General features: G+C 28.3%; 5 protein-coding genes, 1 long non-coding RNA gene and 1 other non-coding gene across 13 annotated transcripts; 3 read left to right on the top strand and 4 right to left on the bottom strand.

The window, feature by feature from the left end:
- The first annotated feature begins 860 nt into the window (after positions 1-860).
- LOC112766364 (uncharacterized) lies at positions 861-2528 on the top strand. Its single transcript, XR_003184297.2, has 2 exons — positions 861-1130; positions 2019-2528. It is a non-coding gene; the product is annotated as an uncharacterized lncRNA (long non-coding RNA).
- A 1062-nt stretch (positions 2529-3590) lies between these two features.
- LOC112766363 (uncharacterized) lies at positions 3591-5755 on the bottom strand. Its single transcript, XM_025812261.3, has 2 exons — positions 4838-5755; positions 3591-4636 (listed from the first exon to the last, which is right to left on the bottom strand). Exons 1-2 carry the CDS (start codon positions 5192-5194, stop codon positions 4019-4021), a joined length of 975 nt encoding a protein of 324 aa, XP_025668046.1. The 5' UTR covers positions 5195-5755; the 3' UTR covers positions 3591-4018.
- Positions 5756-38872: 33117 nt separating this feature from the next.
- Positions 38873-41589, bottom strand: LOC112762458 (inactive RHOMBOID-like protein 8). The gene is made up of 6 exons (XM_025808291.2): positions 41076-41589; positions 40752-40915; positions 40458-40621; positions 40097-40371; positions 39854-39980; positions 38873-39216 (listed from the first exon to the last, which is right to left on the bottom strand). Exons 1-6 carry the CDS (start codon positions 41375-41377, stop codon positions 39097-39099), a joined length of 1152 nt encoding a protein of 383 aa, XP_025664076.1. The 5' UTR covers positions 41378-41589; the 3' UTR covers positions 38873-39096.
- A 52-nt stretch (positions 41590-41641) lies between these two features.
- On the top strand, positions 41642-41713 carry TRNAW-CCA (transfer RNA tryptophan (anticodon CCA)). The gene has a single exon. It is a non-coding gene; the product is annotated as a tRNA-Trp (tRNA).
- Positions 41714-44372: 2659 nt separating this feature from the next.
- LOC112766648 (phosphopantothenate--cysteine ligase 2) lies at positions 44373-47727 on the top strand. 3 transcript variants are annotated; one of them, XM_025812543.3, is made up of 10 exons: positions 44373-44698; positions 44819-44966; positions 45135-45258; positions 45368-45412; positions 45490-45575; positions 46052-46104; positions 46216-46275; positions 46533-46634; positions 46984-47103; positions 47184-47727. In XM_025812543.3, the coding sequence occupies exons 2-10, from the start codon at positions 44819-44821 to the stop codon at positions 47427-47429; spliced, it is 984 nt and encodes a 327-aa protein (XP_025668328.1). In that variant the 5' UTR covers positions 44373-44698; the 3' UTR covers positions 47430-47727. The 3 variants fall into 3 exon arrangements, with proteins under 3 accessions (XP_025668328.1, XP_025668329.1, XP_025668330.1); XM_025812544.3 differs by having other exon boundaries at positions 44386-44703; XM_025812545.3 differs by having other exon boundaries at positions 44396-44601.
- An 88-nt stretch (positions 47728-47815) lies between these two features.
- On the bottom strand, positions 47816-50332 carry LOC112766429 (uncharacterized). 2 transcript variants are annotated; one of them, XM_025812325.3, is made up of 6 exons: positions 50158-50332; positions 49860-50059; positions 49431-49505; positions 49006-49145; positions 48334-48471; positions 47816-48181 (listed from the first exon to the last, which is right to left on the bottom strand). In XM_025812325.3, the coding sequence occupies exons 1-6, from the start codon at positions 50298-50300 to the stop codon at positions 47984-47986; spliced, it is 894 nt and encodes a 297-aa protein (XP_025668110.1). In that variant the 5' UTR covers positions 50301-50332; the 3' UTR covers positions 47816-47983. The 2 variants fall into 2 exon arrangements, with proteins under 2 accessions (XP_025668110.1, XP_025668111.1); XM_025812326.3 differs by having other exon boundaries at positions 49860-50307.
- Positions 50333-50952: 620 nt separating this feature from the next.
- LOC112766916 (transcription factor TGA7) lies at positions 50953-54244 on the bottom strand. 4 transcript variants are annotated; one of them, XM_025812810.3, is made up of 9 exons: positions 53804-54244; positions 53174-53341; positions 53003-53077; positions 52844-52903; positions 52693-52770; positions 52539-52605; positions 52172-52443; positions 51789-52016; positions 50953-51353 (listed from the first exon to the last, which is right to left on the bottom strand). In XM_025812810.3, the coding sequence occupies exons 2-9, from the start codon at positions 53303-53305 to the stop codon at positions 51201-51203; spliced, it is 1065 nt and encodes a 354-aa protein (XP_025668595.1). In that variant the 5' UTR covers positions 53306-53341; positions 53804-54244; the 3' UTR covers positions 50953-51200. The 4 variants fall into 4 exon arrangements, with proteins under 4 accessions (XP_025668595.1, XP_072079682.1, XP_029150032.1 ...); XM_072223581.1 differs by having other exon boundaries at positions 53207-53341; positions 53804-54232; XM_029294199.2 differs by having other exon boundaries at positions 52172-52446; positions 53804-54226.
- Between the last annotated feature and the right edge of the window lie 10656 nt (positions 54245-64900).

The raw sequence follows: 64900 nt of genomic DNA on the forward strand, positions 1-64900 counted from the left end.
GGTGGAAGAATGTTGTGCTTTTGAAGAGACCAGAAAAAAAAATGCAAGATTACATAAATAAAAAAATAAATGAGAAAAGAAAAAAAGATGCAAAGATTACATAAATAAAAAAATAAATGAGAAAAATAAATAATTATTAAGATTATCAAAATTTAAAAAAAATAGAAGTTATATTTATAATGATTATAAAAAATAAATAAAAATAACTAAAGATATATTTATTTTTTATAAAAAATTAATTTTTTAAATATTATAAATATTAATTTTTCTAAATAATTTTAATAATTTTTTTTAATAATTAATTCTTCCTACTAAACAAAATAAAATACAGAAAATATAAATGACAGAGATATAAAATTTAGTATTTTTGTATTCTCTTTGATAATAAAATAGAATAAATTATAAAAATTTAATTTATTTTTATTTTTTTATTTAAAAAATTTTAAAAAATATAATAATAAAAAATAATAAAAAATAAAAAAAATTGTGTTTCTATTTTTTTTCTTTTGTCATAATGAATACAAAATATACTAATTTAAAATATAATATTTCTACCATATGTCAAATCTAATTTTATGTCTTAGTATCCCTATTTCAATTTCTATTTCTTATAAGCCAATGAGTAATAGCTTAAATGGCATAGTCTCCCAATACTCAATTAAAAGGTTGCGGATTCGAGTATCGTATCTTTGGTAAAAAAAATAAAATTTCCATTCCTTATAAATATGCGCGGATTACTTTTTCCATAAAAAAATTTGTGAAAAGAACCTTATATGGTAGATATAACGTTAATTTTATTTAAGATAGTTTTGTGAGGGTCCTAAAGACCTAAATAGTAAATACCAGTAAAATATTAAGTTGAGGTTTAAGTGTGGTGATGCTCTTGTGCACCCGTAGCTTCTGAAAATGAGAAAGTAATCCTGTTCCCATTTTTCCTTTATCACAAACCCAAAACCCTAATTCCTCTGAAACAAAACCGAAACTTTTCCCCCTACTGAATGCTTTAATCGGCCGGGTCGGGTCGGACTATTGTGCATTTTCGAACTAGCCCGTGTGAATGTTCCGATCGAACATGGAGAAGGAGAAGTGGTTTCAATTTAGGGGAACAAGTAAATACTCTGATTTTGAGGGTATGCTATGACCAATATTATTAGGTTCTAGTTTGACTTGCGCAAATTCTTCTAATGTTGGGTGCAATCACTTTCACAAGCTTACTATTTTCAACAGTATTGTGAATTTTGATAATTCCTCGCGCTTTTATGAGATGATTGCAGCTTTGATTTAGTTTTCTTCCACTCATTATCATTTCTGTATCTATCATTAATATTAGCCTTTATTTTTCAACGCCTCTATCACTGATTAAAAGTAAAGCATGGTTAAGAAGCATTCAATTTTATTATGGTCAAATATTTAACAAGTAAAATGAGCATACAGTTTTATTTTGTTATGGTCAAACTCATGACAGATGATTGTGAATCCCATTGACCACCAATCTGCATCTTTTTTCTTGTGGTCTGAAGTTGCAACTAGTTTTGAAGCTACCACAAAGGCAGCAATGTGATTGTTCTTATTAGGACCTCCTAGTAATATGAATTCAAGTTCTGATATGTGCCGCCCAAATCGTGGTGTTGGTATAGTTTATTGAATCTGTTGTTGATTATTGGAATTTTCATGTCTGGATTATTGTCTTATTGGTTTTTGGTTATGAATGGTGGTGGAAAAGGGATATTGGTGGTGGTAGATGGAAAATCAGGGGTGGTGGTGAGGGTAGATGGTGAGGGTATTACAAACTTTTTAAAATTTTGTGTGTCTTGTGCATTTGTTTTGCCAAACGTAGACATTAATATTCTGTGTCAATCTTTTTGTGTCTATGTCTCACAAGATACACTAACCAAACGGAGCCAAAGGGAATTGATGCAAAGAAAGCATATATTTGTATTTTCTCATGGTTATAGCATACCCCTATAGATTTTATTTTTGAACTTGTTCTAAGGTCTCTTCATTTCATCAATATTCAGGTACTCCTTCTACAATGACATGAACGGGCTGCTTAAAAGATGATTGAGATAATAGTGACTCTTTCAACGGAGTGGGATGCCCAGGAGCATTTTACAAGAAGGAAGATATGATGGTTCAATGATTTTGACTGAGTCTTACAACTCCAAGTCTCCAAGCTCAGAAATCAGACTGAGGCATTTAGAGAAAATTTTTTCTTTTGAAGTTGTGAAAATGGCAGCCTCCAATTCATCCATGACACATCATTGTACTACCTCTCGGCCTATCAACTAATTATTTAATTTTGCATCTCAATCCCTCAGTTTCTCAATTTTATCCTTGCTCATCTTTATGAAGCTTGCTTCTGTAAATTACACATGCAAATGTAAGTCAAATGGTACCATAGCTACACATCACACTTGCCAACCAACCCTCTTACTTTTGTCTTTGAGATTGTCAAATTATTCAACCATTATTTTTTGCAGCTATATGTGTTCACAAAGTGTCAATTGTTCACTAATTTCCTCTGTTTATTTTAAGTATTGCATGAGATTAGGTTATCTAAATTTTCTCCAACCTGTTCCTATTTGCCAAGCATAATGATACATGTGTTATTTTGAAAGCCATAGGAATTAAATGTGAGTACCACTATCCTATTTTACCAACCAAGGTTTAATAGATTTACTATGGTTAAAGGTACATTGACAATTGTAACTTTTAATTAATGGCTGTTGCAGCCAAGGCATTGCTTTATGGGAGGGTGGCTGGTTCTGAGCACCATTTCTGCTACTGTGTCATGAAGCATGCTGTATTATATAGCCAATATAATTAGTCCTGGTTTCTTCTTTTGTCTGTTTGCTTGCACTTTGGGCATTATTTTATTGTCTGGTTTTAAAGCATCACTCATATTGGAACCCTTATAAGGAGGCAAGGCATGAATTTCCGGCAAGGGACAAAAAGCATGAGATACGGTTAGAAATGGGAAAGTGACCTCTGAAATTTTAGTGTCATATATTAAACATCCCAATGCCCCCAAAAAGGGGAAGTTGAAGAATTTTGAAACAGAACAAAATTCAGAGAGAGATAGAGAGAGACTTGTCAGTGATATGGGAGAGAATGTGGTGAGAATTTTTCATCATCATCATCATCTCCATTGTTGCTTTCAATATCAGACAAAAGCTTCCAAAGAGCAAAAGAAACTACCTTTGACATTAAAGCCAATTCAGGAATCTCAGAAGTGCCATCCTCAATCTTAAGCCTCCCTTTCCATTTATTCTTCTTTCAGGACTATGATTAGTCATTTTCTAAGCACTCTTCCATATTCATTTCAATGTTTAAAACTTTCAAAAATAAAATAAGATTAAAGGAAAAAAAAAAAAGAAAAAGAATTTAAAATTAACCTGACACTGTTTAGCCATTAGTATTTTACCTTCTTTTGTGGAATATAGTGGGGTTCTTTTTAACCTTTGTTTTCTCTTTTTACTATTATAGTTACTCACTTAACAGTTACACATTTGTCTCTTTCTTCTCCCATGACAGTAATTGGAGAAGAAACCCAAGTTTTGAAAAGAAATTTATCTCATGCAAGAATGTAATCATTGAATCAACCCTATTGTCGATGTTCCTTTCAATCAAACGAACTAATCCACCCAGAAGCACATTGAACTTGAGAATCTTCTTCTCCACAGGTCTCTGCCAGAAGGAAAGACCTTAGCAGAACAATAGCTATAGAAGACTAGCACCAAAAGTTTCAAGTTTTAACTACCATAACTGTAACTTGAAAAAAAAAATCAAAATAAATAAGAGAAACTGAGAAAGAAAGAGAAAAAAGGATTTTTGTGGGGGGGGGGGGGGGGTGGGGAATATAAAATAAAAAGGGTTAATAAATTAAAAAAGATACAACCACCCCCAATCATCAACTATTCTCTCTACCTTGTTCTTGTTTCATTTTTTTTTTCCCTTTTCCTCAACACACTGTTGTTTCTATTCTTTTCTTTTTCTTTTTCTTCTTTTTTCTGTTTTTTCACCTATGGCTGCAAAAGTCCAAAAGCTTCTTCCTTCCTTCAACAATCTCATCAAAGAAATCATCAAGCTGTCCAACAATGTTATCAGCACCAGATCTCAGAACACCAAAACACCCTCTCAGATTCTCCACACTCTCCCTTATTCCGACCTCTGCTTCCCACTCCACTACCACACCCTGCTGCCTCTCAAGCTCCACCCTCAGCTCCTCCATCGCCGCCTTTGACCTCCTGAATTCATATAGCATCATCCCCGGCGCCACCGCCCCCCTCATCCTCCCGATCTCCGCCGCCACCCGTTGCTGCAGCCTCGCCGTCGATATCATAAACGCGGACCCCAGAAACAAGCACCCTTCGTACCCCCCCACCACAAAATCCGATGATGATTCAGGGTAGCAGTACACCAATCCGTATAGTAGAATCATCAGAAGTAACGAGCTCACGTTCCTCATTGCATATAGCACTCCCCTGAATCCATTGAACCCGTTCAGCTTCGACTCTATGGACACCCTCTCTTCGAATCGTAGTGACAAGGGCTGAATCCTCGTTTCCATTAACGCCCTGTTCTCTTCTTCTAACCCCACTGCCTCTCTTCTACACCCCGAGATTGCTCTCATAACCTGAAAACACAATCAAACACATAACCTCAGAATCAGTCAAAAACAGGGGAAGAACAGAACAGAAACAGAGAAAGTAAATAGATAGTTAGGTAGGTAGTTAAAACATAAACAATTGCCAAGGTTGTGTCTTTGCTTGGTTTTCAAGAAAAACTCGTAAAAGGGTAAGAGAAAAGATCGAGCTTTGTTTGTTTTGTTTATGACCTGACGAGAGAGCTGAGGGGTGATGTGGCGGTGAGAGTCAAGGGAGGAAGTGATGTTCAATGCGGCGGAGTAGTAGTTGTCGATGCCAGAGATTCCTGACTTGATGACGTGGCATGCTTCCCAGAGCTTAGAGCTCTCGTCCATGTACTCGTCGAGCCACTTGTCACCGACGGGAAGGTGGAGCTTCTGAACGAGAAGGGTCAATTGCGTGTGGAAGGATCGGAGAAGAGACAACGCTCTTTGAAGAAACTGGATTGACATGAAGTTGGTGCTCAAGAACACTCTCTCTAGATCGTCGATCCCTCGTGTTAGAAACGAGTAGAATCCGTTCACGGAGTTCGTGGATGAAGGATCCATTTAATTCAACAAGCTGCTGCGGTTTTCAGTTTCCCGTTTATGGATAGAAGATGCCTCTTTCGGAATAGAATTTTGTTTTAATTAATAACAATAATAATAGTTTAATTAATAAAAAAAGGTAACCAAGTTGGGTTGGTCTAGTGGTTAGCTCACTAGTCCGCTTAAGTAAGTGTCGGGGGTTCGAATCCCGCCTTGTGCATGCAGCAACCCATTGGCCAGCGGCAAACCCTTAAATGGAGCTCAGTACCGCGACGGATTAGTCTTTGACCTGTCGGGTTGGGGGATACCGTGGGAAACCAAAAAAAAAAAAAAATTAATAAAAAAAGGATGGTTTGTTGGTTGGTTGGTTAGAGTGTGCCCAAAGAAGAAGAAGAAGAAGAAGAAGAAGGGGAAGGGGAAGGGGAAGAGATGGTTATAGAGGAAGGGGATATTTAAATTGAGAGAGAGAGAGAGAGAGAGAGAGGATGTGTGTGTGTGTGTGGAAGAATAAAGTGGGAAGGAAAAGAAAAGAAAAAAGAAAAAAGGAAATGAAAAAGTGAAAAAAGGAAAGAATGGAAGAATGGAATGGAAGAAGGGAGGGGAATATGAATATCTTAGAAGCTCAGGTTTCTAAGGTTGAAAGGGATTGTTGGGGGCAATGATGGGTGTTTCCTACATAGGGGAAAGGATGATTGGTAATATGCCATTTTCATTCTTTAATGGGCACAAAGGTAAAAATAATAAATAAATTCTCAATATTATAAAAGGGGGTGAAAATTTTGAAATTGTAAATAATTAAGTTTGAATGAGAGAACATAAGAAGAATAATAATGGAGACAATTATGAATGAAGGAGAAAGATTAGGCAGGTCAATGACACAAAATCATCTTTAAACCCCCCTGATTTCAGTGTTTTCTATTTGCCTCTTTTGTGTTTCTGTCAAAGTTTTTTATGACACAGTTTTTTATTGACCATAGTTGTTATAATCGAATGGGTGACTGAATCGATTATATTATTGATTTATTAGTTTATTAGTTGAAAAAAATAAGTTATTAGTTGAACTGATAAAATTGATATTATTTAAATAAAAAATAAAAAATAGTTAAAAGTATAAAATTAAAATTTAAAATATATATTTTTATTAATATTTTAAAAATAATCAAATTTTAATAAATTATAATCAATAAATTATAATTCAACTATTATTAAATAAATATATAAAATTTTAGTATTTTTTATAATAATTTTTTTAATTTTATTTTTATACTAAAGTAACTATTTTTTATTTTAATAATTAATTAATTAATTTATATTTATTATATTGTTATATACTATATATATTTATTGAAAATAATATTTAATAAATATCATATAATCATAAAAAATAATAATATTATAATTAATAAAAATATTTGATATTTTAATTTATACATATTTAATAACATTTATATCAATAATTATGAATAATAAAAAATATAATTAATTTAAATATAAGTGAATATAAAATTAAAATAATATTAACAAAATTATTGTATATTTTTATTATATAACATATAAAATAACAAGAAATAACATAATTTAGTGACATGGGAAGTATGCAATAATAAGAAGGACCTAGATTTAAATCATATTTTTTAACAATTTTAAAATTTTTTATAGAATAATTCTAGACTAATTTTCTATCAATTTTGACTAGTTCTTAGTGGTTTTTATCTTTAAACAGTTATAATATCAGATCAAATCGATTGGATCTGATTTACCAATTTTTTGTTTAATCGACCGGTCCGGTCCGATTCTTACCATTATGTTATTGACAAAAACTAGTCCAAATTTAATCTCATTGTTAATTAATTATTTAATATATATGCAGTATTAAGGGGCTAGAAAACGTAGAAGAGGGTGCAAGAAAGGGAGATTTGATATTTTATTTACATGCATGTAGTTTTATACTCATTTTTATTTTATATAACTTACTAGTATACGATTATACTATTATTGAATAAGATATGAAAATGAAAACTACTGTGTAAGATAGTACTAACTACTAAGAATGAGATTGATACTTTCATAGGGTATGCAAAAGTTTGACCGTATTGACTGGGTTGTTTTTATTTGCCATTTTTGATAAATGAATTCACAGTTTTGTTTTGAGTGCTCTCTCCTCAATTCCTTCCTCGAGCAACTGAATTTGCTGGCTCTTCTTCAAAGTTCAAACTCTATTCTATTGAAATCTCCAAGTTTTGTTTTTCCTAGATATATATTGTTCTGTTGGTTTTTTCAAAAAGGAAGAAAATGGAATGATGATTTTGCTTGTTCTTATGTGTTCCCATAATTTTTTACAATTACATAAATCAGTCTTTTAAGGCCATATCATATGTGCTCTTTCAACACTTTAATTAATATTAATTAATTAGAGATATTTCATGATCAATTTAGGTTGTACAAATGATTACTTCATTCTGTATAAATAAGTATGAAAGTTTAAATCTCACATTTCATCAGTAACAGAAAAAAAATAAAGACATGCTACACATACAAACCTTTTTGGCTTACAAGTTATACAAGTTGGTCCAAGTCTAAGAAAAAAACACGCTCACCACTCCTTTAAAATCGAGCGTCTACCCTTCCACAATACGTTCGTTATGCCGCACTCTTACTCTTCTTCCTCAATCAAAACGCAAACCGTCAAGATATCGAAACAAACTACGATTATGCAGAAACGTTCCAACTCGTCGCAAAGAGTAGAAGAAATCAATAAGAAAAGATACAAATCTCCATCAAAAATTACCAAAAAAAACGAAGAAACATTATTCAAGGTACTGTTTTACTGTTCTTCTAGATTTTTTTTGTAGATTGTCTTTGCCATGTGCCTCATCCTTAACCAGCAAAATATTAAAAGATTTCAAGAAAAAAATATACTGTCTCCCCCATATTTTGGGTGTATTTCTTAAATCCTTTTGGTGTATTTCTGTAACCATTTGGGTGTATTTTTGTAATCCTTTCTGTAACCGTTTGAGTGTATTTCTGTAACCGTTTGGGTGTATTTCTGAAGTTCTATTATCTTCAAAACAATTTCAAAACTTGATTTCAGAAACCATGAAAATCGAAAAAAACACGAAGCAAGAAAGAGATCTAATAAATTTGGCAAGAAATTCGGAAAAAAAAAACGAAATCTTTTGAAAAATGGAAGTTATATATTTGTGCGTTAATTGATTTGAATTGATTTAAAAGTCTGTTAAAGAGACACATAAAGCAGCGCGTTTAGTGGATTTTATTCTCTCACAAAACACTTGTATGTAGAGATTAATCCAAAAAAATATTATGTAATTTTTGAAATTAGTAGGAAACACTAGTATTCCAATTATTTTAATCGTTGATTTAATTAATATATATATATTAAAATAAGAGCTCAACACAACAAGGTGGAGCAAATCAAGACCATCCAACAACTCAAAAACTAAAAACAACAACAAACAACAACTCGAAGTTTATCCCCAAGTCATCTCCGACATAACTATCAACAACAAAAGGAATCCACACCACTCCACTCATTAGCGCTAATAAAGATAATGTTAATAATTTAGATCAACGATTAAAATAATTAGAATATCAGTAGTATTCCCAGTACATTTAAAACTCTTCCTAAAAGAATATACGGTATTTTTCTTAACAAGTGTAATTGAAATCATGAAGAATCATAAGGGATTGAATGGAGTGGTATTGTTTATGCGATTAACAAAATAAATGATTTGTATCCGTGCCATTGATTGAGTAGGCCTTACTACCCATCAAGCGACAGATATTGGTAAGTGGGAAAAAAAATAAAATTAAAATTATAAACTAGAAATTAAAATATATTGAGTTGCATCAGCTTCATGATTGCTCAGTATTGCAACTGGGTCCCATATATATATGTGCACCATACCAAATGGATTTAATTGATTGATTGTTTTAGGCCCTAATTGAAGGCCACGAAATGTTTTATTTTATGTTAAAGACACCACAACTATTTTAGTTTTTTTTTTGTTACCTTTCTTTTTATTTTAATGGAAACTATTATTTATATGTTTACTTCATATGATATTGTTTGTTGCACTTTAATTGATTCTTATAAATTTTAGAAACAAAAATGTTTAACAACTGAAAACAAATATTCAAAAATTAAATTATCCCATAAAATGAAAACATTAAAAATGATTTCTTAAACGCTTTTATCAAATAAGTTTAGTTTGAGATTAAAAATAACTTACATGACTAAAGGCACCTTTTTTTTAATTATTAATTTGAATGTCTCCATAAACTCTTTATAGGACCTACCAATATTTGGTACTCTCTTCGATTTAAAGGATTTAATTTTTCATTTATTTTAGATTAAGTGTTTGTTTGGACACTATTAAATCAATAAAATAAGATTTTTTTATTATTTTTTAGTGTGTTTGATAGATTTTTAATAGTAAAAGTAAAAGTATTAGAAAAATTAAAAAAAATATTTTTTTGAGAAACTACAATTTACATCTTTTTTTAAAAGATATTTAAAAAAAAAAAGATGTTTTTTACGTTATAAATGAACAAAAAAGTACTTTTATCTTATTTTATCCAAACAGAATTGATAGATAAAAAAATCTTTTTACATAAGATATCCAAACATAAAATCACTTTTACTTTTATAAAAAATCTTTAAAAAAAATCATTAGAAACTTTTTTTTTAAAATGGCGTCCAAACAAGCTCTAAATTATCCAATTCAAAGAATCTAATTGTGTTTCACCAAAAACATTTGATGTTAGTTTATTACTTTATTCAACCATATTATGTGTAAAAAACAAAATTAATCATTTATATAAAAAATATATTAAAATATAAATATATATTAAAAATAAATTAAACAATATATTTATTTATACACAAATACATAATGATTAATTCGGTAATATATTTTTTGTATGCCCATACCACTTTTATAATTTATTAGGAGAACAATTAGAAAGATGAATTAAGACTTTTAATAATTATTTTTAACAAAAAACTAAGATAAAAATTAAAAACGGCAAAATACTCAATTCATAAACAAAAAAATTATTTTTTTAATATGAGTTATTAAAAATTATAATCAATCTTCACGAATTTATGAATTGTTTTGCTTCTTTTATATTAAATTTCCTTATTTTAGAATAAATCATATATTTAATAATCTTTTAAATTAAAATAACTATAATAATTAATCATTTTTTGTTTTATCATGTGTATAGCACAATAAATTATGCTTTACTTTTGTTAAGAATACTTGTTTTATTAACGTCACTAATGTAAAAAAAATGTCAAAAAAAGATTTTAAAAAATTGATTCTTTCATATTTTTATTAAATAAAAAACTTCAAATTAACTTTTCCTTTGGTTTTTGGGGCATGGACTCTTTTTTTTTTTTCCCCTCCAAACATTAACTCTAGTTGCTCATATTGTTTATCAATTTATTCTAGTTGGAGAGAGGGTAATGGGGACCATTTACCAAGCAATCTAAATAATGCTTTGGGTTATTGAACATGTTATTAAATTTGGTTGAGACGAGTGCTCGTGGGTTTTTGGAGAATGGGACATCTTAGAAGTATGTTGGTCTTCAAAGATTTCATTGGAGTGTAAATAATGTATTGGAGATAGGTAAAGTAGGTATTCTCCAAGAAATTGAACATCAATGTGGGTACCCATTTCATGTCACAACCGAAGCCACCTTATATTAAAAATAATGGGGTCCCCAATATAGTGAATTATAAGATAGTCTTGCATTATTTTGAACCACTCCTAAAATTACAAAATTAATCCCACATCTTAAGTTAATAGTGAATCATACTACCTACCTTGTTTCAATCATTCCATTCACTATAAGGTACTACTGTTTTGTTCTTGTTCTTCAATAGAAACTCATCTTTTGTTTTCATTCTTTCATCAAAAGTACACTAGATACTGATTTAAAGATTATAAATTCTCAAGATATATTATTCTGATCTTTTCCTCTATTTTAAAGCGAACTTATTAATAGAAAGACAATGAAAAAAACCACAAAACTATACATTTTAAATAAAGGGTAAAATATTGTTTTTGTTCCTAATGTTTGGGGTAAGTTCTATTTGTGTCCCTAACGTTTAAATCGTTCTATTTGTATTCTTAACGTTTATAAAAGTAATTCAATGTTATCCTACTATTAATTATACTAACAAATCAGATTATATTTTTCAATTATTCTCATTTGGATGTATTCATTCTCAATTAGGTCTCACTTGGATGTGTTCGATTTTAATATCATACCCACTATTTGTGTTTAGATTAAATTATGTCTCTAAAAAAGTGAATTATGTAAATGTTGTAAGAATTAGTTTCAACATTTGATGAGCTATTTTTTGGAGTAGATCATCGATTCTATCACAGACATTTGTATTCTAACTTTAAGAAGAAATTTTTAAAACTCAAACTAAAGCCTCATAATGTGAATTGACGGCAGGATAACATTAAATCACTTTTACAAACGTTAGGGATATAAATAGGACGATTTAAACGTTAGGGACACAAATAGGATTTACCCCAAACGTTAGAGACAAAAACGATACTTTACTCTTAAATAAAAATTCATCTTATCTAATAACTGCTCGCTTCATTATTATTTTCTCAAATTTATTCATTTAAAATTGATTATATATGAAATTTATATAGAGGTGACTTAATAGATTTTTATTATTTTTTTTACAAAAAAGTAAGGAGACTCAAACTCGCGACCTCTTAGTTGAGTATGAAAAGATTATGTCATTTAAGTTATAACTCATTGGCTAATAGATTTTGAATTTATTAATTACGGAATATGTACATATATAGAAAAAGAAATAAATTTCATTTGATTGTGCATTTTGTCATTATATCCGCCCAAATTTAATTCCGAAGAAACCACACCCACTTGTGGCTCAATATAATAGCCAAGCATGGTGCACAATTAACAGTGTAATCCACATCTTAATCAATAGCACTTAAAATTAAATGACTATATTATTTTCAAGAAATATTTGTTACGTATACTCATCATATTTGTTACTATCATTTGAAATTTCTTTTTATGCAATCTATAAGGCCTATGCTTAAACATTTTTTATTAAATAACGAGTGCTATACTTCCTATTAATTTAAAAGAATCTTAAACTTTTATTTAGAGCGTTTTGTTTTTTATTTTTTATTTTTCTACTTTTAATATTAAATAAATTTTTAAAAAATATTTTACTCCATCCTTACTTTTTTGTGGAATGCATTAGCATTTGACATTAAAGATTATGAATAAATTTTACAAAAATATTTAAAAAATAATAAAAAAATTAGCTTAAGTTAAAGTAGTCCAAAATTATCTTATTTAATCTAAAATTATTTTATTTTATATTTTTTAAATATTATTGGAATAAATAAATTATACTTAGATATAATAAATATATAATTGTAGCTATTATATGCATAAAATTATAAATATTATAAAAAATAAAATAATTTTAGATTATTTTTTTAATATTATCGTAAATTTTATTAGAAATACTATTGGAATAATTAAATTATATTAGATATAATAAATATATAATTATAAATATTATATGTATAAAATTATGAATATTATGTGAAATAAAATATCTATCTTTGTATTAGTATTTTCATAATATTACCGTAAATTTTATTAGAACATGCACACATTGTATATATGTATACTTTTCTAAGATATATATATAAAATCAGCTATCAATATAAAATATATGTTGGAATATAAATATATATTGAAAATAAATTAAACTATACATATATTTATATGTAAATATATTGATGACTAATTTTAGTAGCTAATTTAGTGTACGAATAATATTTTTGCATTACTTCTGGTCCCTATAGTGAGAAGTATAAAAATATATGTTAAAATATAAATACACATTAAAAATAAATTAAATCGCACATATATTTATACATAAATATATTGGTAACTGATTTTGGTGTATGAATAATATTTTTGCACTACTTCTGGTCCCTCTCCCTACAATGTCATGAGAAGAAAAACAAAACTAGGGTTATTGGTATCTCCAAAGATGAGTCTGGGGTCGTGTATTTAAGAGCCTGAGATTTTCACACTCAACCTAAATCTCAAGAAAGCATCCATTATGGAGTGCCAAACAAAAACAAGTAATGAGAATCCAAAAGTTGCTGAGTTAAAAGGAGTATTGAAGGATATAGGATCTGGTTGTGGCCAAGGCCTTGTTTCTTCATATTTGGTAAATGTTGCGTTTCCTCAAATAAGAGAATAATCTTCCTATCTTCCTTGTGGTAATAATCAATGAGAATAAGTAATAAAAGGACCATAGTCTATTAAATTATCATGTAGTAATTGGAATTGCATTATACTTTTTATACTAGTTATCCCATGGTATTGTAATATTGAAAGATTTTCAAGTGTACCGTTATACTGGTGTATTAGTAAATTTTAATCGTTAATCTTAATTATATATATTATATATATTTTTTATAATTAAGATCAACGGTTAAAAATCACTGAAACACCGGTACGACGGCACACTTAAAAATTTTCCTGTAATATATATATTGTGTCTTTTCTTTATTATTCTGTTTTTTATTTTCCTCCAAAATTTTGAGATCATCCAAGTGAGAGAGATATATACATAAATAGTAGATAAAGCAGTTTGTTCTAAAAGCATGAAACGTAGTGGCAAATGATAGTTATTTGGGTTGTTATTTAAGTGTCATGGCCAACTCTATATATTCTAAAGTGAATTCTAGATTTACACCTAGTTGTCTAAAAAGGTATTTTATTTAAGAATTGGGGTAAAAATTAATATTATTCTGTGAGGATTTTTCTTGAGATGGAAACTATATTCCAATGTTCAAATTAGTATAAATCCAAAAGGTATAAATTAAAGTTGAAATATTAGTTATCTTCACATAGAAATTATGTATTCTTCTTATTCATAGCATCGAATAAGGGAGAAAATTCTGATATATTTAAGAAACTCAACTATTTATAAATTATAATAGACTTTGTCGATTGTTTTCTAATAAATATTCCAATTGGGTTATAAATTGTCATAAATAATATAAATTGATCAAATAAATTCTTTTTAATACCATTTTAAATTCACCAAAAGGATAAAAACTATAGAAAGGGTAGTAGCTAGAGTCTTTTTTCAATAATTTTCTGATTAAACTAAGTGCTAGTTAGAGATATTTTAAGAGAGAGGTTATAAGTTATAACTAATATAAAAATCCTCTCCATCACTCATAAATACATAATGAAAGAATAAACAAAATTACTTCTCATCTCTTTTGGTCATTCTCTCTTAATCTTTCTTTTTAATAGTAAAATATTGTTGAAAACTGATGTTTAATAAGAATTTGTCTAATATAAAAGTACTAAAAATAATTTTTTTATAACTTGTGTGATGAAATAGATAACATTAAAGATACTTTAAACAGCAAATACATTAGTAAAAATTAAATAATCAAACACCAAAATTTTATTGTGGAAAATTTTTTAAAAGAGGGACAAAAAAATTTACGATCTAGTACAGTAAAATTTTTCACTATCAAAATAATGGGTACAAAATCACTCTTTCTAGTAGTATTAGGCATCCCAATAATCAACAAAATACATCATCAAAACTGATGGAATCAACATAAACCTTCACAAAGTGAATATCTCAAATCGAATAAAAGAGAAGACAATACAACTAGTAAGTTATATCCTAAAGTTCATCTTAACACCAGAAATAATATACTAAAATTTCATTAAAAAATGGAGCAAATTTACCATTCAATCGGATCAAAATATCATGCCTTTTTTCTCCAATTTTTCTTCTTTTCTTCGTGGATTTCACCTCATTCTCATTCTCTGTTTTCTTTCTTTTTGAATGGATGCTCTCTCTCTCTCTGCCAATTTTTTTCTATTATTTATTTATTTATTTTTGTTTCTAACTTGTGGGCTCACTTAGTTGGGACCCACCAACAAATCTCTTCTTCACCAACTCAAGTGAGGATAGGTTACTCCATTAAACCCGTATTCTCTTTGCAGGAATCAAACTTCATTGCAGGTAAACTCTTAGTCATCATACCTGAACCATTATCATTAGTATGGACCTTCTCAAGTGCATATGACTTCATCTCAAGTGCTTGACCTATCCAATGATACCTCACCTCTATGTAATTCGATCTGGAATGAAGGATTCTTACTCAGATGAATAGCACTTTGACTGTCACAAAATAACACAAATGTCTCTTGATTGATGTATAACTCTTGTAGAAATTTCTTCATCCACAAGAGTTCCTTAGAAGTTTCAACAACAGCAATGTATTCTGCCTCTGTAGTAGACAAAACAACACATTTCTAAAATCAGGATTGCCACGACACAGCTCCCCCTACAAAAGTTATCATATAATCAGAAGTAGACTTTCTTGAATTAAGATCCCCAGTCATATTCGCATCTGTGAAACCATCCAACCCAAGTTGGCCACTCCCAAAGCATAAACAAACTCTGGAAGTACCAGTAAGGTATCTGAGAATCCACTTCACTGCTTGCGAGTGTTCTTTCCCAGGATTAGAGAGAAACTGACTAACAACTCCAATGGCATGAGCAATATCAGGCCTGGTGCAAACCATAGCATACATCAAACTACCAACTACAGATGCATATGGAATATTCTTTATTTTTGCTTTCTCTTTCTCACTTGTAAGACATTGTCACGAACTCAACTTGAAATGACTAGCAAGTGAAGTACTAACAAGTTTGGAATTACTCATGTTAAACCTCTCTAAAACCTTCTCAATATACTTCTGCTACGACAACCACAGTTTCCCATTCTTCCTGTCACGAGTGATACTCATGCCAATGATTTCCTTTGCAGGACCCAAATCCTTCATAACAAAGGATCTGTTCAAGTCTTTCTTAAGACTTTCAATCTTCTTAGTGTCCTGACTAACAATCAACATGTCATCAACATAAAGCAAGAGAATTATAAATCATTATTAGAGAATTTCTTGACATACGCACAATGATTAGAAGAAGTCTTACTATACCCATGACATTCTATGAAGGAATCAAACTTCGTGTACCACTGGCTTGGTGCTTGCTTCAGCCCGTATAAGCTCTTCTTCAACTTGCATACAAGGTGCTTTTTTCCTTCAACCTCGAAACTCTCTGCTCCATATAAATTTCTTTATCTATGTCACCGTGAAGGAATGCAATCTTCACATTAAGCTACTCAACCTCTAAATTCAAACTAGCCGTCAATTCAAGCACAACTCGAATAAAGGACATCTTCACAACTAGAGAAAAAATCTCCTCAAAATCAATACCCTTCTTTTGTTCAAAATCTTTCACAACCAACTGAGGTTTGTACCTTGACCGTGAGACATTTTTATTCGTTTTCAATTTGAACACCTATTTATTTTTTAATGCTTTTTTACCCTTCGGCAGCATCACCAATTCAAACGTATGATTCTCATGCAAGGATTGCATTTCTTTTTGCATGGTATTAAAAACCAATCTTCTTTATGCTCATCAGACATAACTTCCTAGTAGCTCTCTGGCTCTCCAGTCTAAGTGTTCATCACATACTCATGAGGAGAGTATTTCTGAGAAGGATGACGCTCTCTAGTAGATTTTCTCAATTCAGACTCAACTGGTGGTTCAAGTGCAACTTCAACATCTAGTGGAACTTCTGCATCTGACACCTCAGGTTGGGGTGTAAGTTTATCATACAAATAATCACTATCATTATCTGTAATGTCCCTTCTAGCAAAATACCTTGCTTAAGTAATGGTATTTTCACTAGCAAAAACATTACGTAACCTTTCCTATTATTAACTACTTAATTACTGAGCTTTTATATCGATATCGCATTCCAGTTGTGAAAATGCCAGAAAATTTTTGTTCAAATAAAACCTTTCATCAAAGATCTTCAAACAATAATAGTCACATATTATTAATAATAGTAAATGTTATTCAAGTAATTTTAAATAAACCTCAGATACAACACCTATCCTTCACATAAAATAAAATCTTAAGCAACAAGTGTGAGAGGACTCTATAAAAGCACTTAACTCATAAACAAACTCCACTATGCATCCGCAAATCTATACTGAGTCTTCAAAACCTATATCACTAAAAGGGTGAAAAATTTTTGGGTGAGAATGTGAGAACTAATAACTCGTTCTCATCAGAGGATGAGAATGCTGTAAAAGTAAAGAATGAAATATAAATAATCAACTTATAACTCAAAAATGATTATCCAATGAAACACTTAAAATTTCTCGAGTCCTACTTTAAACAATTTAGTTATTTTTCTTCAAATTACATTATTTGATCAATTTTCAGTTACATTAATCAATGCTCAGTTATATTAGTCCTCAATCACCTCAGTTAACAGTCACATTAAACTAACAAACACAGACAAGGTACATAATATAAATGTACAAACAATTCACGAAAGTCAAATAGTAAAAAATTTCACAGATAACCTAATACAACAATAGAAGGCACACCCAAGTAATTCATACAAATGTATATGATGAATGTTTATTTCTATACAAACCGTGAGCTCATGTGTCGGTTCGTTGCCCATTACCCGAGAGTGGTCCTGAGATAGGCGTTACGTATTGCCATCTCTACCTCAGCCAACGTTCCTTCCATGAGCGTTACGTATCACCACCCTCAGGAGAACCTTCCTTCCGGTCTCAAGTGGGCGTTACATATCGCCCCACTGAGCCTTATCCTTCGGATCTCAAGTGAGCATTCCATTGAGTCTCATGCACAATATTTCAAGTAAGTATTATGTTTTGTGTTTCTTACAAGATTGTGCTAAAATCAAATTCTTTAATTCAAATCATTCAATCTTTTTCAGTCTTTTCCTCGATCTTTATTCCTCAAACCTCACTCCTTAATTTCTTAATCCCTAAATCTTAGTTTCTTAAACCTTAGATGTTAATTCTTTAAACTTTAATCCTTAAACCCTTCTTGACCTTTTCTTTAACATTTTTTCTTAACCTTTTTGTTTAGCCTTTTTTTTTCCTAACTTTATCTTTTTGTTACTTATATCTTTAATTTTTTTCATTAATTTTTATATTTTCTTAATATTTACATAATTACTTTTTTACCCCTAAATCTTCACATAATTATCTTTTTTAGCCTCATAAAATTTTTTAAACTTTTCTTTATTCTTCTTAAGTCTTTTTTACTTCAAATCTTAATCTTTAATAAAAATAAAATATTCACGTCATTTTTATTACTTTAACGAATTTAATTCAAACCACTTTAAAATACCATAAGCATTTATTTTTAGCTATCGAATATCCAATTTATTAATCATACATCCTAGGTACAATTTACACAATTCAAATTAGCTAAATCCTATATGTTTATAAAATTTTGGACATAACCTCCCCTAAAAATAGGACTTAACCACCCTTAAGGGTTCTGTCATTCACAACAATTCACCAATCATTTCTCAACCAATTTCACATAATGAATCAAAATCAGAATTTTCAACCAAATTATTACAATAATCATCCCATCAACTACCATACATAACTATACTCAAATCATTCATAATTTTAGTCACAAATCGAAATCAAACTCATCAATTAATCTTTCTAAATCATTATAAAATATTTGCAATTATTCAATAGGCTTTATAGGCATTCTTAAATCAAAATCCTTAATTTTAAAATGAAACTCCCTACCTCAATTAGCCAAATTTGCATAGATTAATCGTGACAACTCCCTTTCCTTTTAATTCATGGTAACAGCGGTAATTCTAACGCAACTGGAATGGCAGCGGCAACAACCAAAACAGCAGCAGCGTCAATCCCACGGCGATAATGATGGTTGCAGCAGAATAGAGAATTCAAATTGGATAGGAATTAAAAGCAAATGCAGCCCTGGAAATTCAAGACAAGGCATATACCAGAATCAATTCAAAACAAGCATGACAGTGAGAATAAAACGTGTAAATGAACTCAAATCATAGAAAATGTCAGACCAAAACTATTAGCAACAGCTCTAGTGTTGGCTCCCAGTGACAGAGATACGGCGATGCCAGCAGCTATGGAAAAATAGAACGATGGAGTGGCAAAGAACAAAAATCAAAGACCAAGACATCCGTCCTAGCGGTAGTAGCAACATTCAGATTGGTTAAGGCGGCAAAGACACCAACAAAAACAGAATAATGGAACAAATTCAAGAAAGGAAGAAACAAAAACCAAAATAGTGTCAAGGTGGTGTTAATGGTGAATCTGGCCCGGTTTCAACGACGTTGTACTCGACGGCGACGGGGCACAGTGGCGGCGAGACATCCCTCCTGCGGCGACAACTACAACCCCCCTTTTTTTTCCCTCTCTGTCGTGCTCTGTCTCATTGCTTTTTTTCCTTTCACGTGGAGTGGAAGCAGCAACAGCCAGGATTCGGCGGTAGTGACTCCCTCAATGGCGACGGCTATAGAAGGTCACCGACAATGGTAGGACGCGATGTTGGCGGCGGGACGGCTTCATCGCAGCCTCTCCCTCTCCCTCTCCCTCTCCCTCTCCCTCTCCCTCTCCCTCTCCCTCTCCTCTCTCTCTCTCTCTCTCTCTCTCTCTCTCTCTCTCTCTCTCTCTCTCTCTCTCTCTCTCTCTCTCTCTCTCTCTCTCTCTCTCTCTCTCTCTCTCTCTCTCTCTCTCTCTCTCTCTCTCTCTCTCTCTCTCTCTCTCTCTCTCTCTCTCTCATTTCTGTTGGGGAATGGCGGCTGGGTTAAAATTACAGTTTTTGATTTGAGAATCTAGGGTTAGGGTAGGAATTTTATAAAGGGATAAATGTAAAATAGATATTTCGATAAAATTAGAGGGTAAAATAATAATTTTAAACCAAATGTAATCCATAAAAATTACTTTAAGTATTTATTTATCAATTTACAAATTATTTTTAAATAACAACTCTAATTTAAAATTAGAGATAAATCAATAATTTTTTTTAGTTTATAAAGATGAACTAAATTCCAATTATTTAAATTAAATTAACAAATTCTCAATATTTTTTTAATTATCAAAATTTTAATTTTAATTATATAAAATATTCAATTATAATAAAATTATGTGAAAATCCTAATTAATTTAAACTCCAATTATTATGAAAATTACATATGACTCTTGATTATTTTTAAATTAGAAGTATCATAAAATTTTATTTAATTACTTTTAATAAAATAATTTTTTAAAATAAAATTCTCAACAAATATACTAAATCATAAATAACTCATTATTTAATTTTCAAAAACTCAGGATGTTATATTATCAACTTGTATATCTCCTCCATCAACAGGAGGTCTAGTAAAAAGATTTGGTTCATCAGCAGCAGAATGTCTAACAGTTATTGTTGGCTTATCTATTTTCTCAATATCTTCAATAGTTTGGTCTTTAAGAAAAATTGAATCTCGCCTTCTAATTATTTTCTTACTCACCGGATCCTATAATCTGTAATCAAAGTCTTCGTGACTCTAACCCATGAAGATACACTGCTCTGACTTTCCATCAAGTTTATTGGACATTTCATCTCTTAAAATATGAACAAAAGCCCTACAGTTGAACACTCCCAAGTGACTATAAGAGACATATTTTCCTCTCTAAACTTTTTCGAACATCACCATTTAGTGGAATTAAAAGAAAAAGATTGATCAAATATACCGCATTTCTTATTGTTTCACCCTAAAAGGATTTAGACAACTTTACATGAAAAAACATACATTTAATGCCAGAATTTCGGGCTCTTATTGCTGTTTTTTCATAATTAATATGGATCCATAATTTGCTACATGAAATAAAATATCTATGCACAATTTCTCCTACTATATTCTACGAAAATAGGTCTGTAATGTTGCTGGCTTACAACTCAATTCTACCTCAAAGAACTAAGTATTTTGAATTAAATCTCTACTTTGTAAGAGAATGAGTGATTAAATAATTAGTTGCTGTGACACACATTCTTTTCACTAAGCAAATTGATGACATACTTATAAAATCCTTGTTAGCAGCAACCTTCAAAAAATTCAAGAGCAAATTTAAGTTGGCAATCAAACCACATGAATTTATGGGAAGATATAAAAGATAGTAGAATCTTTCTTAATTTTTTTTTATTAAACTAAGTGTTAATTAAAGATATTTTAAGAAAGTGGTTACAACTAATATAAAATCCCCCTATATCACTCTGTAATACAATAAAAAAAATAAACAAAACGGTAATGTCTTATTTATCATTCATTAATTATCACCACAAATATTAAATAAAACAAATTCTTACTATTTTTTATTAATTTTCTTTAGAAAAAATATTTCTGTAAACAAATTACTTCTCATTTTTTCTGGTCTATCTCTCTTTTCAACCGGAGAACTTATAAAAACTTCTATGACTTACTATATACTCTAAGTTTTAATTAAATTTTAGAATCTAGGATATATTTGTAATATCTTCTCTTTATTTTTCCTCCTATATTGAAAATAATATGTTAAATAAATTTGCATTATATATAAGATAGAAAAATTATCAGGTGTATTTAAGAATATTAGTGTTCTAATTATTTTAACCATTGATTTTAATTAATATATATTATATATATTTTTTATAATTTAGATCAATAGTTAAAACAACTGAAATATCAATATTTTCGGTATACCTCAAACTCTTCCTATAAGATATGTTGGGCAATGGCCATGCTTACGTGGGTCCAAACATTGACCGAAAGTAAACACGTTGGAAGGGGGTGGATTATTTGCCTTTCCAAATCTCTCATTCATTCCCATCATGATTTTTACATAGAAAGTCTCTCTCTATAGAAGAATATTTCATTCTCTTCTTAATGCTCTTCTTAGATGGACACAACTGGATGGTCCACATCCTCTAAGAATTGAAAATGATACACAAGGGAATGATTGTTTTCTTACATCCCAAAAAAAAAAATAGCAATAAATTGACTGGGAAAATTCAAAAAAGATACTAAATTACTATTTTTGGTATCAAATAATAAATAATTTAAATTTTAGAAAATTTGAACAATATTTATAATTTTAATTTATAGTTGTATAAATGATTTAATTTTATCTAATATCTAAATATATTATCTTAAATATTTTTTCTTTTAAATTTATATGGATAATTAAAACTGAACACATATAATTATGAAGAGTGAATACCCCACCCGATCCCTGACAATTATCTCGAAAGGACAACGAAGTCCCAAGAAAAAAAAAACATCCAATCCGACTTTTGATATTTTTTTTGGGATTGATTAGCTTCTGTGCAAAAAAAAATAACATTGACTTTTTTTTGGCAGAGGAACCTCGTTATTCTTTCGAAATAATTATCAGAAATCGGGTTGAATTTTTTTTTTTTTTTGTCAAAGATCTCATTGTCTTTCAAGATAATTGTCAGAGCTATTTTAAATTTTTCTCAATTACGAAAGAATCAAAGACATTATTATTAATTAATGGGGTTAATTGTGTGATGTGGTGGTGATGAAGGTGTGGGGAGGCTATTGCTTGCTAAGTCCATATCTTGACAGGTTTACTTACTGTATTAATTCTCAATTTAATTTTGGGGTTTCAAGGGGACCACTCAATTCTCTTAATTCTTTGTTGGTATTAAATTATGATAAGGGAATTTTCTTTAATTGCTCACTTTAGGTTTAGGATGACTTTAAAGAGGTGTACCAATGCAAACCAAAATTAAAAATGTGCTATTGGCCTATTGCTCTATATGTATATATTTATTGTACGTGTATCCCTTTCATAATCTATAGCTAGCTAGCTAGGCTTTAAAGTGCCATGCCCCAATATAATGTGGCCACTCATTAATTGTCAATTGAATTTGTGGTACCCATTTTTCTTTCTTTTTCTACTTTCTTTTTTTTCCCTTGGGCTTTCTGTATACAAGGAAAATTTCAGCTTTATTTAGGAGAATTAAGGATACTGATAAATTAACTAATTTAGATTGGTTGAGTGATTATTTTATTTGTCTATTTAAATAAGTATTAAAAGTTTGAATATTATTTTGTGTATATACTAAATTATTAACAGACAAATTTTTAAATAAAATTTAAATTTATAATAGATTAGTCTTTGATCTATTAAATTAAAAATATATTTTCTATTTTTAATATTAGAAAAGAAGGTGTGTTTTGTTATATCATAGAGATGAGGGATGTATCACAAAATTATGAAAGAGAAGTAAAAGAGTCAAATTTAAAAAAAAAAATCTGAGGATCATATTTCACAAATATAAAGACCATATTTTACAAATCTAAAAATCATATTTTGTAAATTTTGAGGGTCAGGTTTGTTTTTATGATTTTTTAAATTTTTTTTAAATCACAAATTTAAAGTCAGATGCGTGTATTCGTCTTATCAAATCAGACTTTTTAATTTTTTATCTCCACGTTAAAAAAAATACTTAATATATCCATACCAATGAATAACATAATATATTTATCTATTTCAAAAAAAAAAAAATTAGCCTTGGAAATACTGTGATAAGTTAAAAAAAAATTAAAGGATATTAATAAACAAAATTTTAGACAAAATAAATTATTGAATAAAAACATATAGATAATTTTATATCTAACATGAATTACCATATGCATGATGATGGTGGTGGATGTTAATGTATGGAAATGAAATTGAGTCATATATAGCAATTGAAATGAAAATCTGTGCAATGATTGTAATGATTTCATTCTTTAATTAGGTCTCACCATTGAGAAAATATTTTGAAGGATTGACATTCAATAAGAGCTTCACACACCCTAATTTTTCACTACCGAATAATCATCATCACCAATATATATATAGAGTACTTTGCTTGAAGAAATTACTTAACTTATACATCATACATATATTATGATCAATCATGTATTTGTATAAAATGTGGGTATAGTTCTCTTGAATGAAGCCTACTTAGATGATGCAATGTGAGAACAATGTGTTGTACAAATATTGTGCTTGTTACAGATAGTGAGTGCTAATGTATAAACTAGGTTTAATTACTCTATAAGTCTCTATAGTTTCACAAAATTTTTAATTAGGTCCCTATACTTTTTTTTTTTTAATTGGGTCTCTGTACCAATTTTTTTTTTCAATTAGGTCCCTTTTAGTAGTAATTGACTTAATTGTATAGGGACCCAACTAAAAAAAAAATTGGTTTAGGGACTCAAATAAAAGGAAAAAAAAGTATAGGGACTCTCAATTGAAAAAAAATTGGTGCAGGGACCCAATTAAAAAGAAAAAAAATATAGGGACCTGATTGAAAATTTCGCGAAACTAAAAGGATCAACAGAGTAATTAAACCTAAATTATATTACACATATGAATAGACTAATAATTATTTAGTGACAAAAATATTTTAAATAATAATATATTTTAAAAATAAATTATGAATTCTTATGGTGTAAAAGTAATTATAAAAAAGTTTTCAAATTAAACAAATTATTATAATAAATAATAAATAATTTGTAATGTATGAGAATAAAAGTTATAATTAAAATATCTCAATTTAATATTAATTTAAACTTAAATTAATAATATTTACATTATTAAAATACATAAAAAAATGTATTTTTATTTTATAATTTAGTAATATAATAAATATGAAATATAAATACTTATATATACGATAACATTGAATTTTAGAAAACAACATTTATTTATTGAATTTTGGAAATAGAATTAAGTAGTTTATTGTTTAAGATTTTATTTGCATTGGATCATCCTTGGACTTTTAATAATTTTATACTAAAAAAAATTCATTAGAACAAAAATAAAACATTAGATGTCCCAAATTATTATTAGAACACTTTTGACGTGTGGTAAATATAATACTAAATAGTAAATATACTAGTTTTTTAACTTTTAAGTAATAAAAATAATGAATAAAGTATTGTTTTCGATCCACGGGAAATTATTAAATATTGAAATTGCTTTTTCAACTATTATTTAAATTGACAGAATTTATTTAATTTTGTTGCTAATTTTATTGTGTGCTATAAAATGCAATAAAAATATAAATAGTAATAAAAATAATTATAAAAGAACTTCTTGTATGTAATAAATTACAATTGTTAAGACATTTGATTTCATCACATTACAGACTTTAATATGTTGAATTTAATGCTATTCAATTTATTTGTTGTAAATTTAAATTGGTCAAGTTTTTTAATATAGTTTTTAATCTTTTTCAAGATTAAAAACTCTTTTAAACTCATATAGATGTATTAATCTCTTAGCTACAATTTATGTGAGTAAAAAATTATAATTTTGTAAAATTTGATTAATAACTATATAAATCGCGTTGATCGCTCAATTTATATAGTATTTATAATTAGTAATTTCATTTACAATTTTTTTTTCTAAATACATTATAAATTAATATATCATTTATATAGTGATCAAACATCTAAAAGAATTAAAATCGATTATAAATACATATGATTCATAACATAAATAATTAAATAACATCATTTCATAACACATCAATTCACATAACTATATCAATATTCTAGCCAATAAATTTAGTTTATAATGAAATAAAATGAAATAGAAATTATGATTGAAATTAAGAGAAAGAAATACATTATTATTATTATTATAGTTAACAAAAATTTGGCTCTAAATTGCTATAATAATACTTCTATTGCTTTGAGAAATTATAAATTAACTTTTTAACGTTCTTTGTTTTTTCTTTGGTGCCTCTCTTCTCCCCATTTTTTTTTTTTTTGTGTGACGCTTATTCTAAAATAAGTAGAACACGATTATTATGAAGCTCCATCCTTACTTTGCTTGATTGTTATTCTTTCTATTTTTAATAAAAAAATATTTAAGATAAATTGATTGAAAGAATGATAAGATTGTCATGGAGGATAGGCTATAACAGGATGAGTTGATAGATCGAGCATGAGGGGGGAATGAATTGTCATTAGTGTCACTGTTTTTTAGTGTCTTTTTTTATTATTATACCTAAACAGAAGGAAAAAAAATTGATGAAATAAAAATCACATTAAATAGAAATAAAATAAAAAACAAATGTCTTATTAAAAATTCTTTAAAATTAAAATAATTATTTATTATAAACATGAGATCTTTTATTTCATTAACCTTTTCTATTTTCATAATTAATACAACGCAAAACTTTCTTCATATTAAAATGAATATTTTACAGAATTATTTTATCATTATATTTAATTAATTAAGAAAATATATTTATTTCACATAACAAAATATTTTTTAAAAATACTTTTAAAACGAAAAATATTACTTTCACTTTAATCTGCACGGTTTATATTTTTTAAACTAAATTTCAATGGCTAAACTGACTGGAATTTCATATTCCGATCAAATGGACTCGCAAAATTTTAAAATGATGCCGTTTTGAAAAATTAAAAAAAATTGAAATTTAAAAAAATCTGACCGATTTGTTTGGTTCGTCGGTTAATTATTAGTTCGGATAATTTTTTATCGATTTTTTACAGGACGATTCTAAAGATTAACCAAATCGATCAGATGATTAATTTTCGATTAACCTAATTGAACTGATCCAGTCCGATTCTCAAAATCTTGGTCATACCAGAATTGCTTCCACTAGTATATATCACATGGCAAATGCAACAGGAAAAAGCAAAGGGCAAGTTGTTGATTTGATAAACATGCATGATTTAATTTTGCATATATAATTCGGTGCGCATTGCTCATATAAGTTAAGTTGGGAAAAATATTTCATCAGCCATAATCATAATCATAACTCTTCACTACTTTTGATTATTTGATTGAGAGCTTTTCATTATGACAACAATAATCGTACATACACGAAAAAAGTTTTAATATAACTCTCATTACTATTTTTCTTTTCTTTTTCTTCATTCTTTTCTATCTTTTCATATGTGAATAACATGATGGTGATGCACAACTTCCTGTATGTATTATGTGATAGATAATAAGAATAAAAGAACTAAAAAGATGAAAAGGAGGTTTTTTTTAAGCTACAATTTTTTATTTCTTTAAAAAAATACTTAAAAAATTGATGCTATAACATAATAAATAATAAAATATTTTTATATAAAATATTCAAACATCAAATTACTGTTATTTTTTCAAAAAGTCTTTTAAAAAAAAAACTCACGTCCATAAAATATAACTAACATTAATATTTGGATATGTGCACTCATCATTTTAGTTTAAGATTCATTAATTGAACCTAGAGATTTAAGATATGTACTTGGTAGATTTTTTTTCTATTAGTGAAAAATCACTTTTTTTTTGGCTAAGGAAAAAACTTTTAAGTAGTTGTTTAAAATTTTACAAAATCTTTTTTTCGGAATATAAAACAAACGCGTCCTTCATATAAATTGGAAAAAAAAAGTTATCACGGTTTAAAAAAAATAATTAATTAAGTATTAACAAAAATAATTTAACTAACTTATGTTCTAAGAGCACATATTAAAAATATAATAATAATATATTTTTAATATTTTTGATGTATTCAATACACTATAAATATAAAAAGCATTTATTTTTTTAACAATTTTTATAGTATTTTTAATCTATGTTTTTAGGGTTGTGTTTATTTACAGGGATAGGACACTGAGACAGGGATATAAAAATACAAAATTGTGTTTGACAGATGAGACATGGACAGAGACAATGTGTCAAAAGACACAGAATTAGTGTATTTTGTGTCCATTCTGACAAAAAGGACACGGAGACACTAACAAAGGACACAACTTATTTTTTTTCTTTTATTATTCTTATTAATTTTTTATAATTATATTTTTTATTATTATATTTTTCATCTCAAATTTTTTGAATGAAAAAAATAGAATAAATTGAATTTTCATAATTTGTTCTAGTTTATTACCAAATAAAATACAAGAACACAAAATTTTGTGTTTTTGTCCTTCAGTGTCTTGTCCTATCCTATTCTCAATGTCTTATCCTGTCCTGTTCTCAGAAACAAACGCAGCCTAGGGGACAAATTAATAAAATCCTAACAAAAATTATCTTTACTAATTGGATACATTTATTTCTCTTAATATTGCATTCATGAATATTTAGATAATTGATGAATTTCATGCTTATTTAAATTGTGATAGTCAGTTAATGAACTACATAATCATTGAGGTATTTATACAGTGTATAAAAGTCTTTTATTCTTATTCTTTAATTTCTTTTTGTCTACCTCTTTGGGTGCTTATGATAACATTAATCTTAACTTTAACCAAGCAGTATCATTTTGCTATATCATTCTCTCTGCACTACATTGCTTGTCTTTTTCACAAAGAGTGAATGGTCAGAGAGTTGAAATCAAATTCATCCTTGTTTTAGAAATACTTTTATTTTATTATTTTCTAAAAAAAAAAAAATTGAAATATGGTAAATAAAAAAATAAAAAAATTTTCTAACATATATATACCGAGACATGGACTGACATGTCCAAAGTTTCAAATTTTATTTATCTTATCAATGGTACATATTTTGTTTCGTTGTTTATGTCACTTTGATTATTTATACCGACAATCAGGTTTGATCAGATTGAATTTATACCCAAATTCGAATCCATTTTCGCATCACGACATGCATACACCACAATAATAAAATATTAAAGCTGAAGATAAAATTGTAGGGATATCAAATATATAATAAATTTAATTTTCATGGATTAATTACACTACAAAAGTGTTTTATAAAAACATTTAATTATATATTAATATTATCTTATTATAAAAGTAATTAATTTTTAAAATTATTATTTAAAAAAATCAGAATCTAATTAAAAGAATTTGTATACTATTAATATATTAAAATTAAACTCATATTTAATAGTATAAAAATTTATTTAAATACACACAAAAAAATTGAAATAACATTATGTAATATTTAAATTGTAAATTTGAATAATTATGAGTTTAATTTAAATATACTAACAATTTTAAAAAAATTTATATAGTCACTTAATTATATTTATGTGTTTAAAAAAATTTTATATAATAAATTTAAAAATGAATTATTTTTATTATCAATAATATATAATTAGTTATCTAAACGTTTTAGTCTAGAACTGCTTATAATATTAAAAGGGACAGAATAAGTCGTGAAATTATCAGTCAATTATCGTCTAAAAATCAGATAAAAAATAGGTATTTTAAAGAATTTTGACAATCAAATCAGTTTAAAGTTCAAGATATATAAGAATTAGAATTAAAAAATATTTTGGGAGAATTTTATTTTTAATATTTATAATTTTTTATAATTGTAGATTGAAAGAAATTTTTGTTTAATTCTCTTTTAATTGGATATGTATGTCCTTAAATAGATCGATTATACTCGATTCAATTTAGTTTAAAGATTATGCTATAGCACTAAATAAAATTATTTATACTGGCAATAAATAACAATTAAATTCTAATTATATTATTTCCTCTCTCATTAACCAAAAAGGGCACATTTGTATTTAGAGGTGGGGAAGTTCTGCCACTTCAAGCTTATCGTAAGCATGAGGAAATAGTGCCCTGTTTGGGAAAAGAAGAAGAGAGAAAGAAAAAAATAAATTATGAAAAGCAAAGTTAAAAGTGTATTTTGTAGGTGGCATTATGCGGCAAGTGGCACCCACACAAACTGAACAACTGGATCTGAATGATAATTATATTCTCAACCTTCTAAAAGTTAAAGATTTCTTTTCGCCTGGGCCAACCCTAATGACTATTATCAAAAGCTTTCACTTCATATTTCTTTCCGGAAACAGTTTCAAACTTTAAATTAATGAAAACAAAATAAATATTTTCAGCCAATCATGCAGTGCAATTATTTGAGTCTCCTTTTTCTTTCGCAGGCCTAAATAGTTAAACTTTACATTAAATTTTGTAAATAAATAAATAAATTAACAGTATGTTTATATTATTAATTAGTCAACAAAGTTTGAGAAAAGGTGTAAAATTATGGTAAAATGACTATTTAGTACGATACTATCTATTGAGTTAAGTTTGTTTATCAGTATGAAATATTGAGATAAAAATATAAAAATATAAAATTATATTTAATAAATAAAATATAAATATATATATATTATATTTAAAAATATTAAATTAATATATTTTATATTTTTTTAATAAAAAAGATACAGAATATTAATAAAAAATATATTTTATTTTTTATTTTTTATTATTTTTATTAACTTTTTATAATTATATTTTTTTAATCATTATATATATTTTTTAAATTTTTATATGAAAAAAATAATAAATTAAATTTTTATAATTTATTTTTTATGTTTAATTTATTATCAAACCAAATATAAAAATTTAACGCTAAATTTTATATTTTTATCCTTTGTATTACACTGTCTTTATAGTCAAACATAGCTTTGTATATATGTTTTGTTAGCATTTTTTTCTTCTCAAATTCTATTAATTAATTGTATAAATAATTTTACATTATTGGTAATAAAAAAACAATTGAAAACTCCAACTTTTATTTTCATAATAAAAAAATTATATGTTAAAAAAAATTAATCACTGTATAATTTTATATATTATTTTATATATTTTGAATATGTATTTTCTATCTAATATTAGTAGCCGATTTAGTAATTATTTTTTAATGTTCACATAACTTGATTATTTCATAATAGTTAAATAGATGAGGACGAGAGATCTGTTGAATAATTTTTAATGTGTAATAATTTAACCATTAAATCATATCATGAAAATTAAATTTATCTCTTTTCGCAAAATTCGAAGAACAATAGTATATAATCTAATAATCTATTTTCTTGTATTTTTAAATCTATAAAAATATACATAAATTAAAGTATTATAATGACATTTTAAATCAATTCTAAAATTTGTATAAAACTTTCTGAGATTAATCTATATAATGAGATGTACAGATGTTAGAATTCAACAGTTAAAATTCATCGAGTATAAAAAGTTATCCAAAATATTAATGTATATAAGATGGAAACGAATCTCTCCCCATAGATGAGATATAGATTTTGGTTGCTCAATGAGATATATAGTATGAGAATAATTTTAGAATCAAAATTTATTATATATTACTAATTTTATAATGTGTAAGCAGCGGTTTGGTTAAAAAAAACGGAAGAATTAATTTTAATACCAGCTTATTTTAAAAAGTACAAATATTTAGTTTGGTGGTATTTTAAGAAGGCTTTTTATACTGTAAATTTTCGTTTTAGAAAAAGAATGTTGTCGTTGGATAGATAGCCAAAATGCTTTTTTTAGCCAAGAATCGGTTTTATATTATATTTGAAATTGTCCAAAAATTTAGTTTGTATGGCATAAGTTGGATATTTTTTGTCATCCTCTAAATTTGAAGAACTAATTCTTGTATCATAACAGAGAATATTCATTCAAGTTCTTTTCGGGACTTTGGTGGATATAGCGAATAAAGAATAATGTCCTCATGAGACTTGACCTCTTAAAAAAGTGATTTGTCTAGCATTAGTTTCAAAAAAGAGCTCATGAGTATTTTTGAATTACAACGTATGTCCATCTCCTTTATTCTAAGTGGTTCTTAAAATTCTCCATCTATTAGTACTTTTAAGATTAATTGTGATGCTAATTATCTTGGTTTTGGTGATAGTGTTGGTTTTGCTTGTGTTATTAGAGATTGTAATGGGAGTTGGCAAATGAGGTGTTTGGGAATGATTGAGAGTAATAGTATTCTTCAAGGAGAATTATTTGCTATTTGGAGAGAATATCTCTTAGTTTGGAATATGGATGAACGAGATGTTATTTGTGAGACCGATTGTGTGAAAGCGTTTACTCTTGTTACTAATCACCAAGATGGTTTTGAGTTTATTGATCCGTTAGTGCTCAAAATAAGCGATATTATGCATTGGAATTGGCGTGTTAACTTTCGTATGATTATGAGAGATGCAAATACGGTGGCAGGCACCACAGCAAAGATGGAGCTTCCTTCTCTTGAGAGGAATTTAAGAGTAGTTTTAAACGGGACTAACTGTCCATCTATTTAAACAATTTCTTTGTTTTTCTTGTTTTTTTTGTTTAACTTATTTAACACTCCTTTATTGTAATTAAAATCAAATATTTATCTCCAAAATTAAAGAATTCCCTCATCTTCTCCTCTCTCTTTCTTTATTTCTCTCATTCTTTCATCCACTTTATCTCTCTTATTCTTATATTTACTCTATCTTTTTTATATATTATTATCAATGACTAATTACAAATTTGACAATCAAAGTGTGTAACATGATATTCTCTAATTGTAATTAAAATTAAAATTAGAATATTAAAATTAAAATTGAAATATACCTATATTATATTATTAATTTAACAACTAAAATATGTCACATGACACTTTCTCGTTAAAACTAAGATAAAATATTTTCTTCAAAATTAATAAACTCCCTTCTTCCGTACTCTTATCTACCTCTTTACCCTTCTCTATTTCTTTCTACCCTTTCCAATCTATATATAACTTATAATTTATATTTTATATTACTAATTTGACAAACCAAAATGTGTCACGAATTATTTTTTCATTACAATTATAATAAAATTTTTTCTTCCAAAATTAATAAACTTCCTATCTTTTTTTCTTTATCTTTCTCTCTCTTTTCTCTCTCATTCTCTATCTCTTTCTATATTTTTTTCACAAAAAATAAAATAATATAATTTAAATAAATTCATAAAATTATAAAAAATATATTAAATTTATAAATAAGTATAATTAAAAAATAATCTCATAATATTATTCACATAAATATATTATTATTATATACATATTTTTTAATTTTTTATTTAGTTTTAAATTTTTATCGTTTATCTTTTTAATTTGTATTTTTTTAAATATTTATTATATATAATTTAGCTTATAGAGACTTTATCCCATATGATATTTTTGTAAGTAGTTTGATTCTATAAATCTTCAATTTTTTGTTATAATTTATAATATTAAGATAAAATCGATATAATTTTAAAATATTTATATTTCTGTAATGTTATTATAGACAAAAATACTACTTCACTAATCAATTAATATAAATTTTGGATGCACAATTTTTAAAATTTTAAATGTATAAAATTTTTGTTAGTAATTATTGAATGAATAGTACTCTTTCTCTAATAAGACCTGTGGTATGAGATATAGTTGATAAAAAGAAAGAGTAGCATTATGTATTAAATGGTTTAAATGATGTTGTAAACACTCATTTCAATGTTTAGGTTATTGCTATATGTTTGAAAAACATTTTTAGCCATTAAAGTGTTTACAAGTGGGAAAAAAATAGTGATCATATTACATGTATAGGATAGCTTAGTCATAGAAAGAAAAAAGGATTAAGTGATGTTAAGCAGGTGCCACACACAGAGAGGACAAATATTCAAATCTTATTAAAAGAAATTGTTTAGAGTGATTATTTTTTATTACTCATTTGTTTAAGTAAGTATTGAAATTTAAATTCTATCTTATATATATAACAATTTATTAATTAATAATAATTTTAGATCCATAACGAATTAGTTCTTATCTTATCGAACTGAAAAATATCGTAGACAACTAAAAAAAATATTTTTTTAATTATAATATATAATGACAAAAAGTATGAATACCCTAAGAAAACAAAAAATTATGATAGTGCACAATCCTTCACCAATTAATCAGAATTTTCTTCCTCCAAATATGTTTATATGCGATTACTCCAATTCTTATTGAGCGGGAGGCCTATGGACTATTAACAATTGTGTTATGTGTTTATGACTTTATGTATGCCTTTTTCATTTAAATATATTAAAAATATATTAATTTTTAGAAAGCCTACTTGACAAAAGTCTTTAAAATATACTCATTTTTATTTTATATGGGATAATTTTAAAATGAATTCTAGTTTTATTTTACTTGTTTGTACTTGCAAAATGAATTAATTTATGGTTAATACAAATTAGACTATTTTTTTAATAGTCACCTGAATTGACTCAATTTGTGATTTGTGAGTGCTAAAAAATGACTCGATTCATTTAGCGAATTTCTGCAAATAAAAAAGCTTAAAACTCATTTTACGAATATTCTTGAAGAACGAAAGGCTTTATTGTATGCGTATTTTAGAAACTAATAAATGTGTCATATATTTAATTTATAAAATTTTTTATTATTAAATTTGCCATAGATTTAATTTAATAAAATTTTGTATTATCAAATTTCCATAGATTTAATTTAAATTTTGTTTTCAAACTTTTAAGGTTTATTTAATACATATTTTAAAAATAATTGTAATTATTTATTTTTATTTATAACAATTAACAAAAATATATTTAAAAAAGTGAGGTATATTTTTTATTTTTAACATTTTTAAATTTTTTAAAATTATCTTTAATATTTAATTTAATTCAATTTCATCTCTAATATTTGAAAAATTAATCAATTATTTTAGCATTTTATTCAAATTATTAAATTATATTTCTATTATAACCTTTAAAGAAAACAAAGAATAAATAGTCACAATTGTACCTAAAATATATACTAAATATGTTCTTAAAATATAAAAGTATTTGTCTTCAATTTAAGTATAGATTTAGTACTATATCCTACATAATTGTAAATGAATAGAATTAAATGTCATGTCACACATATATCTACACATAATATTTTTCAAAAAGGAGCCACTTAAATAAAGATGTCAAAAACATATTTTTTTAAAGATATTTTTTAATAATTAAAATTTAATCAATTAAATTGTATTATTTTATTAAAATTACAACGGATAAATCAGTTTAGCAAAAAAACTAATAAATTATATTTTGAATTGGTCTAAATTAATATTTTTTAATAAAAAATTATTACAATATTTCTATTATAAAAAATAACTAAAATACCTCTATTATATATATATATATATTAATTTTAAAAATTCTAAATCCTAACCCTACGACGACAGAGAAGAAAAATGCTAGAATTTAGGATTCACAAAATTAATATATATAATAGGAGTATTTTAATTATTTTTTATAATAGGAGTATTGTAGTTATTTTCTATAAAAAATAATATTAATTTAGACAAGTTCAAAATTTGATTTATTATTTTTTTTGTTAAATTAATTTATTTGGCCTAATTTTAACAAAAATAATACAATTTAATCAATTATATGTGTTAAATTTTAATTATTAAAAAATATCTTAAAAAAAAAGATATTTTAAACATTTGTATGTGAGTGATTTTCTTTTCAAAATTGAAATAGAGATAAAGAAGGGTAATGGTGGGTGCACATAAAAGTGTCCACCATCATATTCTACTACTTCACAATTCTCATGGCATCCTTTCCTAAGCATATACACCTTTCAACTAGCATCTTTTTTTCCTTTTTTTTTTTCCATATTTAAAGACTCACATAATCCAACAAGGAGGTGAGCCACCCTTTCAACTAGCATCTTGTTGATGATATCCATGGGGGTCCCTTTTTTTTTTTAATTTTTGTGGGACTAGTTTTGCTTTGTGTGCTTGAGAACGCGTGTGAAACACAAGAGAAGCAAAAGGGGATGGGAGACTCATTAATAGTCAACCCAATTAACCATATTACCTCTTATTAGGAACCCCCAAGTTGAAAGAGCTTTATAATTATTAGTATATGTGAGGAAAGGACCCAATGATCAAAATCTTATGTGTCTTTTAGGTTCATTTTATAGGATATGTATTCCCATCTTTGACTAACATTATTGATGCTGAAAGATTATCATAGAAAGTCTTTTTCCTCTTTCTCTTTTTTGGCAGATTTATTTTTTCAAGTTAGTTTTAATGTATTGACATTATAAGAACCAGTATATTAATAGGCACTAATATGTCTAATCGCTTATACTATGTATACACTAAAATCAGCTATTAATATAAAATACATGTTGAAATATAAATATATATTGAAAAAAATTAAATCACACATGTATTTATATACAAATACATTGGTGGCTGATTTTAGTGACTGATTTTAATGTACAAATAACATTTTTCATGTCTAATAAATATGATATTAGTTAAAGTGGTAAATCTTTAATGTTCTAATTTAGAGATTTCGGTTCAAATATTTAAAATAGTAAAAATTATATTTTTTTATAGGTTATATATTTTTTAGGATTTTACAAATTTTCTAGTGCTTAAAACGATAATTGAACCCTGAATATTTAATTAAGAAATGATGAACCCAAATTAAATTTTAAGTGATTATGCAAATAGAGAAATTGTAATTAAATACTATATAGCATTAAAAATTACACAATAATTAATAATTCTTTAAAATTAAAGTAATTTTCTTTTTGGTTACACCCACTTCAGGATTCCCTCCCACTAGTGTTATCTTTTAGTCCCTTTCTTCTTCTTCTGCCTTAAAAAGGGGAGAACACCATAATTACAAAAATGTTGAGGAAAGTGTTTTAAGGCCATCAAACAAGCATTTATAGTAATGCAAGGAATACTGATAGTGCTGCTAGGTCTTTTATAAATGGGGGCATCTTAGGGGGACTATTTTTATATGGATAGGCGAAGGTGTTGGAACTACCCTTTTATTTTATTTTATTTTCATGATAGTGATTTTTGATATCTGAAATTTACCTTCTTCAATTTAATTTAAAATATATATATTATTTAACTCATAGATATGCGGCTGAGGTATTAAAAGATGCCACATGTCACCAGAATTAATGGTTTACATGGAATGGTGCTTGCAATATTTCAATTACAATTGTCAAAAATATTTGATAGATTACGCTTCAGTTGATCTTGATAAGGAGGGACCCAACGGTTCTCAAGGACAACTAACCCTTTTGTCCGAATAATATAATATAATATGAATTTAATTTTGATATACTCTCGGTGTAAAATAAATTTAAAAATAATTATATTTTATATTCATCATGTAAATGATCATCTAAAAAAATTATAAAAAATAAATATAATTGCATAACTTTATAAAATATTTTATATTATCATTGTATTAAAATTAACCTCATATAATATTACATTCCCCAATTTAATGTTATAAAAGAAAATTAGTGATAAAAAAATTATTTTATGTAAATTACTAAATTTCATATTAGCTTTGATTTATGTGTGCTATGTCTGCAAAATATTTTAACTCAAATATCTATCAATTATTAACTATCTAGTAATTTTGGATGTTTTCTAATTTTGGATGACAAGAAAAATATAAAACTCTTTCCTATTTACGCTAATGCACGAACTTCATATATATTATTGCCATTTTTTTCATAATTCAAGGTCTGCTTTAAATAATTGTTCTTGGTCATATGTTCGGCCTCTAGATTGAAAATATAAAATTATCTGGGTTAAAAAATTGAGATTTTACACTAAATTAACAGAATAAATTAAGAAGTTAAAACATGAAATTATTTCATGATTAAAATCATAAAATCATCTAATTTGGCAAAAATATTTTAGAATCGACTTATTTAAAATTGTATAAGAAAATATTTTAAGAGCTAAATCGAAATTTTAATTAATTTAAAAATGATAGTTTGAAAAAAAAATGTTATTCTCTCGTCCAAACCTAAAATTCTAAATACAAACTATAATAAACAAGAATGATGTTATATGAACCTCATTATAGTGTAAACACTAAACAAGGGAAAGTAGAAAAAGGAAAACAAGTTAAAGAGAGGATGTGGTACATAATAATTGTATGGTTTATTTTAGGTGCAAATGCCAAGAGGGTTCAAATAACTTTCAGATGAACTTTGTTGTAATATAGGCTGAATATGAAAGAAATCCACTTTAAAATTTGATAGATGAAATGATCAATAGACATGGAGGAGTAGAGTACCCAGCTGTTCCAGCACACATAAAAAGTGGACAAAGACTGCTACCACCATATAATGCACAGTTCAAGTATCCACCACATATATAAATGCATAGTTCAAGCATTTCAGGGGATATTAATGGTTTTTCCCTTGGAATATAACAAGTACACTGGTCCAGTGTGTATATATTTCACTAGCCGACAGTACCACGGACCAATGAAAATGACTTGGAATTTTCAGCCGAGATATGGTTCAAAAATAAATAATAACAAAGTGGAGCCCTGCAATAAATAAATAAATAAATGAAAAACTTGCTTCGCGTCCAATTTGGATTGGTTTGACAGCGAGTTGGATGAACCTACTCTAGTGACTTGATGGATCTATACAATTGAACCCTTTTTTGTTAATTATGTGCGGAAACTTTGAAGGGCAATAAACAGGGTCAGGCATAGCCCCACTTCCATGGCCATTGTTAACTGTAAAGAAGGCGGCGGTGGGTGCTCAACAACAGCTCACAAGCCTCAACCATGGCCATAATCTAGTTATAGAGCTGAATCAGAAGCAGCCAGAATCCGGATCTGCTGGGAATTTCCAAGTATCATAGCTGTCATTCAAGCTTTTATTTAATATGGGATGAAAGTGACAAGAGTAGTAACCCTTTTTTTTTTTTTTGTGTTTTCACTTTGGAGTTTGGACTTATTTTTTCTCTTGATGAGAAAGAGAGATAATAAGTCCAGTTGAATACACCCAAAAAAAAAAGTGATGAAAATATTTTTCAAATCACAATATCTTTGCAACGAAAAACAGAGGATAACCAAGCTATGAGATGAAATGGTCACTTATCTAGAAGGGATAACCCTTATTTATTTCTACAGCAATTTTTTACAAGAATGAATAGGATTCATCTTGTGTTACACCGAACTTGCTCAAGCTTCTAAATGAGGTCCTATAGCTCCATCTCTGGGAACATGACAAAAATGGCAAGATACAAAGCTATCTTTCAGCTATCCAGCATTTCCCAAGTAATTTGTGGGACAAGTGATCATTGAAACTTGTAGTTTCATCAGCATATCAGATTGCATAGATCACTGATCCTTGTCCGAGAGATGTTCGTAAAAGGAAAGACCCTGAAGTTTCCATTCCCCATACAGGTCAATGTCATCTGATCATCGCTCACCATTGTCTGCAATTGTAGCATATAACCAATATTAGCTTGAAGGAAGCTTCTATATATTCTTTTTTTTTCGCCCCCCTTTCAACAGGAAAGAGGAAACTTGTCTATAATCACTAATGCTGTATTAATAAATATAAAGTTAAATTACTCTAACAGTATCTATAATTTTGTTAAATTTGTAAATTGTAATTGAGTCTCTATAATTTTTTTAATTTTGGAAATTGTAATTGAGTCTTTATATTTTAAAAACTACAGGAACTAATATAGTAATTTAACCAAAATATGTCACCCAAAAAAAAAATTTAACCAAAATATAAGGCAGTCAGTTAATTGTAGAAAAAAACAAAACATTTTAGGGTACAAAAGTAAGTGAAATGTTTCAACTAGCCATTGGGTTGATATTTTACTTTGGGATAGCATAGTTTGGTATTTTTAATTGTGATTTTTGTTGTCTACATCGTACGATATGATGAACTCATAGCCCGACAATCACACCCTTCCACTATTGGATGAGATGTGGCATTCACACAAGATAAGTCTCACACTTAATGGTAGAGGAAAATGTGTTGACTCAATGCATAAATAGAGTGAGTATAAATAATACGTTTTGTTCAATTCAGGTAAGATTAACAAGGATGCTTGATACCTTACAAGAGGTTTCTCCATTTTGGCAGTGCCAGCTTGTATAAGGGATACAGTCAACATATGGGCACCATGTGCAATAACTATTGATGTTGATCCCGTGAAGAACTGCCACAAGACAACCGGCCAATCTGCAAACACAAGAAACTTCTAGTCTTAATATTTTGACTCATGCCAGAAAGCAGTAATAATACAAGACAGCTAGGCATGCAAATTGAATTCAAGGATAAAGAAACAAGTAACATACATCAGGCTAAAGAGGATAAAAGAAACAATCCTGAGAACCGGTCTGTCCAGGTTTTGCTTCAACTTTAACTTGATGTAACTCTTGACACCATAATCAAAGAGAGTTCCTTTGATTGGAACCTTTGGCAGTTCAAGCTTTCTGCTGAGTAGAAGTACAGATCCAAGAAGGAACCCTGATACAAAACCTCCAATGCTCGCAAAGTTGTCCACATAAGGCAGAAAGCCAATGATGAAATTGCAAACAAATACAAAGACAAAAGAGACTATTGCTGAAACCTGCATTTGAACAAAGAAAATTAATCAATATGTTGGCACCAAGAAACAAGAAAAAAGAAATGCCAACGAAGAAATCCAAATCCTACCCTTTTGGTTTGTAATTCCCAGTTCCAAATGAGCTCAGAGAGTAAAGTTCCGAGTAATCCATACAAAGCCCCAGAAGAGGCAACAGCTGGGGTATGCTGAAGAAAAAGAGAAGCCATCAAGGCTCCCCCAAATGCAGACATTGCATAGATTACACCAATCCGTACTGCAAGTAATTAAAAGATTCATCATTCATCAGCAATTTTATCTCCAATCAACAGAACAAACAATTGACAGTAGAATCCGAACCCTAAAAGGCTAAAAGAAAAGCATTGTAAAAGGAAAAATATAATTACACGGTCCAAGCTCGCGCTCTAGGTGAATTCCGATGAAGATGATACTGCAGAGATTGAGGAGGAGGTGGAAGAGCCCAGCATGAAGAAATGGAGAGGTGAAAAGACGCCAAGTTTGGTGATACTCTGTCACGAAATTCCTCCGAAGCGCTCCCATTTCCTCTAATCTGCACCAACCAAAAATCAAAACGAGAAGTTCCGATTAATTGATATTAGAAATTTAGAATACCTCGATCCACAATAACCTAATAAGTAATACAATTCACAATGAGAACCAGAAAAAGATTTCAGATTCAGAGAATCTTTGGAAGAAAGAAAAGAACTCACTTGGACTGAGAAGGGCCTAAGAGAGGATTCTCAGAGAGAGGTTGGAAGGAGAACCTTCCGAGGGTTTTTAGGGCGCAGTCGCCGTTGGAGTTCGTCCAGCAATCATTGACCAGCATCGTTGCGATGAAGACGCCCACGTGGATGATCACGAACACTGACACCACCCACGTGTCACCGCCAGAACGGCGGCGCTTCAAGGAGGGAGCCACCTTGAGGTCCTCGGGGAATGCCGCCGGGAACTTTGCCGGAGGAGAGAGCTTAACGATGTCGATGAATTGATCGGAACCTCCTTCCGCCGCCATTTCCGATTCTTCTTCTCACTGTAACCTTTCACCAACGAGATTGTGTTTTTTCCAGCGAGAAATGGAGAATGAGCTACGAGTTAGTTTGTTGGTGGGAATTTCTAGAGAGAGAAAACGGTTAAGTTTGTTGAGCTTGGCGGGAAATATTTTTTTGTTTTTTTTTGCGTTTCGGTTTCTGATTTTGTTTGGGGACTGATCAGTAAAACAAGGGGGTGGTAGTAAGATTATGGATATTTATGTTAATATGCGAATGGAGTAGCAAGTGGATCCGTGGCGCAATGGTAGCGCGTCTGACTCCAGATCAGAAGGTTGCGTGTTCGATTCACGTCGGGTTCAATATCCCGATCCGTAAAGCTACCGCCGGATCAAATTTTAATTTTTGGTATTTCAACGGGCCTAGGCCCATAATAACATTTTTTATTAGCATTTTTTGGCTTGTGTTTTGGGCCAAAGAAAGGCAGCATAATTTGGAGTTTTGGACTAAACTCTCTCTCTCTCTCTCTCTGAGTTAATATACTCACTAGTCACTATATAATATTTTCACTCAATATAAAATTAGTTAAATTCTACAAATATTATATGAATAATTAATATATGTACAATTCTTGTACACCTACTATAAATTGATATAAGGTAGGGTAATGTTAGAAATATACTAAAGTAAATTATCTCAAAACATAGTACTTTGGCTTAGTTTGGTAAAGTTTTTACTTTTTAAAAGTAGTTTATAAAAGTTAACTTTTAAAAGATAGCTTTTTAAAAGTGGTAGCATTTATGTTTGGTAAATTAAATTAAAAATTACTTTTAATAATCACAAGCAACAACAATTGCATTTGGTAAAATAGCTTTTAAAATTTAAAAATACTATAATAGACATAAATACAAGCATTAAATTTAAAAATTAGTTAACATATAAGGTTATATTAGGCTTTTAAATTTTGAAAAGTACAAGCCAACTTTGAAAAGCTCTATCTTAGGTGCTTTCAAAAGTACCCCAATATTTTAAAAGCTGCAAGTACAAGCACATGATCTTTTTTATTTACCAAACACAAAATGAGGAGCTTGAGCTTTTAAAAAGCAGAAGCACCTCTTCGAAAAGCTTTACCAAACCAAGCCTTTAATAGTTGTATAAGAGTTGTAAATAAATTAATTGTTCATAATTATATTTACTGTAAAATTCTACGCGCACAATTGTTGTTAGTATACAAAACTTAAATGAAGAAGTAAATTGTGATATATCCGACCAAAAAAGAAAAAAGAAGGCAAATTGTAAGTTTGCAACATCCAATAAATATGAAATCCAAATTTTAAACATATATAAAACAAAAATTGAAAACATCAAAAAATTAGTTATATGATCTTTTCCAACTAAATAGCTGAATTTTTGTAACTATCCTGACAATAATATTAATATTTATATTGACATTTGATAAAAGATTAAAAGTATATTCCATAGTTATACACATTTTTTTCTATGTACATAAATTGTGTGTATGTTTTATTATAGTTGATACAAGATAAAATGACAAATTGAAAGCGGCAAGGGAGTGAAGGGACCCAAAAGAGAAATAAGGAATTGAAAAATTCACAACTAAGATGAAAAAACCTAAGGTCACATAATCCCTAATTGTTAATAAGGTTGGTTCATCTTTAATATGAGTTATTCACCACCATTCCATTGATGTTACTTTTGTAATTTTGCTTTGACAATCTTCATTTTTCTTTCTGTCTCTCTTGCACGTGAGATGAGACGCCTCAATTTTAGGTGAGTTCTTTAAAGAAATATATTTTTAAATTAATAAAATAAAAAATTAATCATTATTAAATTTTTTTAAATTTTATTTATCGTTAACATTTTTTAGTATTTTTTTATCAGCGATATAAATTTTTTCATATTATTTTAATAATTTATTCTATAAATATATAATAATTAATTTTTATATACACGTAAGATTTATATATATATATAATTGAAAACATTTCAAGTATACCGGGAGTACCGGTGCACCAGTTGTTTTAACCGTTGATCTGAATTATAAAAAAAATATATAATATATATTAATTAAAATCAACGATTAAAACAACTAGTGCACCGGTACTCCCTGGTGCACTTAAAATGTTTCCTATATAATTATAACTACTTGCAAATAATTGTTTTGATCCATGCATAAAATCAAAGCTATTAATAAATAATTAATGTTGGGGGTTGAGGTATGTTTGGAATTGGAGGTCACCAACTTAAATGGGCGTATCTAACATCTGACATCTAAATTTATCAATCCTGGCTAATTCATTAGCAGTTTAGTTAGCCAAAATCAAGGTTAGATTTCAACAAATTAAGGTAAAAAATTTGTCATTATTAAAAGTTAATTACTAAAATAATTATTATATATTTATGTATATTAATATATATTAATTTATATATTCTTAATTAAATAATTAATTACTAAAATAATTAAATCAATTATAATAAATAATTAAATTTAAATTAGATAAATAATTAAATTTATTTATATTAATATAATAAAAACATTATAAAATATTAATCGAGTTAATACTCAATTTGGTCTCTGAAATTTAAAGCCGAATTTAATTTTATTTTTAAAATTTTAATAGACTCAAATTAGACATCGAAATTTATAATCGTAACTCACATTAATTCTTGAGTTAATCTCTTAACGATATGTTAAATTCTTTGCCTAACTTCTATGTAATCAAGCTTTATTAAAACTACAGGAGTTTGATTGCTCTTTTAGAATTATAAAATTTTTAAATTGAACTTGTGTTTAGGGAATCAATTAAGCTTTTAAGAGATCCAATAAATTTTAATTATATGAAATTTAGATAAACATTTAAATTTTAGCAAGTTAACATATAAAATCAATACCCCATTTACAAAACTAAATAAATTATTATTGTAAATTTTAAAAATTGAATTGAGTCCGATATAATTTTAGAAATCAATTTAAGTTCGGGTCAAATTTTAAGCCAAATTGAGTATTAACTCAATATTAACCATTGTTGAAGTTTCGGCTTTTAATTTCTTGCTCTGTTCCACTTTAGATTTCTTGAGAGAATATAATTCCTTTGCTTTCCAAGCACCACGTTAATCTTAATCTTCATGGCGCCAATTGTCGGCTATTAATCAAAACTATTTCTTCCTGAAATTTTGGATTATATAAAACTTGAATCCAATCGCTCCATAAACAATTAAACATACAAAAGTAAGATTCTGATTCTTCTTCCTAACTAACTGATTTTGGATTTCATTTGTGCGAATAATAACCCCAAAACTGAAAGTCTTTCCTTCAAGCCTTCAAGGTGAGGTATTCTATCCCTGAGCACCCAAAAAATTTGATTTTTTTTTACTTTTCTAATTCCTTCTGCTTTATCTCTGATGGGTTTGAATGATAAATGACATTGTGGGTGTAATTGTTTCAGATGGATGCACCAAATGGATCCCAAGATACTGAGCAAACCCTTGATTCACAAGTCAAAGCGTTCTTTGATTCTGCTCCACCTCTCCAGAATATGAATGACATCATTCAGAAATTGAATCACTTCATTCAGCTGAATTCTTTATCTTCAGGCAAGTGATTGTGACAGTGACACTCTTTTGTATCGCATTGTATTGTGTTCTAGACCATTAAAAATTATGCTTTCTTTTATTGGCATTTCTCCTTTTGTGTTTTTTTTTTTATGCTTGCCCTGCATAATGTGTGGTGGATTTTTGTTGTTGTTGTTGTTGCCTTCACAGAAAATGGGATAGGTAGGAGAATTGTTTGTGTGACTTCTGGTGGCACCACTGCTCCATTGGAGCAGCGGTGCGTTCGCTATGTTGACAACTTTAGTTCAGGTCATAGGGGAGCCACATCCACTGAGTATTTGTTCTTGTCAATGAAACTTTTTCTTGGATATTTGTTTGGTGATCTCTTGGAGGGGAATGAATACTATGTTGCTATACTACGTTGCTGGTTATGTTGAGTGTAGGTATTTTCTGAAGGCGGGATATGCTGTGATCTTCTTGTACAGGAGGTGAATTTTTCTGTATATCCTTCTTTTACATTTGTTTTTTGTGTGTTGTTGCTTACTTACCTGTAACTCTTGTTCAGAGGAAGTTTCCAGCCATTCTGTAGATCCCTTCCTGATGATCCCTTACTTGAATGCTTTGAGGCCTTCGAAGGATTAAACATTCAAGGTCTTTGGTTTCTGATTCATCCTCTTCTTGTACAATTAAAAAAGGGAAGGAAAAGAATATAAATAAAATGATACCAATAACTCTACTAGCAATGCTTCACATTAGAATTTGCACTTAAAATTGTGATAAACTGAAATGAAAGACTTGATCATGTAGGTCGTTAGTTGTATGAAACAATGGTGTTAAGTGCCTTGTAAGATTTTCTTTTCCCCTCTTCTTCCTCTAGAAGATTCTTAATTTTTATCTTGATTCACTAAAGGCGGACAAGATTCCATCATATAACATAATTTCATCATATAATGCAATTTTCTTTGCTTTTTAATCTTGTCCTTAGATGAAGACCACTCAAAATGATACTTAATTGGATAATTTGTAATGATGTTATTTTGCATGCCCACTTCATTTTTTCTTATATTGCTGTTTTATTCAAACATCTGGGTTTTCTGCATTTTGCTGAATGCTGTTATATACTTCAGTCCGTGAGGCTTATTCTAAAGCATTGAAGACCGCCATCGTGGATCATCATGCTGTATGATCTGTAGCTAAGATTTTGTCATTTCATCGTTTTTTTCTTTTCCATCTAATTCCATTTTGTCTTTGTTAATAAGTATAGCCTTACTACGATATCATACTATTGCAGGCAGTGGCTAGTGGTCTCCTGTTAAAGCTTCCTTTCAGCACTATATTTGAGTATCTTCAGGTTAGCTTCACTCCATCACTGTAATTTCGTTTTATTAATTTTATGTAACAATGCAGCACAATCTGTTACATGGTGTATATAGTTTCTTTCTGTCTTGGTGTTTGGCAGCAATAATTTGTTTATATTTTATTTTTCATTTCCATGGGTTCATCAGATGGCTGGAGCCACTTGTTATTTTGTAGCTTAACTTTATGTGCTTAATCATTGTATATCTTGGCACAAATTGATCATTGATAAATATGTTTTTTATTTTGTAGATGCTGCAAATCATTTCAAAGCCAATGAAGGATATCGGCCCACGTGCAATGTTCTATCTTGCTGCTGCAGTATCTGACTTTTATGTTCCTTGGAAGGACATGGTATAAAATTGATATGTTGGTTCTTCTTTCCATGAAAGTTTCATGCCTTATTAACTTCAATTTTGGCTTGAATGATTTCAACATCTGTGCAAGAGTTAGTTATTATTTAGAGAATTAGCATACAGATAACACAGCATAACTTAATTAGTCCTGCTTAGATTGTGAAAACTGAAAAGTATGAGCAGAAAAACATTTATTGAATCATCGGAACTATTTAAGGGTGATTTTGAGATTGATGATCACCATGGAAATTGCTCTGCAAAGCTAGGATCTTGAAATTAAAACACCTCAATTCATAAAATATACTTGACTTGGTAATATCTACTTGCTATATATTTATCCTATGCAGGTAGAACATAAAATTCAGTCTGGATCTCACATCTTGGATGTGAAACTTGTTCAAGTGCCAAAGATGCTATCAGTGCTTAGAAAAGATTGGGCACCCCTTGCTTTTTGTATATCTTTCAAGGTATTGATGGGTTGGATATTTAGTCTTTATAACTTTTTGGAGTAATACTGCAATATTTACCTTTCCTCCATGGTTAACAGTTAGAGACAGATTCAAACATTCTTCTAAATAAGGCGCGGGGTGCTCTCGAGAAGTACAATATGCATGCTGTTGTTGCGAACGAGCTCTCCACGCGCAAGGAGCAAGTGGTGGTTGTCACCATTGACGACAAGATTACGGTTCAACGAGATAAGAGTAAGGCTGATGATGATGTAGAGAATCCCCTCATCAAGCTTCTTTCTCAGAGACATTCAGCTTACATTGAGGATTCCAAGAGAACGAGGTGAATCACTTTTTGGGTCTGACCTTTTTGGCTTCTGCTCCATGTTGCAATTCCATCACAAGACAACTCTCGTTGTAGGTAATAAAACCATGAACAAATGAAAAGGATTACACAATATAGATATATTGAGATTGTGGTTTTAGTAAATAAAGGAGGAGAAAATAGAAATAGTGTTAAAAAGGAGATAGTTTGAATGAGAGAAATAAAAAGTTTAAATTTTAATGTAGTGTCTCAAGGTTACAAATTTTCTACCCTTTTTAATTTTTATAATATTTAACCATATTGGATTTAGCTTGTTTAAAGTATAGTACATGATACATCTCAATCATTGATTTGGGAAGAGGGGGGGGGGGGGGGGAAAGAAAATTCAAAGTAAGTGCGTGCTACAACTGGGAAAGAAAAATCTCATTCACCTTTATACCGTAAGTTACAAAATACATATATGTACACCTATATTCCGTATAATAATATAATTAAAAATGAATTAGATTTGGGGAGGAAACATTATGGTATTGAATAAAATATTAGCTATTGATAAGTGGGAATTATGTCCCATTTTCATTCATCAGTATCTGATTCAAGACCTTCTGCTGCCAAGAGCTGGCTGATAAGTTTATCTTGATCTTGCTCAGCCTTTCTTCTCATCAAATCTCTTTTCTTGAGAACAAGTGTGTGCCTTTTAAGGGTATTGGAGAAATTCTTAGCAGCAGCTGCCTTCTCTCTAGCTAGAATCTTCCTTGCCTCATCAGGATCCATCTAAGATTTTACAAACTATTTCAATCACATAAAACTTGAAAAACTACTTCCTTCTATTCAAAATAACTGTTGTTTTGACTTAATTTATGCCCTGTCTTCTTTAAAATTCACTCAAACCTGGAAATGATAAATTTTTAAGTATGCCCTAATACCTTTGAACGAGAAAGTTGACGGACACGTAGATTCAACTGTCGCTGTTGCTGCTCAGCCCAAGCAGCAACTGCCATATCACCACGTTGAGCAAAAGCTTTTCGCTTTTTCATTAGCCACTCCATCCATGCCTCAGACGCCTGAAGGAATCAAAACACCACTTCAATTGACATTTGACAATATGAAGAGAAGTAATGTGTTATGAGATTACACCAAAGAAGAAAGGATATGGTCACGGTTCACAAATCAAACTTAGACACTCTCCTATGATTCAAAAGATAAAAAAGTAAGAAGAAACCATCATAAGTGCATTCTCCACAGGAAACACAAAATATTAATATCTGATTAAGTAACTCAATCTAGCACGCTTATACAAAGGGAAGAAATTGATAGCATGTCCTACTTTGCTATAGGATTGTAAGATCGAAGAATAAGGCAGTTTAATATATCAATATGACAATACTTTGTATGTGGAACTGTATCAATCGTAGACATAGTTTTACCCACCAACCTTTTAAGTATAGAAATTAAAAGACAATGCACACAACATGTTCCAAAAATGTTAAAAGTTAGAAAAACAAAAGTTAAATATATTGAAGTTCCTCTATGAAAGATAAAACTTAACAAGTAATAGAATCAACTGCAAAGATAGTCAGATGCATAAAAGATATTACCTTCATAGGGTTGACTCGGTTATCCATATCATACTGTCTTCGTTTCTCATCGTCTATAAGCAATTCATAAGCAGCTTGGATCTTAATGAACCTAGCTTCTGCTGTTTCACCTTCCTCAAGGGATCCTCTACCATCATAGACTGGAATAGTGAAGTAGAGTTACTATATGTATTCAGACATTAAGTTCATCTTAGAAAACAACACAAGCACAGTGGAACTGTACTTCTAGCAAACTACTAGTATCCAAAACAAGATGTAAACGCCACAATGCAAAGTAGCTGCAGATGCTAAGCTTCATGTTAAATAGACAGATGAACATATTGCTTCTAGATGTGATAAGGTAGGCCATCATAAATCAGTGTTACAAACAACCCTTCAATGAAGCAGTGGCTGGAATTAACAATTTAACATATATAGTTACATACCATCTGGATGATAGAATTTAGCCAATCGTCGATAAGCGCTCTTTATCTGTTCTTCATCAGCATCTCTGTCCAATTCTGTTGTTTCAGCATAGTCAATTGAAGAATCAACTGTCAAAACAAGTATCCATGGGAATTTTTCCATCCCTATTCTCTTCCTACAACAAAGGCTAACATCATTTACACCACTACACAACCAACCATTCACGAATGAAGGTGACAACCCCAAATGCATTGAATTCAATAATAACTAGAAGTTTTCAAAAAAAAAATTTCAGTAAAAAGTTTCAACTTTAGCAGAACCCAAATTATAATCGGTAGTCTTTTCAGCTGCAAGACTTCGTTTCGGCTGAAATTTTTTTCCTTTTCTTCCATTTTCGTTGTTTTCGGGAAAAGGAACAAACTTTAGAGTGAATAGTTTCAGTATTTTACCAAGGGTTTCATACGGGGATCGTTGTTCGTCCCAATTTGAAGCCTTGGCCAGAGTTCTCCTCTGATTAACGCGAAACCATAGTCCAGTCCTGCTAGAACCCCAGGAATCGATGAGCCAGGAAGAGTATAACGAGAAAGAGGGAAAACGGGAATTGCAATTAGGGTTCCGAAAAGAAGAAGCCCTGGTTTGAAACTGGTGTCTGCAAGTAATGAAAGAAGAGAAGAACAGTGTGTGAGGCCTACACAGGGTTATCAAATTGCTCATAATGTTCCGGTGAAATTTTGGAAGCTCTTCCACCTGAAAATCAACGCAACGATGCAACGCAGAAACCCGAACCACCCAAGTTGCAAAATTCCCTTTTTTTTTCGGGGGAGGGTCGTGGAAGTGTAAGGAAGAGAATACGTGATGGCCCTCAATGACAACGAATCTCTGTTTAACATGTGAATCTTACAGAATCTTTGAATTTTTGCAGTTCTTATTTTCCTTTCCTTCTTTTTGTTATTTATTTTTGTTATTTATTTAAAAAATAAAAAGTGTTAATACTAATTGTCTGCATAAAACTGATGTAAAATTTTAGAATAATTTTTTTTTCAGATGTGTTAATACTGTTTTACATATCAAAATCCTATTATTTTAATTCAAGATGATTAGGTTCTCAATTTAACATTTTAACAACTATTTCACTTTAGAATTTTGTTTTTTTTTTTTTAATCCTATATTGCTTGCCGTCTTCTCATCATCATCCACCCTCTCATCCACCATCCTCTGTAAAAAGATGTGACTGTGATTCTTTTCAAAACAAATTAATTATCTTATGTATTTAATTGCATGCTTTTGTTTTAGAGATTTTACAGTGAGCAATTTTACAAAATCAAAGATACAACTAAGCCTTTTTTTTTCTTTACCTAAAGATCAATGACATTACCACATGATTCTGAAATTCTAACTTTGGCTCATATTTTATAATCGATAATGTTAGAAAAACAATAAAAAATAAGTTCAAACAATTTAAATTTATTTTATTTAGTATTCATTAATTCTAATAATAATTAATAAATATTAAATAAAGTAAATTTTAGATGTTTTGACTAATTTATTTTGTTTTTTAAATATTATTATTTTATAATATAGTATTAAAGATGATATGTACAAGCAAACTCTCTAGACCAAGATAATAGATAAGTAGGCATCATGGTACACACTACATAGATATTGTTCTCTTTTATCTATCAGTGTCAGTGTGTCACTCTATAGATTGATCCAAAGACAATGATAGATAGAAAGATATGGAAAGGACTTGCACAACTTGAATCATTGCTATGCAATGAAATGAGAAGCATCTAGAGAGGTTGAGATGGACGAGAAGCCCAAAGAGAACTGAGAGAACGAAGTCTTTGCAAGTATTGCCCCAAAGCCAGCAATCCTTGAGCAGCTTGATGTGTTGTTAGGATCCTTGACATGTGTATCAATGTCTGTTGCCTAAGATGATCTGCCTGTATTCATTATCGATCGGATAAATGTATTAGCGATGGAAGAACCAATCTGTCTCGAGAGTAATTCTAAAAAACTGTGGACAATAGAGCTCAGTCAATAGCAATAGAGGAGATAGATCGATACACTGCATAACTAGTCTATCTCCTCTGTTGCTATTTACTGAGCTCGCTTTATTGTCCACAAGAATTTCTAAAAAATAAAAATTTGTTGAGAACCAATCTGTCTCGAGAGTAATTCTCAAAAACTGTGGACAATAGAGCTCAGTCAATAGCAATAGAGGAGATAGATCAATGCAATGCATAACTAGTCTATCTCCTTTGTTGCTATTTACTGAGCTCGCTCTGTTGTCCACAAGAACTTCTAAAAAATAAAAATTTGTTGAGAACCAAAGTGTCGGATCTGAAGACTAATTCAGTTATTTGATGTTGTGTTACCTGGTTAAGGAAGCCTTCAAGTCCCTCAATTTTCTCAATGGAATCAGCCATCTGAAACCCAAAGTTTCCTGCTACCAATGGATCAACTGCAATGTTGTGGACAAGACTCTGCTGGAGTTTATCTAGTCCTTGTGAGAGAGCATCTTCAGCTTGTTGCGACGATAGCCGGAGTCTGCTAATGCTAGCAGTTTGTTGTTCAGTTAAAGGTTCAAGCTGTGGCACAATGATCTGCAAGAAAATAAAAAAGATTGCTAGTTAATTGAGGTTGTCCACAATTAACAATTTAATTTTTTTGTTATTACCAAAATTCATATTGATATTCTGTTATAAGCAAGCAAGATTTTTGATGCAAATGAGTTACAATGTTATATGAATCAGATTACACTTAGAAGCTGCGAAGGGCGAGATCCTCCAATCCAAAGGAAAAGGCGCTCCGCGGATGATTTCCAGACACCACTGATTAGGTAGAATATATCAGCCTTTGCAGCATCTGATTTCATCTTGAAAAGATTTGAGTAATGATTCAACAGAGTCTGAATAAGTTGATTAAGTTGTTCATCAGGTGCTTGAGTTTGGAATGCATTTCTGAGTTCTTCATTCAGTTTGTGTTGCTCTTCAATCCAATTTCCATATTCAATTTCAAACAAAACAATCCCTGCTACACAGATATACCAGGACCACTCACTTAATAGAAGAATTTATTGTAAAGAAGGTTAAAACTTAAAACTATTGGTATCAGAATTCACAAACCTGAGTTTAATGATCCAGAAGATCCCATATAACTAGCATCCAATGGATTGTTTCCAATATACATACTCTGCAAGGAAACCTTTTAGTTATATATAACATATGATTAAGGAGCATAAATCATTGATATGGTTTTTGAGTTTAGTATTATTATCACCTGCTTTTTAGCTTTAACAATCTCCTCCTCCAATTGCATGAGCTTCAAACGGCTTGTTTCTAATTGTTGAACATAAGCCTATCAAGAACAAAATTACAAATCAGAACACAAAAACATTGGCTGCCTTCTTTTGTAAGTCCAATTTCGCTACCTTTTTTCGCAGTCGGCTCTTCCGAGCAGCCTCTCGATTCTGCGCTAGCCGTCTTAGTACCTAGACAAAATAATGTCAGAGCCTAACAAAACAAGATCATTCATGACCAAGATACATTGCAAATGTTTTAAGAGTAACACTCTTATGAAATTTCATTACCTTACTAACATCTTTATTGGTAGCCTCTTGATTTTGTCTAGATTGTTCCCTCAATTCATGTGGAACATATTCAGGCTGTAGAATTCAAATTCAAAAGTTTGTTACAAATTACAATCCAGATTAGAAGATAATAATAAAGCTGATAGAAAAAACTCATGCTCTCTAATTAACCTTGTTATCCATGGCCATGGTGCTAGTGCTCACCAACAACATTGGAGAAGTGATTGAATTTATGAGGCCACCATCAACCTTAAAGTTGTCACCCCACATGCTAACTTGTGGGAATGTGTCAAATATGTCCATTGATTTTCTTCTATTTCCTGCAAAAAAGGGTAGTTTCTAAACAAGAAAAAAGGTGCATCATTATTAATTTGACACACAATAATAATTAACAAACATGCAATGTTCTCTTCATTTCATCCTCATATGAATATTCCAAGCAATACATGCATGCTAGTTAGCACTTCCCAGAATGTAGAATAATACATACTATTAAGGATTGAATCACTATTGAAGGATGCAGAGTCTATACAGAGAATAAGGTCTCAAGAAACTGTGAAATAACATGTTTTGGTTCTTCTGATTTGGATTTGTGTTCTTAGTTCATTTTCTCATATTCCTTCCATTTTCAATAAATACATCATCATATCAATTCATTTGAGTTTGCTGCAAAAACTTGCTATAACACACACACACACACACACAATAACTAACTAAACAATATAGTACATTAAAAATTGTTAGAATTTCAAATTTAATTAATTAGTAGTACTACATAGTAAATACAGTTTAGGAACATACCTATTTGCAGCTAGCTAGGAAAACCAGATGCCAAAAAACCTTGCCTTACTGCAGAACATGTATATAACTCTTCTATCATTAGTATCATTATATTTATTCTTAGAAACTTTGGAGAAGGAGATTATATATATATGAACAAAGAAACCTTATCCTGTATGTTTTTGGGAAAAAGAAAAAAAGCTTTAGCTATTGCTAAATAATTAAATAAATTGTTTAACCAAAGTAATGTATAGTGTTACAAACTTGACACCTCAACTTTGTTAAATAATAATAATAAATGAATAATATCAATATTATATGGTATAGTTGAGCATGAAAACTATTTAAGTAGTGTTATTAGATATATTCGACCAAAGTTGTTGTCTCTTCAACCTTCATAGGGAAAACTCTATAATATGGTTTCTCATAGTAACGACATGGATCACACACACACACAAATGCTTTTTCATAAAAGAGGAGATAAAGATTTCTTAAAGTGGCCAGTTTTCAACTTTCTTTTTTTTCTTTTTTCCCCATCACCTAATATGCATCAATAACAGTGTGTGAGTTCAACTTTAATCAATAATTTCTTTATTTCCCCCTTATTTTGACTTTCAACTGTAGTGATCTCTCAATTATTATTATCAAACTCTATGCGTTTTATATGATTTTTGGATTTTTCTAACGAACGATAGCACCACTTTTTATTTAATCTATCTGCTACCAAAAGGCCATGCATGTATAGATAACTAGCCCCCCCAATAGAGAAATTTTAAATTATTTGTGATACTTTGGTCTTGATGTATCTCTTAATGTTAAAAGTGTTTGTTTTAATCAACTCTTGTTGTAAAATTCGGTTACTTTAACATTCATTTTATATCATATGTTATCAAGGGAAATTGAAAGATAAACATTACAAAAATGTTAGTACAAATTTAGTAATGCTCTAATGGCTAATTTGGTTTGGTCGAGTAGTTAGTTTACTCTTATGTTAAAGTAAGTGTCGGAGTTTAACTCTTTTGTCTCAATTTATTGATTAATTATTAAATAGAATTCAGATCCACAGTAGATTAATTTTTAATATGCTGAATTGGAAGATACTACGAGAAGTCAAAAAAATTAGTATGGTTTAAGTATGTGAAGGTTTTTAAACTTTTTGTAATAAATATAGTGAAAACTTACATTTTGTATCATAAAAAGATTCATTAATAAAATATTTGTATATAGTATAATACGAATATCAAAAATAATATTCGTACACTAAAATCAATCACTAAAATTAGCTATTAATGTATTTGAAATATATGTGTAATCAGTGGTTAATCCAAAAATTTTATAAGAAGGGGTCAAATTAAATACAAAATAAATTAAAATATAACATAACAAAAAGTCAACAAAATATAATTTATAGTATATAGGTCAAAATTAATAATTATATTATATAAAAATTAACATTCAACTACATACTTTAGAATTTTTGTATTTTTAAATTTGTTCTGCGATATTTCATATAACTAAAATTATTAATTTATCATTTGAAATAAATTTTGAAACATTCTCTTTTTCAACATATATAATCATATAATCTACTAAAAGTTCGTCTTTCATCTTGTTTTAAAGTATTGTTTTAATAATTTTTATTATTTAAAAAATTTATTCAATTGATACTATTGTCATAGAAAGAGTCAAAACAATTTTTTTATAATCGTTACTTTTTATATTAATCCAAATCTATATTTTTTAATTATTTATATATTTATACATTTTTATTATTTTTTAAATTTATTTGTTAGTTGTTACTAATATATTGTACAACACATTATAATTTATACATATTAAGTTACTAACAAGTAAATTTTTTTTTAGTTTGTAATATATAAAAATATATTTAATCTATATATATATATATATATATATATATATTATAATAAATTAATAGTACTAATTTTTTAAAAAAAAAATTGGAGGAGACCATAACCACCTTAGACCTCCTTTAAATCTGTCACCGTATATAGTTTAATTTATTTTTAATATATATTTATATTTTAATATATATTTTATATTAATAACTAATTTTTATAGCTGATTTTAGTGGACACGTAGCATAGCCGTACGAATATTTATGATCTTCACTCTTTACTCTCACCTCTATGTTTTTCATCTCTGTACTATGCACAACAAACTATATACCAAAAGAATCATATGTTAATAACTGAAATTTCATCTCCAGTTAGAAATATCCATGTTGAATAATCACATACCTAGTTGCACTCATAGCTTGTCGAGTAAGTTTTCTCTGTCTTTTAAAAGATTCCGATGGGAAAAAAATAATTGCTGGTTGATGTTTATGTGCTTATATAATTATCGATCCCACTTATGATTATTTAAATAAAATTTCTTGCTTCATGGACCCTATTAGTTGGTGCATAAAAAATTGTATTACGCGTAAACAGCTGACACTACTATGAAAAAGAATGTTTGACGCAAACATGTAGCTTTAAAAAAAAAATAAATAAAAAAGATTAGGAAAAGGAAAAGTTGTAACTTCCTCTTTGCTAAGTGGTATTGCATGATATACCTATTTGCTAACTGGATTTTTAGAGAAAGTAAATTAAAGTTCATGATTAATTATAACCATTAATTAGTATTCTCTTTATTTCAAACTAATTGTCTCTTTTCATTTTTATTTTTGTTACAAATTAAATATTATTTTTAAATTTTAAGAAATTATTAATTAATTTAATTAGATTTTTATCTATTATGTCCTTTGTTATTAAATAGAAAAAGAACAAATTAGAAGTAAAAAAATCAATATAGAAAAAAATGGTATTAATAATATTTTTTGTCCTTTTTTATTGTTTATATTTTCAATAAAATTTAGTAATTGTCTTAATTTATGCAGAATTAAAAGAATACAGTTAATTACTTAATTTGAAATAAAAGGAGTACATAAATTAGTTAATTAATTATGAACTAATTAATGTTATATGGTATTATGCAGTGCACACAATACTATAAATCTTGATTTGTCATGGTAATGCATGGATAATCAATGTCATATTTGTAAGAATATTCTATTTTTCAAAATACAAAGGTATCAGATAAAAATGTTATCTAATTTTTCAAAGGAGTTAGTGTAACTTTTACAAGGTAAAAGATATCATTTGTAATGTTATCTAATTTCAAATTAAATAAATATATGGAAAGCTTTTAAGAATTTTTTTAATTTAGGAGCACATGAAGACCGATATGAACTGCACAGGTAAAAGTATTTCCTAGATATGTTACTCCATTTTAATTAGATGTGTGTAAAATTCTTTTACACTAATAAAAAAAATAAATTCTTAAAAAAGAATACGTGGTTCACAATGAGAAAAAGTTGATAGTCTCTTTATTTATTTTTATTTAAATTTTATATATTATATTAATAATATTATTATCATTATTATGATAATTAGCGTCTGCCTGACAATTACATTTTTATATAAGATGTATATATTTTATAGAGTTTAATTTTGATATACTAAAAGTATAAAATATTTTACACTGTCGTATAATTATATTTGTTTTTTTAAATGACTATTCACATCGTCAATAAAAAAATTGTTATTTATTATAATGTAGTGTTATATGATTAAATATATGTGTAAAACTGATGTACACTCATAATCAGTGACGGATCCAGAAAATTTTGGTAGTGATGGCAAAATTTATATAATATGATAATAATTTTTATAATAAAAATAATATGTATATATAAAAAATTAAATATTAAATTATCTATTAACCACTATATATCTGTGTATAAATATATGTATTGTTTAACTTATTTTTAATATGTATTTTATATTTTAATATATATTTTATACAGATAATTATTTTTTATGTACATATAGCATGATTATTGTTATGATTATATTTTGTTATTGTAAAATATGATTAGCTTTCAAAATATCTAATATACAAATTAAAACACTAAAATAGTAATTTAAATAATAATATATAATTTAAAATTCTATTCTTTTAGGTTTTATATTTTTAAAAACTTAAGTAATTTTTCTCTTAACACTACCATCAAAATTTCTCTCTTTCCATATATATTACTAAACAATTATTTAAAAATTTATTTCCCAACGCAATTAGAAGTCGACTCTTATTGATATTCATAGTTAAAAAAGTTCTTTCAATTAATATAGTTGTTACGCAAAAATTAAAGCTAATTTGAAAAGAAGATAAATAATATTTTTTTTAGTTGATTTAAAAAAAAACACTAATTTCATTTAAATCTGAGAATTGATCATTCTAATGAATATCTAATATAAAATTTTTAAATTAACGATTAAGTACCAAAAGTTGAGTAAAAATTTATTGTGGGATCAAATTTAATAATCTAATAGGACAAAAAAATATTATTATCATATACTACTCAAAAAAATTTTAAATTGTAGTGGGAGCGCTTGTCCCACACCATTGCACTTGCTGCTCATAATAGTGTATTAAAATTAAATTCTATTTTATATTATATAAAAAAATAATTATAATTTAACGATTAAAGATTATATGCAAGTAATTTTTATAGTATAAAAAATATTATATTTAATTCCTCACCATATTATATATATATATATATATATATATATATATATATATATATTCTCTTAAAATTAAAGTATACATTCCACCTGTCATGTCTTGGAGGATAGAAAAATTTCCCCATTTCTTTTTTGCCACAGAAGCACTTAAAAAAAAAACATTTCCAATATATATATATATATATGGCTTTGGGCTAGTGTTACTTTCATTAATTTATTAAGGACCCAACAATAATTCCCTTATGTAGGGGCTAAAATTAATGAGTAAGTGACAGAGGTTGCATATGACAAAAAATTTCATGCTGTACTCCAAAATCCAAAGTAGTAATTGGAATTAATTCTGCAAAATCTTTTAACTTTGTTGATGGTGGCAAATGGTGCTTTTAACATAGGACTTGGATTCTTTATTTTATCCATCTTCTCTCCCTATGACTAATGGCATCTCCTTTGCTGATGTGTACCTCCATTACTTTTTAAATTATTAAAGAAAAAGAAAATTTTCCAATTTGGGAAAACTTATAAAATAAGCTAACCAAAATTCTTTTATGTGCATAAACATAACTTGGTAACAAAGATAATTTGCTTGCCCAAATATGTCCCTATTTCTTCTTTAATTCTCTCTTTGCCTTTTTGTTAGTTAGTTAGTTAACAAGTTGTTATTAAACGGAAACCTTTGTTTACTAGATAATCTTTGTTCAGAAACTCGTGAACATTTTACTGGTTATTTGATCCCAACAAAAAAAAAAAGATTAAATAAAATTATACAGTACTGAAAACATTACTTTGTGGATATATATAGAGAGAGAATGAAGAGATGACGAGGTTAAGTACTTAATTAAGAATAATAATGACATATATTAGTGGTTGATATTGCTGTTAAGGATTCAGTTTTTCAAGGAATATTCTTCTTCTTTTGGTTGGCTTTGACACTCTAATATTCCTTCACAGCTATATGTTCCTATTCGTTAGGAACAAAATTATTATTATTATTATTATACGAGTTTAATTTTTATATACTTATAAAGTAAATAATTTTTAATTATGTTAGATGTACATAAAAAATCAATTATCAAATTAGTCACTTATATAAAATATATATTAGAATATAAAATATACACTAAAAATAAATTAAAATATATATATTTATATGTGTAATTTAAATGAGTTATATTTTTAAGTAGTAAATTTAAAAATTAATTATTTTTATTTATATGTCAATACATAATTAGTTATTTGTGTAAATTTTTTATATTATAGAGTATAAAAATTAAATTTATTATATTATTCTATAAAAAATTATCTATTTCATATACTAAAGAAATTAAAATGTTTTTCTATTTCTAAAACGTTAAAAGTAATATATAAGGATAAAAAAATATTATGACTCACCATATTTAATATTATATTTGTATTTTTTTTATTTTTATTAAGTTATTATAGTATATTCTTTTCTAGTTTTAATGTTAAACCAAATTTAATAAGACAAATTATTATTGTTTTTAGTTAAATTAAATAAAATATTATTTTCATATTAAATTCAATATTGTTTCTAGTGTAGAGACAAGCATAATATTATAATAAAAACAAATTAAATATATATCCATATAGTTACCTACACATACAAACACAATATCTAATCATTGTTGCAAAACCTAATGGAGCCAAATGGCCCATTAATTAAAACTATTAGATTTTAATCTACTCATTTATATGACTTTTTTACACATATTAAACCCCGGAATATAATGTAACTGAATAACAATTGATAGCCCAAAATTTTTGGACCACCTTTTAGTTGTGTACCATTAACACTGATGTGGATCTTCAAAACGTTGTTTATTTAATTCTTCATGCATTATTATGTATCAGATACAAGAGGAATGGCAAAGCACTGAAAGCAGCAAAGCCATCACGTTTTGTATATCTTGGTTCTGAAAATAATAAAAATAAAATAAAAGATAAAAACAAAAACAAAAACAAAAGGAAAAAAAAAAAATTGTCGTACCTACAGATATAGTATAGGTGGCCTTTATCTCATCCCTTCTTATCTTTTGTGAAACTTTCCTCCCTTTAACTTAATGTTTACCTTATCACTGACTCATCAATGAAAAAATCGATTATTTTATGTGTACACTAAAATCAGCTACTAAAATTAGTTATTAATATAAAATATATATTAAAATATAAAATATATTATATTAAAAATAAACTAAACAACACATGTATTTATATACAAATTAAATATATAATGACTGATTTTAATTATTAATTTTAGTGTATAAATAATTTTTTTAAAAAAAATATACATCAATTTAGCGTATATGCATGATTATTGAATAAGTAACATTAACACATATTTTTCAATAATATCAATAATCGTGTAGGCTATTACTATTTATTATAAGGTCATTGATTTAATTGGTAATTAAAAAGTATTTGATCATTTTGGTGTTTTACACAGTTGTGGTAGTAGTACAAAACGTCACTGACGTTTTGTAATAAAAAAAATTTTTGATCATAAAAGAACAAAACGTCGCTGACGTTTTGTTAAAAAAATATTATTTTAATTAAAAAAATACAAAACGTCACTGACGTTTTGTAATAAAAAAAATTTTTTGATCATGAAAGAACAAAACGTCGCTGACGTTTTGTTAAAAAAAATATTATTTTGATTAAAAAAATACAAAACGTCACTGACGTTTTGTAAATGGTCATAGTTGTGTTTAACACACAGTTTGGTTCATAATGAAGAATTTCACCTCTAGTAATACAATATTAAAAAGAAAAAGTTCTTTCACTGTACGAGTAAAAATGACTTCAACTCGTTTCTTGGGACAACATTTGTTAACATATTATTTTAGTATGGGCTGGAGGAGAATCCAATTATCGTAGTCCAGCAATATGAAAAAGTTTGTATTGGGCTAAGCTTCAAATTTCTTTAATGGTGCCAATCTATGCTTCTAAGTTCTAACTGCTATGTAGGAGAGCTACTTTCTCTCATTAGGAGAGTTCTCTAGAACACTAGGTTCTTCTCCATTAGGAAGTCATTCAACCATTTCGGTTGAAATTTTTTTTAAAATTCTATCCTACCCTACTTACGAATTGAGAATCTCTCGATCCTAATTCTACCGCATTCTAAAATTTTAAACCTTACCCTACCCAACTCTACCCGCTAACATAAAAAAATTTTAAACAAATATAAAATTCAACTATTCCAAATTTCATACATATTAATAAAATAAAAAATAAAAAACTAAGTTTAAATTAAAATTAAAAAAATAAAATTTTAAAGAAATTCAACATAAAATTACAAATAGTATAATCATCAACTAGTTTAGTAGTTATTTAAAGTTTTTATAAGAGGAAGATTGTAAGTTCAAGACTCATTTTCTTTACTACATACATAACTTTTACATATATATTATATAATATATTAGGAGTGCGGGTAGGGTAAGGTATATCCTAAACTCGTACCCTACCCTACCCGCAGGCAAATTCGCACCCTACCCTATTCGCAGCGGGTAGGGTAGACAACCCTACCCGAACAGATTGGTCCGGGTTGGATACCTACAAATAAGGTATATATTGCCAGCTCTACCACACAGTGTCGAATTCAAAAAATTTAAAAAATGTGGGCAAAAATATGTATACTAAAATAAATTTTGTTGAACATTATTAATTATATAGAGATATAAAAATAAAAAAAATTAGTGAATATTTTCATTCTTAAAATACTATTCATTATATATAATTTATAAAAAAATTATTTCTAAAATTTGGACTTAAATATTTTAATTAAATTATAGATAACTTGTTATCCTAATTAATTTTATTTTTATTTATTTTTACACACATTTAATAATAAAGACTAAATTAATTGACACGTTAACGCCTAATGATATACTAGTATTTATAATTTGAAACTAGAATTATATATAAATACTAAAAAAAATTAAATCTATATATGAAAAATATTTTTATATAAAATAATAGAAATTTAATTTATAATTTTTTCTTTATTTTAAAATAATTAAATTTATTATTTATTTTTTAATTTAATTTTGATATAATATAAGATGAAAGATTGTATGCATTTGTTTAATTATGTATTATAATTAAAATATTTGTCATTTACTATTTCTGAAATTAAAAAATATATTTAAAATTCGTAAATTAATGAATTTATTTCAAAAATTCATATATAAGTACATATAATAGAATAAAGATAAAAAAATAATATAGATGAATAAATTGAGAATAAAATAAAATATATAAAGCTATAAAAAGAATAAAAAATTAGATTAATACCTAAATTATAATAATTTGAATTAAAATTTATAATTAAAAATATCAAAAAGAGAAATAATGAAATTGAAATATATACAGAGTTATATAAAAAAATGGAGAATTGAAAATTTATTTTTTTGATAAAGAGAAGATAACCACTAGATAAGGAATAGAAAGAGAAGGTTAAAAATATGAAACTAAGAAAAGGGTTAAGAGAACAAAGGAATGACTGCGCAAGAACTAAATTTGATTAGGTTGACTAATAGTTAAAATGATAGAAAGATAAAAAAGTAAATTTGAGACTTTAGCCAATTGAGTTTAGTTTATTTGTAGTAGAATCATTTAAAATTTGAAGCGGGACACATAATACACATTATATATAACTATAATTTAAAGAAAAAATTGAAAATACAGTGGGGGCAACTACCCCCTATTTTTATTCCTGGACCCGTGTCTGGTGCCACATAACAATATCATAAACACAAATATACATCGTGCCACCTGGAAGCAAATAAAAGTACAAGGTGTTAACAATCAGTGGAATGGAATCTATAAAAAGTAAGGTCATCAAACTTAACAATACGAGACTCTTGACTACTAAAAAAATCACTTGAATATAGTTGGAAAGATAATTAGTGAGAAAAAAATAAGCTTCAAAACGTATAAGAATGCTCTGTTAGAAATGTAAAAAAATTCATAAGAAATTGTTGTCTCTAATGTGGAGTTGAAGAAGATTCTGTTCAACTTCAAAGACACGAAGAAAGGACTTCAAATACTCCAAAATAGACTTTGGAATGTTAGAGGAAATCTGATTAATCTTCGATTATGGACAAGAAAACACCAGCCTTTAAAGTGGATCATGACTATATGGAATTTTGAATTCAGGTTCATAGTATACCACTTAATCATATGAACAAAGACATAGGCAGACTAATCGGGGGAGATGCGGGGAGTTCTAGCAGAAGCTGAAGATCCCAAAGTTGATGGTATTCTTAGGAGAACATTTCTAAGGATTAGAGTTGGCATTAACATAAAGAAACCTTTACCAATAAATTTTTTTATAGACAGAGAGAATTTGCCTCCGCTATGGGTGTTCTTCAAGTATGAAAGATTACCAGATTGTTATTGCTTTAACTGTGGTATAATAGGACATGAGAGGAAGACTTGCAAGAATTAAATGGCCATGGCTTGCTGGGACCAGTCCAAGCCAAAGTATTCTACGAGATTAGGGATAAATCAAGTTCGATCATTATCAGCCATGGAGATAGGAGACTTAGAACAGAGAGAGTGGAAGAATAGAAAGAAGGAAGAGCAAGCGCGTGCAAATCAAAATTTGGGTAGGAAGAGTGTGGAAGAACAAGAAACAGACGAGAGTGTGATCAAAACTGACAAAAATCTGTAACAAGTAGTATGGGAGAAATGTTTCTTGGAAAACCAAATTTTGAGTGAGAACGAGAAAGATGAGAGAGGGGAGTAGGTAAGGACAATGTAAAAAATCTATGATTTTTAGGGATTTGAGGCTGAACAAAGTGGAATTAGGTCTACATTTCAGTTAAATACTATAACCAACATAGTGGAGAAGGAAGGAAATATTGGACTTTCGCTAAACAGGCCCAAAATATTAAAGAGAAGGAGGAGATGCTGAATAGAATTATTAGGCTGAATAAGGATACTAGGTCAACCAATGATGCTGAACAAATGCAAGTTATGGAAGAATTGGAAGGCAAACCAATGCACAATAAGGGAGGCAAACAACACAACAACAATACTAATGGAGATGGGCTGAAGTTGTATCCTATAGAGCAAGAGGCTGATAGCTACAGGATGATAGAAAAGGGTGATAAGATAACAGGAAACACACAAAAAAAAAATCAATAAGGGAGATTCTTAAAGAGTTTGCTAAGGGAGAAGGGGGCAAGAATGGTAAGGGAGGCATAGACAAAGGGAAGGAAAAATAAAGGGTGTTTGATAGTGGTCAGGGGCAAACGGTACTAGGACAGTGGATGTACAGGGAGAACATCAACAAAACAATAGCAATATTAAATGAGAAAGATCCTAAATTGTAAAAAATTGAGGAAGGATTATACTACTATGTCGAGTTGGCAAGTGAGGAAGAAGGGAATAATGAAGATCAAAGGACAGAAGCTGGAAATGCATGGTGGAAAGTACAACCAGTGCAGAAAATAGAAATAGGTCTTAATCTGAAAAGGAAAAGGCATGCAGAAGATGTACTACTGCT

The sequence above is a fragment of the Arachis hypogaea genome, chromosome 17 (genome assembly GCF_003086295.3).
Source record: "Arachis hypogaea cultivar Tifrunner chromosome 17, arahy.Tifrunner.gnm2.J5K5, whole genome shotgun sequence".
NCBI classification, from domain to species: domain Eukaryota; kingdom Viridiplantae; phylum Streptophyta; class Magnoliopsida; order Fabales; family Fabaceae; genus Arachis; species Arachis hypogaea.

Bases quoted from the DNA above. Each gene is read 5' to 3' on its own strand.
- LOC112762458 (XM_025808291.2), bottom strand. From the start codon at position 41,377: ATGGCGGCGGAAGGAGGTTCCGATCAATTCATCGACATCGTTAAGCTC. The intron at 40,372-40,457 runs GTAGGATTTGGA...GTTCAAATGCAG, and splicing joins GGGAATTACAAACCAAAAGG to GTTTCAGCAATAGTCTCTTT. The intron at 39,217-39,853 runs GTATCAAGCATC...CTACAATTGCAG, and splicing joins ATGGAGAAACCTCTTGTAAG to ACAATGGTGAGCGATGATCA.
- LOC112766916 (XM_029294199.2), bottom strand. From the start codon at position 53,305: ATGGACATATTTGACACATTCCCACAAGTTAGCATGTGGGGTGACAAC. The intron at 52,447-52,538 runs GTTTGTGAATTC...ATATCTGTGTAG, and splicing joins TTCTGGATCATTAAACTCAG to CAGGGATTGTTTTGTTTGAA. The intron at 52,017-52,171 runs GTAATCTGATTC...ATTTTCTTGCAG, and splicing joins GCCCTTCGCAGCTTCTAAGT to ATCATTGTGCCACAGCTTGA.
- LOC112766648 (XM_025812543.3), top strand. From the start codon at position 44,819: ATGGATGCACCAAATGGATCCCAAGATACTGAGCAAACCCTTGATTCA. The intron at 45,413-45,489 runs GTGAATTTTTCT...ACTCTTGTTCAG, and splicing joins GTGATCTTCTTGTACAGGAG to AGGAAGTTTCCAGCCATTCT. The intron at 45,576-46,051 runs GTCTTTGGTTTC...TATATACTTCAG, and splicing joins CGAAGGATTAAACATTCAAG to TCCGTGAGGCTTATTCTAAA.
- LOC112766429 (XM_025812325.3), bottom strand. From the start codon at position 50,300: ATGTTAAACAGAGATTCGTTGTCATTGAGGGCCATCACGTATTCTCTT. The intron at 50,060-50,157 runs GTGGAAGAGCTT...CATTACTTGCAG, and splicing joins ATCGTTGCGTTGATTTTCAG to ACACCAGTTTCAAACCAGGG. The intron at 48,472-49,005 runs GTAATATCTTTT...TGATTCCTTCAG, and splicing joins ACCGAGTCAACCCTATGAAG to GCGTCTGAGGCATGGATGGA.
- LOC112766363 (XM_025812261.3), bottom strand. From the start codon at position 5,194: ATGGATCCTTCATCCACGAACTCCGTGAACGGATTCTACTCGTTTCTA. The intron at 4,637-4,837 runs GTCATAAACAAA...TTGTGTTTTCAG, and splicing joins CCCCTCAGCTCTCTCGTCAG to GTTATGAGAGCAATCTCGGG.